The sequence below is a fragment of the Grammomys surdaster genome, unplaced genomic scaffold (genome assembly GCF_004785775.1).
Source record: "Grammomys surdaster isolate TR1022 unplaced genomic scaffold, NIH_TR_1.0 125698, whole genome shotgun sequence".
In the NCBI taxonomy this organism is placed as follows: domain Eukaryota; kingdom Metazoa; phylum Chordata; class Mammalia; order Rodentia; family Muridae; genus Grammomys; species Grammomys surdaster.
The window spans coordinates 674,084-745,518 of record NW_021620534.1 but is presented as its reverse complement, the minus strand read 5'-3'; the positions used below and the strand labels follow the sequence as shown (position 1 = coordinate 745,518).

The 71,435-nt window shown below is 45.5% G+C and overlaps 2 protein-coding genes across 3 annotated transcripts; both read right to left on the bottom strand.

Moving 5' to 3' along the window:
* Positions 1–12,680: 12,680 nt before the first annotated feature.
* Positions 12,681–50,516, bottom strand: Dzip1l (DAZ interacting zinc finger protein 1 like). 2 transcript variants are annotated; one of them, XM_028788071.1, is made up of 18 exons: positions 50,408–50,430; positions 48,520–48,653; positions 47,294–47,409; positions 40,507–41,082; positions 38,727–38,811; positions 36,966–37,084; positions 36,127–36,288; positions 32,119–32,247; positions 29,365–29,427; positions 28,151–28,291; positions 24,362–24,392; positions 23,622–23,678; positions 22,038–22,180; positions 20,937–21,129; positions 18,526–18,742; positions 17,952–18,142; positions 15,471–15,610; positions 12,681–13,649 (listed from the first exon to the last, which is right to left on the bottom strand). In XM_028788071.1, the coding sequence occupies exons 4-18, from the start codon at positions 41,005–41,007 to the stop codon at positions 13,485–13,487; spliced, it is 2,337 nt and encodes a 778-aa protein (XP_028643904.1). In that variant the 5' UTR covers positions 41,008–41,082; positions 47,294–47,409; positions 48,520–48,653; positions 50,408–50,430; the 3' UTR covers positions 12,681–13,484. The 2 variants fall into 2 exon arrangements, with proteins under 2 accessions (XP_028643904.1, XP_028643905.1); XM_028788072.1 differs by lacking the exon at positions 48,520–48,653 and having other exon boundaries at positions 50,408–50,516.
* A 9,389-nt stretch (positions 50,517–59,905) lies between these two features.
* Positions 59,906–65,916, bottom strand: A4gnt (alpha-1,4-N-acetylglucosaminyltransferase). Its single transcript, XM_028788046.1, has 2 exons — positions 65,506–65,916; positions 59,906–60,520 (listed from the first exon to the last, which is right to left on the bottom strand). Exons 1-2 carry the CDS (start codon positions 65,914–65,916, stop codon positions 59,906–59,908), a joined length of 1,026 nt encoding a protein of 341 aa, XP_028643879.1.
* Positions 65,917–71,435: the final 5,519 nt, after the last annotated feature.

The window sequence follows — 71,435 nt, the reverse complement described above, 5'->3', positions numbered from 1 at the left end:
GAGAGAGAGAGAGAGAGAGAGAGAGAGAGAGAGAGAGAGAGAGAGAGAACCAGCTGCAGAGAAGGGATTAAACTATGGTGTGGTAAAATGCAGACATTAGTTAGGTGTGGTGGCACTCACCATTAACCGTAGCACTCTTCCCAAGGAAGGAGGTGGATGTGTGAGTTTGAGGTTAGCCTGGTCTAGACAGAGAAATACTGTCTCAAAAGCAAAAACAAGCAAACAAATCAAAACAAAAATGCATACATATTTAAAAGTAGATGGAAGAGGAGAATGAGAAAACCTTTAAAAAAATTGAATGAAGAACACATACTGCTGTTGTGGAGGACTGAGTTCAGGACGTGAGCCCAGCACGCGTGCCTGCACCTCCAGCGCCAGGAGATCTGAGGCCTCTGCTCTCCCTGGGCTTCTACACTCACGTGCATGTAGTCACACACAAACACACACAAATAAACACAGTTTCTAAAAAATAAATCTAAGAAAAAACCCTGAGTAATAACACCATTGTGTGGCGTGGGCAACACAAAGTCTTGCCCACTTGCTGGTGGGAATATAAACCGTCCAGTCAATCTGGAAATCGATAGTGAACCTGGGCTGGAATTGCTTAACTCCTAGTACAGCTTATGAAGTTCTGATAAGACTCAGACTCCTGCACGTGTGAAACATAAACTCTGCACATGCTCCTAAGACAACTATCCAAACATCTGTTCTTGGGCAGTACATATGCAAATTTTTTTTGAAATTTTTGATAAGCAGACTTGAACACAGAGAATCAGCTGTGTACATTTGTACTTATGGGGCAGTCTGAGAACACTGAGCCTCTCAGAACTGCTATGATTGTCAAGGGCAACAATTGGGCCTTGGGGTGGGAACACATTAAAAAGGGACAGGATATCATATCAAGACAACATGAATGAGGCCTTCAAGTAAAAGAGAAGTTTCCCTTTAAAGCCCAGGGAGGACTTTAGAGTGAAGGAGAGAAAGATATCATTGACAGGATGATGGGGGCAGTGTGCAGAGGAGGGGCTTCAGAGAAATGCCCTGGAGATATATATATCTTCTTTCGGACCACACGGTTCAGTCTGTGTGACAAGGAGCATGGAGGAGCCAGACATGAGGTGACATCATAAATTCGAGGCTGTGAAGTCACAGGCTGTATGACTTCTCAAGACTCTGTCCCTGAGAAAAAAACTGTAAAGGGGCATAGCTTGATAGCTTTTGTTCAGGCTATGGAATCTGATCACCTTTACGTGACCAGCATCTTTGAAGGGCAGGCCCATAATGCCATGAGTGGATTTGGTAGCCTCCAGAGCATAAGGAATTAGCATCTTAGAAAGCTCATCTCAGAGAAGGAAGGAGGAGGAGGAGGAGGAGGAGGAGGAGGAGGAGGACGAGGAGGACGAGGAGGACGAGGAGGAGGAGGAGGAGGAGGAGGAGGACGAGGAGGACGAGGAGGAGGAGGAGGAGGAGGAGGAGGACGAGGAGGACGAGGAGGAGGAGGAGGAGGAGGAGGAGGAGGACAAGGACGAGGAGGACGAGGAGGAGGAGGAGGAGGACGAGGAGGACGAGGAGGAGGAGGACAAGGACGAGGAGGACGAGGAGGACGAGGAGGAGGAGGACGAGGACGAGGACGAGGAGGACGAGGAGGAGGAGGAGGAGGAGGAGGAGGAGGAGGAGGAGGCGGTTTGCATCAAGGATGGAGAGGGCCCATTCTAAATGTGATGGAATGGTTGTCATTATAATTATCCTCAGTGGTGCACAGGCAGATATCTGAGTTCTAGGACTGGTGAATTGAGGAAAGAACTAAAAATATCAATGGTTGCTTCACTAAAATTTTCATGGCATTCTCAAAGTGCTCAGGTTAAGCCCCAGCCTTGCCGAAACCCAGCTGAAGCTTTGTGGGGAAGCAAAAAGACTGAAATGCTGGACATTAAATAGGCATGAATAACCTCCTTTTTGGAGCCAGGAACAACAAGTAGTTGGACCAGATAGTCTCCAAGTGATAATGTGTGAAAAACTGTCCTGACTAGTTATCAATGTCTGTCAGGGACATGGCTGGAAACCAAAAGCATACAAACTCAACTCCCAAATCCATCTGCAGCTGGGCCTCCACCACCAGCCCTCCATCACGAGGATACTCTTCCCCTACCACCCGGTGCACATTGAAGACTCCTTTTTTTCTCTTTTCTCAAGCAAGGCTACACTTACAAAAGTGCACCCTCTCTGCTCTAACCAGTGCGGTCATTGTCAAACAATCTCCCAAGCCCAGGAGCTCGTTCATGTCACATTATTGTCCCTGTGTTTCAGGATCCTCGACAGTCCTCAAGGGCTGCTGCTCCTCAGAGAACAGCTCTCTGCCTAGTAGATTTGACTTCAGGATTTTAGTGCTGTTGTTATTTTTAGCATTCTTCTTGTCTCCGCTTCATCCTAAAGATTGTAACCTCGAGAAGCTTTGACGTGCTTCGAGGCTCTTTTGTTCTCCCCGGGAGCTTCTGGAGAGCGTCCAACCTCACGACATCCTTATGAAACAAGGCCACTGAGAATCGTTTGACTGTTCCCACAAATATTTCTTGAGTATCTCCTTCATGACAGGTGCTACAGCAGGTACAAAAATGAATATGGAAGAAAGGGGGAAGTATCGTTTATTGAAATTCTGATGCGCTACACAATGTACCTGTGCCATTCTGGAACTCGGAAGTGTTCAGCCCATTCCACTCCCACAATAGGCTCTCAAAGCATCATTATTACAATTACAGCAGAGAAAACTGAGGCGTGGGAGCTGACTTGCCTGGTTTCTCCTTTACTGATTAACGGAAGTATGATTTGAATCGTGTCTATCTAATTCAAGGTCCGTGATGTTTCCATTCACTGTGACATTAATTCAGCATGTTGTTGACTCACAAGAAGGGGCAGGGAAGGGAGGTTGGGAAATTGAGGGCCAGAGGCTTCCTAGAAGGCTGTAAGGATGTGATCCAGTTACTCTGAGCCGGAGGAACCCAGTTACCAGAGGCTCATAACAAACCCCTAAGATTGCTGCAGTCTTGTAACGCTCCTTCCCATGTGGTCCTCAGTTTTGCAGAATGGCCACTGTTATTCAGAGCAATACAATCATTTCTCAAAGAAATAGACACCATTCACTTACACATGGAATTCTTGAAACTTGTCATGAATATGGGTTAGAAGATCTGGAATCTAAACCAACAAGATTTTTGCCACACGGCTTTGAGAAAGTTGTCCTCAAGTTCTTGGGAGAGTCTTCCTTCCTTCCTTCCTTCCTTCCTTCCTTCCTTCCTTCCTTCCTTCCTTCCTCCCTCCCTCCCTCCCTCCCTCCCTCCCTCCCTCCCTTTCTTCCTTCCTTCCTTTCTTTCCTTCTTTCTTTCTTTTTAAGATTTATTCATTTGTTTTATGCATATGAGTACACTGTAGCTGTCTTCAGACACACCAGAAAAGAGCATCAGATCCCTTTACAGATGGTTGTGAGCCACCATGTGGTTGCTGGGAATTGAACTCAGGATCTCTGGAAGAGCAGTCAGTGCTTTTAACTGCTAAGCCATCTCTCCAGCCCCCCAGAAGAGTCTTTAATAAAAGAAAATCTCACAGTAGATGCAAGTTCAAAGGCTTGTTTTCCTCCTTGGAGATCATTTGGCAGTGCTGCTGGCCAGGGCTGAAGAGAGGACTCCCCGTTGTTCAAGCCTGCTTGTGAATTTGTATGAAAAGCAAGAAAGAGCATAGGCTGGATATGGCCCTGGACCGGCCCTGGTAGCCACACTAGGTGGAAGGTTGTGCTGCCTAGAATCCCACCCCAGATCCCAGCAGAAAGACACAAACTCACATCGGATCCAACTTTTGTTGGTCTCTGGTGGAATGCTGACTTTACTCGTTAAAGCCACAATAAATGTGTACCCGAATGAAGGAACTGACAGGGCACATGCCTCCACACAGAGACCTGATTAAAACTAAAGCCAGCCCCATCTACTCTCAGTCTCTAAGCTGTGGAGTCCTTAGTGGTTCTGAGGTTTCTACGGCTGAATGGCTCTATCCTGGCTTCTTCTAGTAATAATCCCCACAGCATAATGAAGTTTCAAATTCTCAAGAGCACCTTCCAAAGTGTGGGGTGGGGGTTTGGAACAGGATTTGATGGGCACTGAAGACACAGAGTCCCATGTCATGGTTACTATCATTCAGAGCTACATGAGGGGCCTTTTAAATGAAACTTTTTACCTGCCTCCTTCATAGTCAGTAAATCTTGTTCCTGGGCAGCGTGGCAGAGCCAGGCAGCACTTCCTGGAGTTTTTAATTTTAAAAAACAAAAAATTTTTTAAATAGGAGAGTAGTAAAAAGAATAATATAACATTGTGGAGGTAACTGAATTCTACCCTTTAAAGTGATGAGGTTATGTTGTAGAAATTATCGCTTCATGACAATAATAGCAAACACGTTTTAAATCACAGGGAACATCAACTGTGTCCTCAGGAGACCTTGCAGGCCTAGATTGAGTGAACAGCTCTAAATATGAATACCTGCAGGTTGCATTCTACCCTGCAAACATATCTTAAATGGGATTTTTTTAAGATTACAGACACTTGTAAATTAGAATGTTTACATTGTGTCCAGATAATCAAAATTGATACCCCAGGTTACCATAGTCAAGATTGGTGAAGCCTGTGAAGATGGGTCTTCTTTTTCTGATAGATAGGAAAAGCCCAGATGGCATCATAGCCCCACCCCCAGCCCACTCCTATCCCACTTCATGATAGGCTTAAGAAACATAAAGGGGCAGATTTACCAGACTGAGAGCACAGGATGTGGACACCTAAAATGCTATAAGATGCCCATTTGGGGTAAGTGACTCACTCTGCTTTTTTACATGGTAAACTCAGGGATCTGCCCACCATCATGTGTGAGCCCAAGCATCCATCCCATACACTGTTCACAGAATTCACCAGTTCTGCAACATCCAATGGCAGAGGGCACTGTTCACTCTGGGCATCCAAGAACAGACTCCCAATCCCTCACAGGCTCCATGAATGTACTCGGCAGGCTTCTGACTATGATCTCACCTCTGCCTTCTCTGAAAGCTTTTGAGACTCAGTGAAGGATGCAAAGCAATACCTCACAACCAATGCCATCTCTTTCCTCCAGACATGGTGATGCCACACCCTCGAAATTGTTATAAGGCCTGGTGGAGAGTGTCAGGACAGTCCCTGATCAATGGGCACACGTGGTACTTCTCATTTCAACGTTGTGCACAAGGTCGTGAGAGGAAGGCAAGGGTGTCTCTACAGGAGAAGAGGTCAGTTTGGGGAACACAACAGTCACAGCCCAAAAGGTTCAGACAGTCAGTCAAAGTCTAGATTTGTATTCCTTAGTTATAAGGTGTGAATGTAGTATTGACATAAAAACCACAGCTCTCATCATATAGGGAATAAGAGATAGTTTATTCTGGAGCCATTTGAGTGACCATGGCCCAGAAACACAGATCTAGGTTACCCAAATTGCTTGTTCTAATGAGGAAGCAGTTTCTCAAGGTTTTTATACAGAAAGTACTGGCTAGTTTTGTGTGTCAACTTGGTACAAGCTGGAGTTATCACAGAGAAAGGAGCTTCCCTTGAGGAAATGCCTCCATGAGATCCAGCTGTAAGGCATTTTCTTGATTAGTGATCAAGGCGGGGAGGGCCCATTGTGGGTGGTGCCATCCTTGGGCTGGTAGTCCTGGGTTCTATAAGAAAGCAAGCTGAGTAAGCCAGGGGAAGCAATCCAGTAAGCAGCATCCTTCCATGGCCTCTGCATCAGCTCCTGCCTCCAAGTCCCTGCCCTGTGTGAGTTCCTGTCCTGACTTCCTTTGGTGATGAACAGCAATGTGGAAGTATAAACTGCTTCCCACTTGGGAAGTTGGGGAGTGTTCCTCGCCAACTTGCTTCTTGGTCATGACTTGTGCAGGAATAAAAACCCTGGCTAAGACACAGAACAAAGAAAGTCATAACTCAAGGCAAGTTTAAAATACATTGGTGGCTACACCAGAGAGGCAGGTACAACGAGTTGGGGAGGGGGTGATATTCTGTAGGCCTGAGACACTATCTGATGACATTGCTAGCTCTTGGATTAGCAGAAGCTAGTGTTCTGCTAAGTTAAGAGGTTTTTATTTATTATTAAGAGATGTTAGCTGGGGGCTGGAGAGATGGCTCAGCGGTTAAGAGCTCTGACTGCTCTTCCAGAGGTCCTGAGTTCAAATCCCAGCACCTACATGGTGGCTCACAACCATCTGTAATGGGATTGGATGCCCTATTCTGGTGTGTCTGAAGACAGCGTACTCATAAATAAAATAAATAAATTAAAAAAAAAAGAGATGTTAGCTGTCATACAGAGTAGTGCAAGCAATGGCCGTTCCAAAAGGCCAGAACGAGCCCATGATAAAGTAATTAGCCTCTGAACCTTCAAAATTGCAACCTCTCCACAGTACTGAAGTTCAGTCAATCCATCAATCTCTGCAGACACACATTCCTTCCAAGGAGTTTTTCATTCACAGCCAGACACAGCTTTTTTTCAGGAACATTCATTCACAAGACCAGAAGATTGCCCTTCACATTTTCCTGCACACACTGGATAAAATTAGGATTTATGCTCATCAATAGTTTCAAGTAATTGGAAGCCAGTATTCCCAGAGTCTGGGGAGCATGACAAAGAATTCAACCCCCTAAGGATATAACCAGCAGGACCTGTGAGAGCCACACTAACCCAGATCCACCCTATTGGTCCTAAATTATAAGATCTATTGCCTGTATATGACCCTGTGCTATATGGCTTGCCACTCCCACTGGCTTTCCTGAACACATCTAAACTATCTCCTTTGGAGTTCTGACTGCCATTTTCTGGCTTCTTCCTTGAAATCATTAAACCAACAACTACACTGAAGCCACTCTGCGATACATCTTTACCTTGGTTCCTCTTCTCTGTCTCCCCAGGGCAGGGCTGCTGGGGACAGGGCTGCCTTCTCCTTCTGAGATCCAGTTCTGCTCAAGAGCCATAATGAACCTAATCCCATAATTCCTGAATGACTGTTTTCAAAAATGATTTTGTTTCTGCTATGCCATTAACCACTAGAGAACTAATTCGAAAGAAGAAAAAGAAAATTGTGAAAAACAGCTCAGACCCATGAAATAAATACTGATTATAAATACAGGCTTTAGGCTTCATGAACTGGTGCAGCACTAATTTTTCAAAAACCAAGGAAAAAACAAGAGAATTGTTTAATATCAAAAGGACTTTTGGGGGGGGGATGAGGTAAGGGGATAACATCTGAAATGTAAATAAAATATTTAATAAAAATAATAATAAAAAGGACTTTCGGGTTACAATTAGTAAATTGACTGACTTTTATAAAGGCAAGAAAAAAAAGAGAGAGAATTTATGAAGCCAGAGGCTTTCCTGGAATGGTGGAGTGCTGTCAGTCTAGGGGACAGCAGCCTCTTCACCTCAGAGACATGCCAAACAGAAGCTGCATAATTTCCCAAAGGTCATAAGTTTGAGGCCTGTCAGGATTCCAGTCTGGACCAGTCTCCCATCCTGTGGTCCTTCCCACTCATTTTACAGTGGGAGTTGATTTCATGAGTGGACAGTGGTCCCCAGAGACCTTGGGTTACGATGCAGCAGTGTGGTTTATGGAGGTGACGCTGATGGTGAAGTTTATTATTGAATTTGTTACCCCACCCCCAAAGGTCTATGTGTTAGATGCTTGGTCTTCAGTGTGGTGATGTTGAGGTGGAGGACCCTAAGAGGTGGGTTCTAGTCAGAGACTCTTAGGCCCATTGAAGGCCTGTTCTCAAGATAGCAATAAGAATTAGCATTTCCAACATTACAAACATTTATCACTTCTTTGTGTTACCTCACCAATGAATGAGTGGAGTGCAGTATATGCACAACATGGAACCTTTTCTTTAATCTTTTTATTTGATTTTATGTGTATGAGTGTTTTGCCTACATGTATGTGTGTATGCCACTTGCATGCTATTTGTATGCCTAGTACCTGAGGAGGCCAGAAGGGAGTGTGTCAGATCCCCTGAGAATTAAACGGGGATTCTCTGGAAGTGCTCTTGCTTGATTCTGAGCAAGTGCTCTCACCTGCTCAGACATCTCTCAAGCTCCCATAAAATGGAGTATTATTTAGCCGGCAATGGGGGAAATTCCTTTATGGGCCCCAATATGGACAGATATTGAAGACACTATGCTAAGTGGAAAATGCGGGTCACAAAGGCCAAATACCATATGATCTCATTTATATGATGCTCCCTAGAGTAATCTAATCCATGGAGACAGAAACTAAGTGGCTGCCAAGGGTTGAAAACAGTAGGGAATGGGGTGGTGCTTTACCACTCATAAGCACACACTTTCCGTTTAGGATGATGACAGCCTTCTTTGGTGTGAATGGTGGTGGTGGCGGTGGTGGTGATGACAGTGGCGGTGGTGGTGATGATAGTGGCGGTGGTGGTGATGACGATGGCTGCAGAACAGTCTGAATGTATTTAGTGTCCGAGGACCATTCTCTTCCATCTGTGATGTCCCCTACTGCTCATACTCTATTGATCCCAGTATTGAAGGCTGTGGAGGAGCCTTTAGAAGGTGTGGCCTGGCTGGCAGAAGTAGGTCACTAAGGGTCAGCTTTCCAAGGTTTTACCTATCCCTGCTTCCAGCGTGAGCTCTGTTTCCTGTTCAGTCACCATATGAAGAATCTCTACTACACATTCCAGCCTCAAACTCAACAACTCCACCACACCTTCCCATGTGGTGAACTGCAATGCCCCTGAAACTGGGAGCCAAAAGTCTTTCCTCTTAAAAATGGTTTCTGTCAGGCATTTTGGTCACCTCGGTACTGAAAAATAATGGATACAACTGGACATTTAAACATTGTTAAAATTGTCATTTTTATGTTGTACTGTATGTTTTTGTGACAATAAAAATTAGATTGGGGGTGGGGGAAACTTGAGTCATGCTAGTCCCAAGAAAGAGAAATTAAAAAGACATCTGTAGACTAAGACTTGTATTTTTGAAAGAAAGAGAAATTGTGGATACTAAATGTTCTACAATATTTAGAAAAATCTTACCAATTTTTGCTGGACTGTGGTGCTGGTAGATTGGTTTTTTTGGAAAGGCAGTGATTCTCAGAAAGAGAAATATTTGTAGATATGCTGGTAGGATTACTTGGAAAGACAGTGAGAGGTACAGTAGGCAAGTGTCTTCCTTCACATGCTGATAACGGTTAACGCTGAGTAATGGGGGTGTCAAGGTCATTATCCTGTCTGCTCTATTATTCTTATAAATGCTCGACGCTTTCCATAGTAACGAGGAAAACAGCAACAAGAAGTTAACTACACTAGCTTTTTTTCAAGAGGCTTCCAAATATCATTAGGCAGTAGATGAAACTTTACAACCTGCTTTCATTCTTTCAAAGGCAGTTTCCATGGATCACAACACTAAAACACTGTGATAAATGATGGCCATGTAGCAAGAGGAAACAGAGAATGCTCTTGAACGCTGAACCTCTAAATTTGGCCCTCTATAAGAAAAAGATGAGGATGGGGAGACTTGCAGGACCAGGCTGCCCAGGTCACAGTCCAGTTGCACCACCTAGTGGTGCCTAAACTCAAGCGGTGCCCTAGGCCCCAAAATGCATACACCAGCCTGAAAGTTTGCTTGCCGTGAGGGTCAGTCAGTCAATATGCACAAAGAACTTGGGCCAAGCTCTGGTGTTCGATGTTATGCTCACCCACCAGCAGCCCTTTCTGTGGCTCTGTCTTACTTTCTCTTTCCTCAATGTCAAATCTCCAGACTCTCTCACCTCAGGCCCCCGAGAAATGCACCTCGAAGGTCTGCAGGGCCTTGACCTTAGACTGGTAGCTGCACTGAGTTCCCCTGGTTCTCACACCTGAACTCTTGCATTGACCCACACCATTGTCTTCCAGAAGTGACCTTCCCTAATAAATCCCCTCTCTACATCTCTTTCTACACCAAATAGGCTTTGCTCCACCAGCATCAGCTTTCTTGCACTTATAGTTGGCCCTACAAGCAGACTATGCAGCCGTCCACAGGAGCAGACACAACAGAGGCAAAAGAGCAGCTCCCTGAGCACTTGTGTCAGAGAGGCTTGCAATAGAACGTGCTGCTCGAGTTCTGTGAGGTCAGAGTATGATGGAGAGACAGGGATGACATACCATAAGCACCATTTTTCTAAAGCTGAGTAAATGCCAGCAGAATCTAAGGGAGCTTCCACCACCCCACACACCCCGATCTTCCTTCCTCATCACACAGCTACTGGGATAGCCATCAGACCTGTCAACTCTTAATGGTATGAGATAGTCAAGGGGAATTACCTGTAAGAGGCTCAGCTTAAAGGAAACATTGAAGGAACCAGGCTTGTCAAAGGAAGAAAATGAATAATGCCTGGTCACCTGGAATGCTGGAGCAGACGTAGTCAAACACTATGTAGTCAAGCACTAGTGATTGCTATCTTATTAGGAGCCAGCCTCCACCTGAATTTCCCACCAAATCCTGGGAATTGCCTGAGCTTTGCCTCTCAGTGTATAGAAATCATCCATATGAAGGAAGAACCATGTTCTCTGCAATCCTCCATCAATAAAACCCAATAAAACCCAACCTTGTACTTATTGCAAAACTAGGCCTCAGCCCTGAGCTCTGTTTATCAGCCAATAGAACTCATCCTTACTGTAAAGGTCCCAGGTGCTTTGCTCCTTTGCCAGGGAGTTCCTATGTAGCTATTCCTAAAGTTTTGTTGTGATAACTGTCACGTGAAAACCTTTTCCCAAAGTTTTACCGCGCTTAAATATGTAAGAATAAACCATGAGGTCAGACTCTAGATGTTTTGAAAAATCATCTGGTGCTGAGTTTCCTTCTTTACCTCCTGTGGATTGTCCCCCTGGAGGCCTTGGAGCTTGTGGGGTCCCCGACAATTACCTCCCAACCCTGTCCAGTGTCCGTGAAGAGTCCCCTGCTCTAACTCACCAAACTATTTCCTTTACATCAATTTGGCCCTAGCCCTCCCCCTACCCAGCCACCACATCCCTTCATTCCCTCCGGTGCAGTGGGTGCAGTGCATGTCTCCCATCACTCCTTACGTGCTCCTCCTATAAGAACATCAGCGCCTAGCCCAAGTTTCAGGACCACTGAGAGGTCCGGAGAAGCCTGAATGGAGTGATGGCTGGCAATAGGTGAAGCAATGCTGGCAACTGAGTTGCTAATGGAGCCCAGCGATGAGGACATGGACTCATCATACGGTTCCCTTCCCTTGTACGGGTCTGAAATTTTCCATAGGAGTTAGCAATAATATCTTGTTGTGACAAACATGTGTTTACCATTACTGTTTTTCTCGTAGGATATTAAAATTGCTACTCAGATGCAAGGAATATAATTGGCTGACAGAGTTCAACCACACTCAGCTGAGGCCTCATGTGACCCCAGGATCCCCCAGCCAATGACAAAGCACAGTACAGTTACAAAGGTTTAGCAAGCTCAGCCACGTGGGGACTCCACAGTCCTGGCTTTGAAGCTCTCCTGTGAGAGCCCCTGCATTGCTGCCTGGGTTCTCCATTTCTACCTTGTGATAGTTTGAATAAGCATGGCCCCCACAGGCTCATGGATCTGAATGCTTGGTCACCAGGGAGTGGTACTATTTGAAAGGATTGGGGGTGTGGCCTTGTTGGTGGAGGTGTGGTCTTGTTAGAGGAAGTTTATCACTGGGGGTAGGCTTTGAAGTTTCAGAAGCCCAAGCCAAGCCCAGAGTCAGTCAGTCTCTCTCTCTCTGTTGTCTGCACCATGTCTGCCTGCATGCCCATGCTCCCTGCCATGATGACAATGGACTAAACCTCTGAACCTGTAAGCCAGCCTCCTAAATTTGTTCCTTTATAAGAGCTGCCTTGATCATGGTGTCCCTTCACAGACATAGGACATGCTTTTTCCACTCTGCAATCTTCTTCTGCCAGATCCCATTTCAGCCACCTTCGCCTTGCCCAGGTCAAGTGTGCAAAACTGGCTGTCTTCCTACACCTTGATCATTGCATCCCAAAGGCCCTAGGCTGGCACAACTGAGGTGGACGCTGTTTCACTCCCTCTTCACCACCCTCGGTTTCCACAAAGCTTGGAAAAATAACAAAGAACGGCATAATAAAGAGGTGTATACATCATTATATTTAAATGTTCACTATAATAAATAAATGCTTTCACACTAAAAAAAAATAGAATCTAAGCCACATGCTACCATGCACACCTTTAATATCAGCACTCATGAGGCAGAGGCAGGCAGACCTCTGAGTTCAAGGTCAGCCTGTTCTGCAGAGAGAATTCCAGGACAGCCAGGGCTACACAGAGAAACCCTGTCTCAAAAATACCCAACCCCTCTCTACCCAAAAATACAGTCAATATATTAAAAACTCATTCAGAAATGATCTCAAAAATTAAATTTGTGGTTCTATGGGGACAAGAGGCTTCATCCAAATTGCTCTTTTTTGTTACCCATGACCAAGCTCTACCAGGTAACACAACTCTGAGACTTTCTCCAAGGTCATCCTGGGCTGGGTGGAATGGTGTCCTGGTTAGTTTTAAAAAGCCATTTGTCACAGCTGAGAGCCTCCATAGAGGAAGTGCTTTGAGGGCAATGTCTGTGAGGGATTATCTAGATTGTTCATGAATATAGGAGAACTCAGCCTACTGTGGGCAGTACCATCCCTACGCAGATAGTCCTGAACTTTATTTAAAAAAAAAAAAGCTAGCTGAGTACGTACAGCTGCAGTTAACAAGCAGTATCCTCCTAGTATGTTTCTTTGACTGTGAAGTAAATTCCTTGGTCAGAGGTAGTGCTGTGTGGAACAGCAAGTAGGCCTACCTACACATTCCAGCCTTCACCTACTGCAAAAACAAAGCCTTTCTTCCTCTAAGGTGCTTTTGGTTGGAGTGCTTATCACAGCAACAGAAATGACAGTAGGGTAGCTAGCCTCTCCCATGCCACCACAACACTCTAATGCCTAGGACTCAATTACTATGACTGGCCCTGGCAGCAGGCACTTTTTTCACCTCCTGCCTCTGTCTGCACCCCAACTCAGTAGTGAAAAGCTAGAGAGTCCACAGAGACTACCTAACTGGTAACTGACCCAGGACCCAACTCTGCAGTGACCTGCAGATGACAAAAACATAGAAACAATAACTACTTTCAGTCTGGGCTGGATATGGGGATCATGGAAGAAACACTTGGAAGTCCTGTTACAATCCTTCTCACATTTACATAAGACACAGCACCAGGACCCAGCCTTTTGGAGTAGCGGTCAGGGAATGGATAGAGGTCCCATCTGTCTCCTGTTCTGCTTCTCTTCAAGGGAAAGACTTCTTGGCTGCCAGCGAGAGCAGGAGGCCTGACAGTCTCTTCCACTTGGGTGAGACCAGCCAAGAAACAAGGCTAAGCTCTCTGGCAAACATAGGCAGAATCACCAGCCAGGAATCCTGGGTCGTGACCCAGAGCTCCAAGGGCTAGCATCAAACTTTTCTGGAAGCTTCGAGTGGGACAAAGGCTTTGGCTTCCCTCTTTGGCCCAAGTCGTGGGAGAGATCTTCCAAAGACGAGATCTCCAAATCACTCTCATCTTCTGAAAGCTGCAGAGATAGAAGAGGAGAAGGAAGCAGACTTTAATAGATGCAGGAGAGTGGCAGAGAGTTCAGACACGGGGGGAAGTGATGATAGACATGAGAGCAACTGGGAGAGGAGACTCCTCGCCCTGCCTTTCAAGCTCCCTGCCTCTGAAAACCTGCTCCAGAGACTCAGGTCCACAGTGACTGGATCCGCTAACATCCTACTAACGAGGCCAAGGCAAGCACCTTGGAGAGGTTCATATGTTGATCTGACTGTTCATGTTTGCATTTAAACCTGGGCGGCACGCATGCTCACAGTATCATCTATCTGTGTTAGACTATTCACGTTCACTCACAATAGAGGAAGAACGTAGAGATCTTTACACGGACTCCAAGATGAAAGCAACACAATATGTAATAAAAAGGTAGATGGGAATAATATTATAGGCAGATTTTTTTTAACTCTTCACATTAACAGAACTGGAAGCCCAGAGCCTTGAACTTCTGAAGCTCTTAAGACCTTATTTGACGCACCTTATTTGAAAGGACCCTTCCTCACAGGCTGGTGCTCACAGCTGCCTGATAAACTCTAAATGTGAGAGGAGACGGGGAGCAATATAACAGCCTGAAATGGGTCTGGGCTGCAGCCAATGGGAAGACCAAAGTCTGCTGGGGGCCAGGCTCCATCCAGACTACAGTAACAGCCGGGCCAGGAGTTCCCGGCCACGGTTCGCTGTACCTCCGCTGGCTGCCTGGGCCTGGGTTTTGACATACAACATTCCCTGTATTTCATCCTGGCATGTAAGAAGAACCCATCCAGGGCCTAGACAGCACCTTCCTCCATCTGTTTTCCCTATTGGTGGTCTTTCTGAATGGAGAGCAGGAGAACGTGGGGCTCTTTACATAAACTCCAAGATGTGATTGTGTGATTAAAAAAAAAAGTAGGAAGACAGTGCTATTAAACAACAAATAGTGAGAGAGCAAGGGGATTGCTCAATGACAGCCTGCCTAGCAGGTGATAGTGCCATCAGTGACACTCAAAAGACAGCTGCTCACTACTACTGTTGTGGTTGCTGTTGCTGCTGTTGCTACTGTTGTTGCTGTTACTGTTGTTGCTGTTGTTGTTGTTGCTGTTGTTGTTGTTGCTAGCAACATCCTAATCATCTCAAAAAAAAAAAAACCCACCTTTTTTGGTTGAAAGAAGTGAAGTAAAAAGAATTCTATGTTTTTCTACCCTAGAAAATAACAGAAAGTGGCAGCTGTTCCCTGGGAGGGAGAAGGTGGAGAAAAGAATCTGGTAATCACATGTGTGATAAGTCTGCAAATTCCATGGCAGCTACAGCCTGAGAAAGGCCAGGCCATCAGGAGGTGTAGTGGCAAGAGGCACCTACCACCTAGAGTACTTGGGACAAAGGTGTACCTTTCTCCATCTGATGGAGTGTGACACCACTCCGATGCCTGCCCTTGGTGGATGTTGCTTTACATCCAGCCCTATGTTAGGGTCTTCTATGAAGTGAGCGCTGAGGAGACTTGGACTATGGAAGAGACAGCACAGGAAGACAGCAGCCACAACAGGAGGCTCTCGAGGATAGGAGATTAGGAACTAAACCTCCACGGAAAGTACTTATATAATGAGCCAAAAGGCTTTTTAAACATGGCCTCAGGAAAAAAAAATCCAAGTGGTCATCTTTCTACGTATATAGCAGCAAAGGAGACAATGTCACATGCAATGGCCTTCTCAGGATCAAACTGATACTTGCTTAGTCTTTCCCCAACCCTTCACTCTAAAACTCTCAAATGTGGAGCTGGCTCTCTATGGGATAAAGTCATCTTCAAGCATCCCACCTGAGACTTTCTTGCTGGTGTGGAAGACCTCTGAAGGGCAGCGTTGGGCCTTAGGAACATACTGACTCCTCCAGAAGGTTTCTTTGCTGGAGTTTCAAGCTGTTTCTCGAGGTTTTTGACCATCGACTGCACCAGTGTTCCTGGAAGGGGAACAAGTAGCCATGTCACTGGAACAAGCCTGGAGAATGAATGCTTCGTCCCTTTGGACCATGTCTAGGCTCCAGTGTAGACAGATGGATAGAAAGAAAGTCAAGAGGAAAAAGACAGGATTAGCATCTCCCCTCCCCCAAAGAGGGAAAAGAAGACAGGAGGTCCAGGATAATATTAGCCTGGTTCCAAGAGGATTAGAATGACTAGATAATTTTTTTTTAAAGCAGCCTGAATAATATAAAGATAGATAGATAGATAGATAGATAGATAGATAGAGCAAAAACAAACAACAAACAAACAAACAACAATAGCGCCTTGATAATATAACTGTGCTGAGTTTGGTGTGGCTGCTGGTGGAGGTTTAGGAAGACCGTCCCTCTAATGAATCCAAGGCAGAAGCAGCCTTCCCTTTAATTCATGTAACCCTGTAATTCATGAACCAAAGATGCTGTCAGGCAATGTGTGAAGGTTCATCTTGTCAAGCTGACTGGATTGGGAATGGCCTAGGGAATTAGTAGAGCACACCTCGGGCAGTGCCTGTGAGACATTATCAAAAGCTGTTAGGTCCTGAGGGCTCTGATCTGACCAGTGGATTAGTGGATCAATCCCCTGATTGATTCATCCTAGGGTGACATTTTAGAAGTGTGGTAAAAAGTAGAAGGTGGGACCCAGTTGAAAGAAGTAGCTTACCGTGGGCATGTCCTAGCCTTTCCCTATAACCCTTTCTCTGGATCCTTGTCTGCTGGGATATGATCTGCTCCAGAGACCTCCCTACAGTGACTGATGGGCTGGCATCTGGGAACCAAGCACCAAAATAAACAATTCCTCTCTTTATCTTGTTCTTGGGTACTTTAGTCACAGTAATATAAAAGTAACTCCTGTGTCTTCCTTCAACACCTCCACCCACAGACAAACACAGAGGTAATGTTAGTATCACAAGAACAACTTCCTGTGAATTCCATGCAGGAAACAGGTGTTAACCAGTAACTCAGATTATCAGTGGGCTCCAGACTCGTGGTAAACCAAGATGATCGAGAAGCATAGCACAAACTTCACCCAGCTCTCTGGATTCAAATGCTAAGACTCTCTGCAGACTTTTGGAGCTGTAACTGCCCTTGGATGACTGATCATTGTGGTTATTGGGGCTGAATGGCTCAGTGCTTAAGAGTGTCTACCTCATTTGGCCTGAGCTTGGTTACCATCAGTCAGCTCACAACCACCTAAAACTCCAGCCTCAAGGATTCCAACATCTTCCTTTGGCCTCCACGGGCATCTGTATCACTTGCACATACCCAGGCACAGACTTGCACACAATTACAAATGAGTCTTTAAAAGACAGAAAGAAATGTTTATTAAATTCCTACTCTGTGCCAAGCAGTGAGTTGCTTGACCCCCTTATTAGTTGTCTTGTTAACATATGTCATTTTTTACAACAAAGAAACTAGAATCTTTGCACAAGGACACTCGAAGAGTAACACAGCCAAAACTGTATCAGTAGACTCTTGACCTCCCAGCTCCATCACCTTGCCAGCCTATCAGCCCGCTTGCTAAGGTAGCAAGCCTCCATCTAGAAAGCTAACCCTGGTGGCTTCTAATGGGCTGACAGGCTTGGACTATGCTGCAGGCATGATGAAGCATTGCAGAGTCCATTAAGATAAGCACTTACAGACTGCAAACCTCAGGGCTCCCCTTGCTTCTCCTTTGCAAAGTCAAAACTGTAAGCTCCACATTCTCCAGCTCAACCTGGGCTGAGAGACACAACCTGAACCAGAGGCATCGAGCCCTTCGGTGGGTTTTATAAGGGAACCCTGAAAGGCTGGGATGCCATTATTTAGAAGAGAAATGGTTAACTCCTCATCATAATGCAATACAAGATAGAGCGTGGTAAGTTTAAAGAACAATTCACTCCAACTGCCGGGAAACTTAGCTTCAGTCTCTGTAAAGCCCTTTCCATCAACAACTGGTATCCTGTTTGTCTCTGAAGCAAATGTCAAAGAATATTTCTTTCCTACACAGATAAAATGGCACTGTGGCCCAAGGCTATTGGTGGAGACTTACTCGAGGCTTCTGGCTACTTTCTGCTGGCTGTTTCTCCCATACAGCCCAAGAAGGGAGCTAGGTCTCAGATGGCCTGCTTTGCTGATAAGACCATGAAACACAAAGGAGGTGAGGGGGCTCCCCAAACCTCCAACATTTAGACACCCAGTGACACAAATATGGGGTAAAATAAGCCTTACCCAAGTCTCCTGGCATTTCTGTGACAAAGAAGAAATGCCAGGTCAGAAACACCATTCCAGGGCACAGAGAAACCGGAGCTGGAGAAGAACTCACCTGAGGAAGCCAGCCCGCCTGAGTCCTTCCCAGGGGGTTGGGCACTCTCCTCTGAGGTCTCAGAATCAGACCAGCCCCAGTTGTCCTCGGGCTGGGGTGCTGACCTAGAGGGAACTTTAGGAGGCTGAAGAGACACGCGTTGCACGACGTCTTCCTCTGGCTCTTCTTCAGAACTAAAAGGTGGGGTGCTGCTGCAAGATCAAATGAAGGGAACACAGACAAAAAAAATACTTTAAAGCCAGACTTTGCCTTTCTGGTTTGCCCAGAGCCAGCCCCACTCCTCTTTCAGGCAAAGCAGAGAGCTCACAGTGCCTAAGGCTGTTACCCTTCCACTTCAGCTGTGGGTTGGAGGGAGACATGGGAAGGGGAGGGAAGGCCTGCCTGAACTGGGAGTAAAGGATTCTCAGTCTCTTCTCAGAAGCACATGAGGAATACGGCCTGAGGCACCTCCTATATGCCTGTTTGTCCCCTTCCCTCCCCTGTAATGCAGAGCTCTGTAAGGGTCTAGGATAGACCTCCTGAGGCCAAGCACCACCACCACCGACCCTACAACAGGCCAAAGTCTAGAGCTCACCTCAGCCCGGGCCCAGGGGAAACAGGGATACTGGAGGGTCCATGCACTCTGGGGCGTGGAATGGGGGTGGACACCTGGGTGAGGCCGGGGCCACGGCTGCTGTGGCCTTGAAGAGTTGTCGTAGAAGGCTCTGGCGGCTTAGACGGCAGTGCCACAGTCAGCGTCCTGGTCTTTGGCCGGACCTCCCTTGGGGCCAGTGTGATCCGCTGGTTTTTGACTAGAAATACAGAAAGGACACAGAATGTGCCAATGCGGGGCCTGTAGTCCTGAAATAATATAGAAGAAAGTCTACACCACAGATAATTAAGCCATAATACACTGACCATTGCCCTACATCATGAGTCCCTCTGCTGAGACAAAGATCCAGTTTTGTCAGACTTTCGGAGAGTATTCAGTGTCTCAAGGTCACACCATCATTACAGAAGACAAGAGAAGTCAGTCAGTCTGAGGACCCAGGCCGACTTTGCTCTCAGCATTGACTACTCACAACCTTAAATGCGAGAGGTCCTGCAGGAAAATGCTGTTGCCACCAGAGGTCGCTGCAGGACTACATGTCTACCAAGCGCTACCAGGACCTTTCAATTCGTAGTCAAGGTTGCTGTAACCAATGCCCAAGGCAGGCAGTTAGAGACCACTCCTCTGTTTTCCACATTGCATTGGGACCCACTGGGAGACAGGGCACCCAGAGATGTTTTATTCATGGAAAGCAAACTGGAGAGGAAGTGTCTCACAGGGAGCTAAAGTGCTTTCCACAGAACTATGTATGCACTGAGTTCATCGAGAAGTGTTTCTTACTGCTGTAGCTCAAGGTCAAAAGTGTCTGTGATACACTGCTCTCAGAGAATCTGTTTATTCATAAGTGAGAAGAGGTAAGCTGAAGAAAGGTGAAAGGCAAACAAGTCTGCAGAGAGGAAATAACAGCTTGCAGCTACCGTGTACCAGTCACTAAGCGGAGCTTTTTGCATAGATCTGTATGACACCCGGCACATCTTCAGGCGGTGATTCTCCTGCTTTACAGGGACTTTGAGCTATGAAGGAACTTGCTCTCGGCTCCACGGAACAAAGGGGCAGGCGCAAACCCGTCCAACTGCCGCTGCATCCCGAAGCAAGCTCCCAAGCAAGACACGTGATCTAAGCCAGTGGTTCTCAACCTTCCTAACGCCTCGGACCCTTTAACACAGTTCCTCATGTGGTGCTGAGTCCCAACCGTACCATTATCTCACTACTACTTCATAACTGTAATTTTGCTACTGTTATGAATTGTAATGTAAATATCTGATATGCAGGATATCTGATATACGACCCCTGGGGAAAGTGTCGTTCGACCCTCGAAGGGCTCACGACCCACATGTTGAGAACCCCTTAGACTCTAAGCAGGTGTAGGTGAGCACTGTCACAGGTCTCATGGGGAATGTGAGGGGAAGTAGACTCAGAGCTGGAAGGAAATGTCATGAAAAAAGTGTCGTGAAAATCTATCTCTTCTCACAGTTAAGGACTTGAACCCCAAAGCTAGGGAAGGGGTGATGAGGGAAGGAGAGGCTTTCTCCTGGCTTTAGAACAAGAGCAATGGGGGAGGGGAGCTGACACCTAGAAGCAGCAGACACCCTTCCTTTCCCCTGAGAGCCAGGACTCCGAGGACACTGCCATGCTTCCTGCCCTGCCTCTCCTGAGTGTCCAGCACTCCTGGGTCTGGCCGACTCCCATCAGTCCCTGTTGCGTTCTCCTGTGACAGGGCAGGTCCTGGCGTGATGCGAGGCAAGCATATACTGTACTAAGTGTAGGGACATTTGGGCGAATGAGCGAAGGAATACAAGTTCAGATCCAAGCAGGGGAGCTACCTGTCTGTCAGAGACATCTGCAAGGCCTAGAACTGTCCTTCCTTTAGAAACGTTCAGGTGAGGGTGACTTGGGATGGAGTTTCTCAGATAATCACATAATTTTTACCATATTCTTATACTACCTGCCCTGTTATCTCTTTAACATGTTGCATTAAGTAATAGCATGTAAAATACTGGCTTTATATGTATACAAGAAATAATTCTATTACCCAACTACGCCAGAATTTTTTTTTCCCAATTCATGTATCAAATAAGAATAAGTTGTAAAATAATTGGTCCACGTACCAACTAAAATCCTCTTCAATGTCCCCAGAGATATGCAGGCTGCACTCGGCAAACTTTAATTGCACAAATGGCATCCTTCTGGCTGTGCACACCCACAATGGAGGAAATGATGGAAAGGAGCCTGGGCATTCTTTAATCTTCCACCCAAAGCACAAGGGTCTCAACCCAACTCCACCCTTGAGGATCCCACAAGGTCAGTTCCTCAGAGAAGTGTCCTGACGGAAGGAGGAGCAGTACCCTCCACCTCAGGCAGAGCAGAATCCTCTCCTCAGGCCGTGGTCGGCTCACCTGGAGGCTGGCCATCTGGCAGGGACGCCACAGCAGTACTCTCCCATCTCTTCTTCACCCTGCTGTTCACTTCCTTGCTCAGTTTTTCCCTCAGACTCAGAAACTCTCGGAAGCTTCGGGCCGTCTGCTCCCGTTGGGTTCTCAGCACAGGCTCCAGGCGTCGGAGAGTCTGAGCTGAAATTCCCTTTGTGTCCTAGAGGAGACAGAAGTTTACCCTGGTATGCACAAGCTCCCTCCCCCTTTGCCTATAGCTGCTGACATAGAGTCACTGTGACTGGTGTCTGTCATGTCATGTCAGAGGAGGTTACATGGGAACAGAGGGTGAGCTTCACCCATCGCAGAAACCTTGAAGACTCGGGGTTTGGGAGCTCTATTCCCACACACTACACAGGCTTTGGCAAAGGGCTGCATCACGGTTCACACAGTGAGAGACCTGATAGGGCTTTCCTGGCGTACAACCCAATCCAGCGTGAGAGCATGGCCTGCTTCACCTCACACCTCTCCTGGCACTACTGTGTCTTTCCCTGCTTAACGATGTTTCGAAAACTGGACTGCAAACAGCAGTGTGCACTTCTAGAAGTTTCCTGGGCCTCAGAGATGTCCCTGATGCCCATGCCCAAACACATCCAGGAACAGCCACATGCTCCACACATAGACAGTGGGCTCGGATAGACATTCATGCAAATGGGACTGGTCCACAGACCAGACTCAGCCAGTTGACTGTCCTTTGCCATCTGATTAGAGATGCGAGTACCCAATGAGTGGAGAACATGGAGAGGGACCAGGACTTAGAAGAGAAAAGAGCAGGGAGACCTCTAGGCTGCTGAGAGCTGACAGAAGCTTCCCAGACAGAAATGAGCACAGGAAGAAACAACTGACCCTGCAATGTAAAGAACAGTAAATCACCTGTCTAGGTGACAACACTTTTGCTCTTTGTTCTAAGTCTCAGTCTTTAAAACAGTCCCTAGTGGTAGTGTCACACTACATTAATTCCAGCTCCCTGGAGGCTGGTGTGAGTTCAAGGCCAGCCTGAGCTATACAGCAAGCCTGTCTTTAAACACATAATCAAATGACTAACTCAACGGTGGCCCAGGGACTGACCCTCTTTATCCCCATGCCTTCCAGCTTCTCTTCCAGGGTGTCCTCCAGGATGGGCCGGAACTGCTTCAGCCAAGTAGGGTTTTTCCTGAGAGCTGCTAACACCTTCCACTGCTCCTGCTGCTCCTCACGGGAGGCCTCCAGCTCTGCAAGAGGAGACAGTAAGCAAGGTCAGAACTCCCGCCTGAGACCAGCATCCCCAGAGCCCTGCTGTACCTGCCAGTAACTCCTGTCTCTGGTAACTCCTGACTCCAGTCACTTCCTGTCTCCGGAGTGAGTCGAGCAGACCACTCCCACATGCCCACCCATGGGCCAGAAGATGAGACATTTTTCCTTCTGGGTGTCACTGCCTCGGACTTGCCACCCACCTTCTATACCCCCATCTCCTGCCACTCTGGATCTCAAAGGTCTGAGCTCAGTCAGTCTTGAGACAGGTCAACTTATAGCGTTTGGGTTAGAATTAAGCCTTGAAAACAACTTCTTCCCTGGACTCCACTCTGGTCTCAGATGCCAGACCAGCTCCAGCCTCAGCCCAGCCTCCACCTGATACCATCTCCTGCCACTGATTTCTCTGCTACCACTAAATCTGATTCTGTTCTGAATCGGATTAAACCCGCACAATATCTTCCCCCCAAGTTCCCTCTCTAGGTCACAGTCTTTCCTCCAACAGTGTAGTATATATTGGAATTACTTGACCTAAAAATGCACATACATGGTCCCTCCCAAGCCAACCCCACCCGTATTGTTGGGACCTACGTAAAACATTAAGGACCAGATAAAATGTTAAGGCCTAGGTTACAGTTATCTGGCTAGCCTACCATTATAAGGAAATTTCCTCAAATAGTTCTGCTGTTACTAGGAAATGTTCTAATGCCAAGACTGATTGATTATATATTCTGCTATGGTCTATGCCTTTGGAAACCAATCATGATAGAAGTCAATAGAACTGTTTTGTATAGTTACCCACAATAAACTTGAACCCGAGCCAACCACCCAGCAGTGATTCCTGTATCTATGTGTAAGTTTTTATGGTGTTTGCCTTTATAAGCTGCCTCTGAGATGGGCTCCAAAAGAGAGACACCTGTACCAATATAAAAAATTATTTGGAATAAGACTTCTATTTTGAGTAGTGGTCAAATGAAGTTTAAGTTCCTAGGACCTCCCTGGGAACTGACATCCTACTTGGCAGAAAGAGACATAGACATATACAGAGACATCCTGGTTGGCAAGTTATGATATGAATGTTAGACAAGTCCTATCTTCGTAGACAAGTTAAGACATGTATTGTAATGTAAATATCTGTTATGCATCTGATATGGCACCTAGGGGGTCAAGACCCACAGGTTGAGAACCATTACTTAGGGGCTCCTATGGCCTGAGCACTTTGACTCATTTACCACAAATAGTTGCTATACTGATTTTCCTAGGAAAATCACCAACCACCTCAGCCAAGAATAATGCAGCCTATCTGCTTTCTTCACTGACAGAGGGAGAGAGGGAGAGAGGGAGAGAGGGAGAGAGGGAGAGAGGGAGAGAGGGAGGGAGAGAGAGAGAGAGAGAGAGAGAGAGAGAGAGAGAGAGACCCACCTTCTTCAGAAGAGTCCTCCTCCTCTGTGGCCACAGTCTTTGGCACCTCTTGGACTTCTGAGAAGACAGGAACAATTAGTGGCACCAGAACCCTGCAGCCCACCCTCGACACAAAGAAAGGTTTAGTAAGTACTCCCAAGTGAGTGCTGGCCTGTAAAGGCCAGCCCTCCACAGATTCATCTTTACCAGAGGGGCAGAATGGGAAAAGGTCACAAACACAGACACTGGAGGCAGAAAGATCGGGTTCACACCTCAGCTCTGCCCACAACGGCTGTGCAGGAGCTGACAAGTCCCTGAACCTCACTCAGTGTCCGTTCTCTTATGTGGAAGATAGAGTAATAACACTCACCCCATGTTAATCACAGCGTAATATGAAGATGGGCCTGAAGAATTTGGCCCGGCACTGTCGTTATTAACGGGATGCTACAGACATGGTGAATCAAAAAGGCTACTTAAGGGCCCGGCTTCACGAACACCATGCCCAAGACCCTCACCTTCTTCTCCCTCCCACTGGAGAAAATCAAACCAGACATGAATCTGTGAAAGCTGCTGGGAGGCCTTCACAAAAACACCCTCTTTCCCATAAGCCCTGCACCTTGCCCAGTTCCAGCCTGACACCACACTGCATGTCCCCTGGACTGCTATCACCACTCCTCTACCCATAAGTCACCTGGGCAGTGGAAGAGAAAGAGCCCAGGATGGCCCCAAAGACTGATACTAAGCTCCCACGGTAGACTTACCATCCACCTTCCTGAGGGACAAAGTCTGGATCTGCAAAAGGCAAGATAGAGCAGGTTACAGCAGCAGAGGACATTGGAGGGACTCCGTTCCACTCTGAGCAGTAGATCTGCCCAGAATAGGAAAGAAAGGGCAGCCATTGTTGCCATGCCACCCACTAAGGGCTTACTAACTAGCCCCATGCACACGCCATCTCCCACTGTGCGGATGTGGAAAGACACCACCCCAAGAAGAGTGGTATTCTGAAGTCCTGGATGGCAGCCTGCTCAGCTCTCTGAGAGATGTGAGACCAGAAGGACTGTCTTCAGAGAACTATTCCTTCAGGGCAGGAGCCCATGGAAGCAGAGTGAGACAGGGGTAGAGTTGGTATGGAAGTTAAACTGATGTAAGACAGGTCAGGAGAAGGTAGAAATTCTAGCCGGGGATGCAGACACCTGAGCTGAGGCACATGGGAGCACAGAGGCCAGACAGCATCCCTGTCTGGAGGCCTGACCCAGTCACTCCCTAATCTGCTCAACACACCTTTCCCAACAAAGGCATTCTCGTTCCTCTCTCACAGGTTGTAGACTGGGCAGTTGAATGTGCAACCTGACCTTAGACCATGGTTATACTGTCCGTCCAGTTTATAGCTGTCCATCCATGTTTGGACGGAGAGCTCTGAACTAGCAAAAGGTCAAATGTTGTTAGCAGCCAACTGTTTCTGGTTTTTTTGGTTTGTCTGTTTGTTTTGCCATGTGGAACCAATAAGAAACAAGCTGGCTTCTGAATAAAAGAAACACTTTCAGAAGAGAGATGCAAAACAGGAAACTTTGTCCATCCTCAAGTCCTGGTTCCCTTTCATTCCCTAACTCTGCTGTTCCCCAGCCTTGGGCTATGAAGCACCATTCACCTATACGGTGTATCCGCTCTTCTGCACTGGCTTGGGTTTTTGTCACCATGTACTGGTGTTGAAGTTCTCATCTAATGTCAATCCCCAACTGTTTCTCCTTACCTATCTCTACTTCAGCGACTGTAAAAACTGACTATGTGGGGTTGGAGAGATAAAGCAGCAGCCAAGAGCACTCGCTGTTCTTGCAGAGGACCCAGATTCAGTTCCCAGCAGCCTCTAGTCACCACCTTCTGTAATTCCAGTTCCAGGGGACCCCACAGCCTCTTCCAACCTCCAAGGACACCAGGCACACAGATAGGACAATATTTTCAGGGAGAATACCCATTCACACAAAATAATTTTTTTAAATGAAGAACCCTTTTTAAAAAGTATGCTCTTCCCCAGTGTCTTAGCAGCTAGTTTTTCTAGGGCTGTGATAAAACACCATAGCCAAAAAGCAAGTTGTAGAGGAAAGAGTTTATTTGGCTTATATCAAAGTCCATCATTAGAGGAAGTTAGGATAGGAACTCAAGCAGGGCTGGAACCTGGAGGCAGGAGCTGATGCAGAGGCCATGGAGGGATGCTGATTACTGACTTGCTCCCCAGGGCTTGCTCAGCCTGCTTTCTTACAGAACCCAGGACTACCAGCCCAGTGATGGCACCAATGGGCTGGGTTCTCCCCCATTGATCACTTACTGAGAAAATGCCTTACAGCTGGATCTCATGCTGGCATTTCCTCAACTGAGGCTCCTTCCTCTCTAACGACTCCAGCTTGTGTCAAGTTGACACACAAAGCCAGCCAGTATACCTGGTTTATTTAAAGTTATATTTGCTCACCAACACAGCTTTGACCAATCATCTATCTCTTGAGCTGGTGAGAGAACTCAGTGGATAGAGGCGCTTGCTGCCCCAGCCTGGTGACCTGCATGAGATCCCTGAATCCACATAAAGGTAGAAGGAAAAATTAACTCCCCAGACTTGCCCTATGAGCTCTCTCTGTGTGCTGGAGTGTGCACGTGCTCACACACACCTGGAATAAGTAATTACTTTTGAAATGTTTGGGAAGAGGCCTTTTCATCAACTTCTTCCATCAAATATGATTGTAACTGTTGGGGCTGCGATGCTATCCTGTAACTACAACAGCTGAATGTGAAGATGAAATCAGAATCTGGGTTCTCAGTGGCTCCAATGTGGTGCTAACCACAGCCAGCAAGTGTTGCTTCTTTGGGTCTATGAGCAATATAAACCGCTACTATGTATTTATTCTGTTATTGTGAGCCACCAACTCCCGCTTCCAAGCAATAGTTCTGAAGGCACACCTCCAGAGTGAACTAGAGGTGGCTTACAGCAGCAAAGAGGCCAGTGCTTTCAGGCAGCAGGGGACAAGGGTAGTGTAGTATTAACAGTTTCCTCCCAGACTGAAACATTCCATCTTGCAGTAAACTCCTTAAGCAGGAAGGTAACCTACTCAAAAGAGCTTCAGGAAGTCCCTGAAACTGACCAGATACACTAAGCCCCTCCCTGCCACTATAAGGAATAAAAGCTGAGAGTCCCGCTCTCAGGAAGCTAAGCTACAAAGAAGACTCTCAGACAAGCTGTGTTTCAAGACGGTTCTGAGACCAACTGAGCTGCCTACAAGAAGCAGAATCCAGGTGAGCTGCCTGGAAGAAGCCTAGACCAACTGAGTCTCTTGTAAAGGACACTCTCCAGCTTGTTGAGCTGTCTTCAGGCTGTGCAGTGGGCTCCAGGTTTCCAGCTTTTGTGAGCGGTCATCCATGCTGGGGAAGGCTTTGGTGATGCAGCTATCACATGTATACTCTCATAAGTAACCCCAGTAAAACTCACTGATTCACCAAGTTGGACTTTGATGGTATCTGTCATAGTTCCCTAACTGGGGTGAGTAGATCTGCATGTTGCATCTCCCAGGAAAAGTTTGTCACATGACAGGTGGATACAGTGACTGAAAGAATGTGGCTAGACAACAGAAAAGCATAACTAACAAGGGGCACAAGGACAGGAGGAAGGAGCCGGACAGTGGCAGTAACTCCAAGGTTATGTGGAGAACAGGAACCTGAGGCCGCAGGAGGAGCTCAGAGGGCATAGGGATAGCTTTCCCACAACCCTGGTCTTCCAAAGGGGAGCTGAGTACGGCTGATTGGGAAAATTACCAAGAACGGGTGAAGAGCCATGGTACCCAGCTTTAGGAGGTGTTCAGACAGACAGCAACTTCTATCTCCCTGGCTTATTAGAAAATCTCTCTGAAAGCCATTCCTTTATGGAGAGGAGGCTGGTTAATAAGTTACATCTGTGAATGCACTGTAACAGCTCTGTGTTCCACCAGCCTCGCAAGAGTCAGGGTCACCATCGCTTACAGAAAACCCTGTGCAAACTTAATCAAGCCTGTTTTATCAGCCATTAAATCAATGGCTCTCCACCTGCGGGTCACGACCCCCATGGGGAGGTCACATATTCCATATCCTGCATATCAGATATTTATATTACAATTCATAACAGTAGCAAAATGGCAGTTACGAAATAGCAACAAGGTAAATTTTATGGCTGGGGAAGTCACCACAATATGAGGAACTGCATTAAACGGTCACAGCATTAGGAAAGATGGGAACCACTGCACTAAACAAAGGTGAAGAGACAGCAGTGCCTATCTTGAAGGGCAGCCTGAGGTTTAAATGAGGTCACATGAAAACTGCCAGTCTGGGGCCAGCCGTGTGTGGTCTCTGGTGGCAGGATGAGCTATTTGCTATGGCCCACATGACTCCCGCCTAGAGGGAGGTGGCTACAGCCTTTAATTACATGCTTCTCCTAACTCCTCTTCAGGAGTCTAATGACACCAACTGCATGAGCCATCCTTACAGAGAAAAGGACTGGCAGTTGCCAGCCCTGACTAGGGAAAGGATGGACCTACCGTCTCCTCCTGGGACTCGATAAGCCTGGCTTGTTCTTGAAGCTGGGCACGGAGGGCATTGATATGGCGTTGAGACTGGGCAGCAGCTTTCTTCTGATCCTGAGACAGGGTGACATGGAGCCTCTCATTCTCTTCCTGCAGCTGGTGGGCACAAGAAGGTTGGTCAGTAAGATGTCTTGGGGCCCCAAGGGAGAAAGGCGGTCTCTACAGCCAAATGCTCCTGGTTGGCCTCTCCTGAGGCAAGACTGGATCTTTAAACTGAAAAGGTGGCTTTTTTCTTTTAATTTATTTATTATGTATACAGTATTCTGCCTGCATGCCAGAAGAGGGCATCAGATCTCAGTATAGATGGTTATGAGCCACCATGTAGTTGCTGGGAATTGAACTCAGGACCTCTGGAGGAATAGCCAGTACCCTTAACCTCTGAGCTATCTCTCCAGCCCCAAAGGTGACTTTCTAACAATTCTAGCTGCCTTCTACTTTGGGTACATTTTTTGAGCTGTGCTAGAGAAGAAATGGCAAGAGAAAATGGAATGCAGGCTCCCAGGATCATGGACAAAGGTTCTGTCAGATGTAGTCATCCACTGAGGACATTCAGGTAAAGACAACCACTCAAAAATCATCAAATTCATCTTCAGATAAAAACAAGTGAAGAAAATGTGTTGCCACCCCTGATGTAAGAGCAGACATTTACTAATACTTGCATAAAGATACTCCAGAGAATATAAATGAAATAAAGCCATCATATAGGGAGTGGGTGGCCCTACAATCCAACAGGAACAAGTGTCCCATGGGTCAAGCTCTGTCTGCCATGGGCCAGCAGAGCCTCAGAAAATTAACTAACAACTTCCCTAACTTGCCTCCTTCCCGTGGGCATCTCCACAGAAGCATGATCTTTGTCCTGAGGCCCGTGCTCAGGCATCAGTATGTGAGCCCTTCACTAGACTCCCTCTGAAATATCACTGAGGTTTGATCTACCGGGTTCTCCCTGGCTGATAAAGAATCCACACATAACAGGGCTGATAACTCATCTGAAGCTTATAGCACACAAGGGCCTGAAGCAGGTACCACTTAGTGCCGGATGCATGGAATTCAGAACGTAGTGCTCTAGGTAGAGAATGGGATGGGACTGGGAATGGGGGTGGGGGTGAAGGGTAACACTGAATAGGGAGAGGTCATGGGAAACCAAACTCTTGCTGCCAAACAAGAGCTACCTGTCTCCTCTCAGCTGCCCGTTCTTCATGCATGGCCTTCATTTTCCTCTTCCACTCTGTTTTCTGAGGAAGAATAGAAGCTTGTCAAATGGAGCCCTCTAGGTAGTAATAAATATAAACTAATAAAACTATGAAAAAGTGAAAAGTATGACTGGCTCCTGGTCAGCTAGGAAGACTAATAGAACAGAATAGAGGACCTGAACCATGTGGGGGGAAAATGGAAACAGCATGAGAGAGAATGTGGGCATGGATTATTGATTACTGGTGTTTAAACAAATGGCTAACTGACCAGAAAGGGAAACAAACAAACAAACAAAAAAGAAAAAAACACAAAGGTCTGTCTTAAATGAAAACCAACTATAGACAGGTCAGATAATTACACGTAAAAATCAAGACAGTAAAAATAATAATAATTAAGGCCACAGAATTACTCAAAGAATACACAGGAATATTTTCTTTTTAAACTTCAGAGCAGGTACAGCAATCGAGAAGAGACAGAGATGTCCGACAGTTAAGAGAGCTTGCTGCTCGTGCCAAGGCCCTGAGTTCAGTTCTGGGCACCCATATCAGGTGGCTTGCAACTTGCCTGTAACTCCGGCTCCAGAAGAAGACCCAATGCCCTCTTCCAGCTTCTGCAGACACCCTCACACATGCATGCATATACACAGAGACACATACATATGCATAAATAAAAATGAAGATGACTCTTTTAAAAAGGCCGACTGCCTAATAACTTTTACCACAGAAGCTACTTTTTTACAGCCAAATGACAATAAAGCAAAGTTGAAAAGCCAATAGAAGAGTGGAGAAAAATCAGCCACAAACAACTTTAATAACAAAAGGCTTAATTTCCACATGTTGGGCTGGAGAGATGGCTCAGTGGTTAAGAGCACTGACTGCTCTTTCAGAGGTCCTGAGTTCAATTCCCAGCAACCACATGTTGGCTCACGACCATCTGTAATGGGATTTGATGCTCTCTTCTGGTCTTCTGGTGTGTCTGGTGTGTCTGAAGATAGCTATAGTGTACCCATATACATAAAATAAATAAATAAAATATTTTTAAAAAGTCTAAAAAAAAGTTCCACATGTTACACAAAACTCAAAACTGGGTAAGGAAAACAGCAATAATAGACAAAGAAGCAAAAAAGCTCAATGCAGTGGCTCATGGCTGTAACTTTCAAATAGCATTTGAAAGCCTGAAGCAGGAAGGTCTGGAGTTCAAGGTTAGGGTCCTTCTCAGACACACAGCAAATAGGGGCCAGCCTAGGTTACATAAGAACCATCTCAAAAAGTTAAAAGAAAAAAAAAAGGAGCAGAGCAAAAAAATAAAGGGAAAAGAAAGAATATGAACAGAGTTCAAGTTTATAGGAAAAGAGAGGTGTTGCGTGTGCGTTTGCACACACTCGAAAGTGCACACACATGCACACATGTGTAAGTGTATTTGTACATGATTGCATGTGTGTGGGCCAGGTGTCACTCTCCATCTTATTGTTGAATCACTCGCTAACCAATTAGCTAGACTGACTGAGCTGTGAGCCATGAGCCTGGGGACCCGTCTCTATCCACCCCCACCAGCTCTAAGGTTCTAGACTTATGCGTTCCTGGTTTTATGTGGGCTTTGGGGATCTAAACTAAGGTCCTCGTGCTTGTATTATAAGCACTTTATTGGCCAAGTCCTCTCCCCAGGACAATGACTTTTTTATGACGTAAAATCCATCATGGATTAGTTTTGCAGGTTGTTTGTCTGTCTGTCTGTATACTTAACACAAGCCAGAGTCATCTGAGAAGAGGGACCCTAAATAAGAAAATGCCCCCATGAGACTGGCCTGTAGGCAAGCCTGTGGGACATTTTCTTAATTGATAATTGATGTGGAAGGACCCAACCCACTGTGGGCAGTGTCATCCCTGCGGTGGTCCTAGAGCAAGCCTTGAGGGGAAGCCGTTTAGTAGTTTTCCTCCACAGCCTCTACTTCTGTCCCTGCCTCCAGGTTCCAGCCTGTGCTTCTGTAGATGATGTACTGTAACACGGAAGTGTAAGCCAAATAACCCCTTTCCTCCCCAAGATGCTCTTGGTCTTGGTGTTTTAACATGGCAATAAAAAGCCAGTGGGACACCATGAAGCCAGCCTCACCGCCTTTCTGCAGACAGGCTTCCAGCTCTTTCTCATCCACCCTTGAAGAGCAGACGTGGATGCTCGCTCACCCTTCGGTTGCAGTGCTGACTGTCCCTGTTGTGGCCTTATAAGTGACATCCATGTTCTCTGCCTGGACTTAAGCAAGCGTCTGTCCGTGGTGGCCAGAGTAAACAAGGTACAAATCTCCCCAGCTCAGATCAGTGACTTCACAGTGAAAGGAACCCACACAGCACAGTAACCCTGAGCTCCAAGCTGACAGCTAAGCATGGGCTACCACACCACAGGTCTGTCATAAATATCTCAGGACACTGTCGCTCTTTCTGAATTCTTTTTCAACTGTGTTAGGATGAAAGTTAGAGATAAAAATGTCAATAACAACAAAAAAAACCACCTATGTTTACATATGTTTGTACATATTGGGCAAATATCGGATTAAACGCATCCCCAGCCTTGCCTGAGAACCTTCCTCTCTGCTTTTATACTGAACAAGGCCTGAAAACACAGAGCTTTGATGTCTTTCAACTTCACCAAAACCACAAGGCAAAACAGAAGCCTCGGTGGGGACAGGGAGATTTCTGGCTTGCTCTGGATGGAAGGGTACGGAGCGAGCATCAGCTCACCTGAACTTCCATCTTTTCTCGAAGGGCCTGGAGCTCCTGGGCATGCTTGAGCCTCTCCTCTGACTCTTCATCCTGCAGAGACCCAAGGTGGGACTCAGTCAGACTGTAGGACTGCAGTACCTTCAGCTTCTGAAAAAGCCAAGAGCTGTTTTATTAAATGAAGTCCTAGATGTGACATTAGCTTTATACCTTACCCCAATTCAGAACCAGAAGAGTAAAACTCACAGCAATCAAGAGCCTCCCCAGTTTGCCCTCACTACCACTATGTGCATACAAACATCCACACAAGTCAGCAGTCCCCTCCTGAGAGGTCTCCCGAGGCTTAGCTCCTGTACAGTAAAAGTAAACACCCGTGGAAAACACAAACTCAAATGTTAGTTCAATTTCAGTGAAATTCTGATGTCACCAAACCCTGAACTTACCCAAGTGCTGGCCAGTTTCTTCCCAGAAATAAGCTGAAAAGATCTACACTTAGGGCCCATGTGAGAACCTCTGACTCCCCAAGCCATGCCCTGAGGATTTCCTGCCTCTTATACACACATACAGACACACACACACACACCCCAGAAACAGCTATTTTTGTGCTGTGTTCAGAGCCATGTCACTTATAGCTACTGGTCCTTGAGCAAGCACTGTGACCAGAGGAGAAGGCTGAATCAAAGACAGAATCCCTTCCTACCTACCCATGTCATACTAATGAAGCCCATGTCTATTCCGACACGTAACTGATAAAACTTTGTGCAGCTTTAAGGACCTTTGAGCCAGAGTCTAACTTGGCATTTCTTCTTGATAACTTTTCGCAGCCACTCCTTAAGCAATACCAGGACCGGATGTTAATCGTGTCCCAGCAAGAGCATTTTTGCTGGCAAATGCTTTAGTGAGGCCTTGATAACTGGGGTTTCTGATGTGTCTCCTCTCTCAATGCTATAGCACATCACACCTCTGGCTCTTTGCACTACAGACCCCCATAGCCCGTGTTTCCTGTAAGCAAATCCTGCAGCTGCATCTACTCCATGTATCCTGACATTCTCTCTGCAGCCAGTCATAGCCATGCAGTAAGTGCTCAGACCTCTGCACCAGGCAAGCTGTAAGGAGAAATACTCTCAAAATGTACTGAGGGCTCAGTGGCCCTCCTCACGTCATGGTGTTGCCTCTGGTTTTGAAGACTATCTCACCATACTTTCCAGTCATTTTAAATAGAATCTTACCTTTCCCTCTGAGAATTCAAAAAAGAATGAGTGGACAAAATAATTACTGAATGATACAGAGAATCTTGTATCCAATCTGCTCCCTATACTTTAATAAGGTAAAATAATAAAATGTTGAAGGGAGTCAGGAGACATAGAAACACAACATGAGTAATCTTACAGGCAGACAAACAATAAATAAATACAGTCCTAGGCTATTCCAGTATGAGAAGAATGGGATCTGAGTCAGAAAGGGAGCTGGTAAAGGATCATGCCCTCATTTTCCGAAACTCAAGATTTTCTAACCCAAAGTAATCCAGTGGCCCTTAATGAGGTGGTTTCTGAGCAATGGCGTCTGCTTCCAATCAACAGTACTTACAGATGCCTACTTAACAAGCAACATGTTTCGAAGTGTAGAGCCAGGGACATTTAAAATCAGGAACAATGTCTATAAAGCTGCTGGTGAGCGCAGAAAGCCACACCATAGAGTGTCAGCTTGCCTTCCACAGAGCGTCCCTAACCCAGCAGGGAGCACTGTGATGGAAAGACTTGAATAATTACAGAAAAAAACCAGAGAGACAGAGATATACAGAGAGAGAGACAAAAATATACAGAGAGAGACAGAGACATGCAGAGAGACGCAGACACAGAGAGAAAGACATAAAGAAAGAGACAGAGAGGCAGGGACACAGACAGACAGATACAGAGAGAGAACAAGTTCTCATTTCCATCCTACCACGCTCCCTCTGCATTTCCATCCCAGGTCCCAGGCTAGCCCTATGACAATCCCCTAGGAACACTTGCCTGTGTGTATCTATCTTTAGGAAAAACATGGGATGGTGGCAAGAAAAACTGGGTGACAATTCGCTTTCAAAATGAGATTCTCTTGATGTGAAGAGGACCAATTGGAGATAAATATAGTTTAAAATGGTTTTCCATCTGTGCATATAGGAAATGATACGAGTCAGCAGTAACCTTAACAAGGTCTCCCTGTATTAGCGCTGAATAGTGCAGCCAACAGACAATAGGACCTTGGAATTTTAAAAGCTATGTTCAAACGTCACCTCCATCCCTTACTAGCTGTGTGAACTTGTACAAATTACATGGTCTTGATTTCACCTGTAAAAAAGAATGTAATATACATTCTTAAAACGAAGTGTCATGTGTGTACACATGCACACACACGCACATACACAACTAAATGGAACCTAGCCAGGCAAAGTGGGCTGCTTAGAAAGTTTGATGTAATAAGTTTTTGTGGCTGGACATAATGGTGCATACTGTAATTCCAAGCATTCACAAAGCAAAGGCAAGAAGATTGCTGTGAGCTTGAGGCCAGCCTGGTTTACATGACAAGTCCCAGGACAGCCAGGTAACAGAGATCCTGTCTGGAAAAAAAAAAATATTCTGCACAGAGGCAGGGAACAGTAAGTACGTCCAGTGAATGTAACCTATTCTACGAAACTCCCGTCGACATCACCAGAATATCTGACGTATAGCCAGAATTCACCAGATATCAGTTGAGAGAAAAACGTATTCATGTATGTTCTGCCACATTTCTTGCCAATGATGAGAACATTTTGTAAAATAAGGTTAGTCTTCTAAAGAGTTCTAATTAAATGGCAGATAGTTTTATGTACTACATATGTGCTAATTTAAAGTTGTTGCTAATCTATCACATACAAAAGAAACTAAGGCACAGGGATGTAAACTAACTAAACAACTAGACCACACAGCAAGTGTGTGCCGGAGCAGTGTGGATTTCCCTGGGCACCGGCCTCTGTTGTCCAACCATATACTGTGTCAGCCAACAACAACACAAGTAAGACCAGTGAGGACTAAGTAATGAATTCTGAGGGGGGGGGAGGAGGCCTCTGTGGGCAAAGCGCTTGTTGTACAAATGAAGACTCTGAGTCAGCCAGGCATGGTGATACATATTATAATCTATCACCTGGCAGGCAGATGCAAGCCGCTTTATAGTGAGTTCCAAAACAGTGAGCGCTACATAGTGAAACACTGTCACAAAAAAACAAAAACAAAACAAAACAAAAATCCTGGGTTCAAATCATTAACACCTATTTAAAACCTAGGAACGGAAGTGCACATTTGTAAAGCCAAGAATTGGAGCTGAAGACAAGCTGATCCCAAGGGCTGAGTGGCCAGCCACTCGAGTCAAAATGGGGTACTCACTACTCAGTAAGAAGTCCATGTCTCAAAAACTAAGGTAAGGCATTCGAGTGCGGTGGTGCATGCGTTTAATCCCAGCACTTGGGAGGTAGAGGCAGGTGGTATCTTGATGGCCAACCTGGTCTACATACTTAGTCCTGGGACAGCCAGGGCTATATAGAGAGATCCTATCTCTAAAAACAATAAATAAATGTATGAATAAATAAATAAATAAATAATAACCAATCTAAGGTGGGAGGTCTGGAAAGACGGCTCAGCTGGTAGGAGCACTTACTGCTGTTATAGAGGACCCAAGTTCAGTTCCCAGCACCCACACGAGACAGCCCATAATAGTGGTAACTCCAGAGAATCTGATGGCCTCTTCCATAGGCACCCACACATATGTGTGAATCTTCTCTCTCTCTCTCTCTCTCTCTCTCTCTCTCTCTCTCTCTCAAATAAAAATAAGTCTAATATAGAACTGAGGTACAGAAAGATGGTAAGAAGACATGTCCATCTCTGGTCTCTTCATACATGTACATAGGCAAGCCCATCTACACACAAACACACACACATGCACACACACATGCATGTGCATACACAAAATTAACTTTAAATGACAAATAGGCTTGCAACAAAAGAATTGTGGGGGTACCTCTTCTAACGTAGAGTTCTGGTTGGCAACGGTTTTGAACTCATCCCAGAACAACTGTTTCAGCTTGTCTATCTCTCCATAAAGCTTGCTGCGCTCCTTTTCTTTCCATTCATCGAACTTTTTTTTAGCTTCCATTTCCCTCTGACGAGTCATCTCCAATTCCTACCAAAAAACAAAACGCAGTATAATCATCACTTCCATGTTATAGCAAACATTGACTGAGCACCAGCTAAGGCCTCCTACATATGCATAACACCATGGCAATCCAAAGAACATGCCACCCTCAGCCCCTGCCATCTAGACCCAGAGTGGTCCACTGCTGGACACGACTTATCTAAACTGTAGGCTCCCTGAAGATAAGACTCATTTTCTCTTTTCAATCCCCAATAAATGCCTGCGAAGGCAATAAATAAAAGCCACTACAAGGAGAGATGAAAAAGGCTAGCGTTTTTATTCTGTAAATTTATTTATATTTTATATTTATAACACACGCCTCTCTAGCCTAGGATTCTGGAGCTTTCAAAACCAGACTCAGTCTTTGTCCTCAGAGAACCAAGTAATAGTGCAGCCCAAAACATTAGGTTCACGTTCAGATGCCTTCAGCATCGCTACGCAGAAGCCCATGACTCTCTGCTGCACTTTCAGCCACACAGGTCTGGCATAATAGTTTGACTGTCCTTTCCAGACAAAGTATAATCATGTTTCACATCGGAGAAGTTGGCCTTCTCTCTCTGACTTCCGGCTCAGGGAAATCGGTAGGAATTTGGGCCCTGTGGAAGTCTAGCACATGGCTGGGCACGGCATCCTGAGCCTCTCCAGCCACTTCCCTGCATACTTACCTGGACCTGGCGCTGCCGCTCAGCCTCCCTCTGGGCTTCCAGCTCCGCTTGGGTCCACTTGAGCTTGGCCCGAAGCTCCTCCAGTACCTCCCCCAGTGGCTGCTCCTGCTTCTGCTTTCCTGGGGTCCACACAAGGATGGGTGAAATGTGAAGTCATTAGCACTAATGCAGCAAAAATTGCCTTAAGAACACATTTCCACGGTGCTGGGGAGATGGCTCAGCGATTAAGACCACTTGCTGCTCTTCCAGAAAGACTAAGTTTGGTTCCCAACATCCACGTTATGTGGCTCAATCCAGTCATAGGGGATCTGACACCCTCTTGTGTCCTTTGTAGGTGTGCGTGCACGCTCACACACACACGGCATATATATACAGAAACTTACACATAAATAAAAACAAATCGTAAAATAGAAAAAGAACACATTTTCCTCTCCTATTAAAACACTAAAAGACGCACACAAAGATTTACATAAGAGGATGTTAATCCATCCTGTGCTACATAGTAATGAAATTTTTGAGTTACCCAGATATTCTGTACCACAGTGTGAAAGAAACTGATGGTTACATCATGAAATTCTGTTCAGTCATTAAAAATCATGTTTTCAAAGATGGTCTAGTGTTGGCAGTGCCTGGTATGCATGAAGCCCTGCTTTTGAACCCCATTACTGCATAAGCCAGGCATAGTAGCAGTACCAAAGAACTGGAGGCAGGGAGCCAAGAGTTCAAGGCTAGCCTCAGCTATACCAAGCAAGTTCAAGACTAACTCAAAACAAAACAAAATAAAAAGAACAGAAACTATGGTATACTCAAAAGTGTTTTTATATGCTTATAAATATATGCAGAAAAACATCAAAATAGTAACTGCTGTGATAATGTCCATTGTTTTTAATTTTCCTTTTCCTATATATCACTACATAGTTAAGTTTCCATATCAAACACATATTTTTACAAGAAAATAAGAAACCAATATTTAAGACATAGACTGTTTTCCTTAATAATCCCTAATACAGAACTATGAAGAGATATATAATAAGTACACAGTTAAATGATACTGCTTTAAGCTGTGTGTGTCTGTCTGTCTGTCTGTCTATCTATCTGTCTGTCTGTCTAAGGACTGAACCTAGAACTACATTGCATTCAAGCAAGTCCTATATTACCAAGCTACATGTTCAACTGTAAAAAAATAAAATAAAATAAAATAAAATAAAATTAAGAGGATTACAATGATGGGAAATAACAGTATTTCCCTTAATGTAAATTTTATATTTATAGTATGTGGTTACTTCATTGTACAGATACTTCTGTTGAACTCAAAAACTACATATAACTATAAGGGCAACACAAAGCCTTGTTACTCTTTCTGGAATCTGAAATGGTCAAATTAAATACAGTGGTTAAGTCATGATAAGCTCCAGTACACAGGACAGCCCAAGAACTGGTCTGACTGCTCATTTGCCCCATTTATACAGCCAGCCTCAGACGGCTGCAGACAGGCAGGGAGGCTGAAGGCCCTTCTGAGTCATTGCCTGCTCCACACACAGTGAAGGAACACCAAGCCAGAGGCAAAGTCCTGACCACTGTCATGGAAAGGAACAAAGCTACAACTAAGCCTATCTGTCTGATGCTTCTTGTCCCCTACACAGACAAAACTGCACAGAGCTCCAGGTGGGAGCTCTAAGAGGCTCTAAGAGCAGGTTCATGTGCATGGTCCTCACTCACCAAATCCTAGCCCAGCAGTTCCCAGATGAGCCCTGGACTCACCAACTTCTGCTGTTCCTGCATGCCTGCGCTGGATGTGGCCCCGGAGAAAGGTGGCATTCATGAACGTCTTGTCACACAAATGACACTACACAGGAGAGAAGCAATTGGAAGTGCCGGATTAGATCCCCTAGACAGCACAGAAGTTTCCTGTAGGGAAACTCTGCCTCCACAGGGTCCATGGGCTGCCTCAGAAATAAAAGAATTTGAAGGGTTGGGAGTGTGTGAGACCCTAGGTTCAATTCCTGGCACCACATAAAGAAAGAAAGAACGGTGGGAGTAGGAAGGGAAAGAAAACAGGAATCCTGATTTTTAGTAGAATATGAGGCCAATGAAAATAACCACCATGTGCCCCAGCTCCTATTACAACTGAATATAACCATGTCACTAAGTTCTAGTCATTATATATAAGCATTTCTAGAAGGTGACATTTTTTTTAAGTCCTAGTGGAGCACATATCTTTAACTGGAGTACTTAGGAGGCAGAGACAGGCAGATCTCTGTGAGTTTGAGGCAGGTTGATACACATAACAAGTTCCAGGCTAGCCAGGGCTATATCACCAGATCCAGTCTAAAAAAAAAAAAAAAAAAAAAAAGAGCTGGCAAGGGATGTAACTCAGTGTTAGTGGGCTTGAAGGGCGGAATCAGGCCATGAGACATTTGATAAGACTGGCAAAGCAAGAGATAAAGAACTGAGTCGCTGGTAGCTGGCATCCCATACCAGCCCTGGGTTGCTTACCGCCAGCTTCTCTGTGAACTTTGCCATGGGTTGCAGTACGGGCGCAATAGATGACGCCTACACTGACAGACTCTGCCCACTGGAGACTTAACGTGACAGAAATAAACCTCTAGTTAGGAGAGGAATATAAGTTGGGTGGAGCAGGGGACACTGTGCAAGTCATTTTACTGCCCTGCCTCACACTAACTGCCCTGCCTCACACTAACAGCCTTGCCCCCAAACTAGGAATCCTCTGAAAACCTAAGTTTGCATGGACTGTAACCACCTTCTAGAGCCTGGCCAGGGTCGATGCCTCGGCCTCCTCTTCTGGTGCAGTGGAGTCATGAACTATGTCTGAACGATGAAGTAAGTTTCCTAAAGTGAGCCTGCCTCCATATGCCTCGCCACACACTTAATGACCGTCCACATGCCTCCACACACACATGCCTTTACACAGCGCACTCTGCACGCCTACCAACTCTCCATCCTTATACATGTGACGCACATACCTTCCAGACATACTCACATCGTTAGGCAGGTATACTACATATCCTTTACCCATATACATCATTACATACTGTCTTTATATGTACAGACAAACGTGCACATCCCTCACGCCCTCAAAGACACACCCCATAAATATATCTACTACGCTCCTTAGCTGGGTCTATTGCAGTAAGTCAGTACAAGCACACATTATACAAGATGTATCCTACAGACCCAGATATCGTAGACCCTTCAAGCATTTGTATATACACATTTAACACACCCACATGCACAGATACAAAGGTCATATAAGTCACACCTTCACATACTACACACGCATCCTCTCCATGCACAGGAGTACTTGTACACACACCCTACACACTCCTCTCACACACCCATTCTACACTTACGTTGCATAGAACCCAATAAGAATCCTCAGACTCTCAGAATATCATCTTTAAAATCTGCTCCTAACTGATGAGAACGGCCTCCAGTCGTTTCCTGGTCCAAGGCAGTACCACTCAGCTGGCCTGGTGCCTGAGGCGTACAGCCCAGGCTCCCCTCAGCCAAGAGTCCTCACCGTGTGGTAGCTGTGGACACCTGTCTGCAGAAGCAGCTGCTGCAGGGTACTGATCATCTTTCGCCTACGCCGGCTCTCCTCCCGAACACCCTTGAGCTCATCAGCCTGGCGCCCCAGCTCCTGTTGGCCACGCTGCTGCTGGCCCAGGCTGGCCTGCAGCCGTGCTTCCAGCTGCGCCACGCTGGCACTCAGGCAGTCCTGGCAATGCAGCAGGTACTCGATGATGAGCTGCGCCAGGCGCAGCACCTTGAGCAGCACTGGGTCCACAGGCTGCCTACAGTGGTTGCACACCTCTTGGTCCAAGTTACAGAAGGTGACGCCGGCAATGTTCTCCTGCAGAGTGGCCACGTCCAGCTCCCGGGCCACACGGTCCACGTCCACAGCACTGATGCGTCTCCAGTCTATGCTCTCACGGCGAGGCTGGAACTTGAAGGTGGGAAGTGTGTAGGCCCCAGAGAGCGGGCCACTAAGGCCGTCAGCAGTGGCTGCTGGGTACTGCATGGGCAGAAGAGGCTCTGGGCTGACCACAGGGGTGGAATGCCACCAAGGCCACTGGCCAAGAAGCTGAAAGAGGACCTGGCAAATGGAAGAGTTATATAAAGTTATATAAAGTTCAAATGGTTGTACCTTCCATATACCTGCTCAGCAAAACCTTAAAGGAGGGCACAGTGAGGTGCCTGTAGAGCAGCGTTTCAGTATGATGTGCTGACTATGTCAACATGACTACAGTGTGGGAAGGAAAGGTAAGCCTTCCCTTGCACAGAAACATCTAAATCCTCTGCCTTGGACAAATCTCTTCCTCTTAGAACTCCTCAGTCTGTGGGGGAGCAGGAAGGAGTCCACTTGAAAGAACTGTGGTAAGGAAGGGGGCCCATGACACACGCACTCTAGCACCTACATGTGATAGGTCCTCGGGAACCCCCTACAGAGCAACTGTGGTAGCACCTGACAAAGAATTCTGTCAAATGTATGAGAGGATTTTTCTGAAACCCTATAGTGACTTGGGATAAAATCCAACAACCCTCCAGGAATGGCAGAGCCACTAATGACCACAGCACTGCCATCTGGTATATCCCATTCTAGTAGAATATGTGTGGACTACATTTCCCAGCATCCCCCTGCAGCAAAGTGTGATTATGTGACTAAGTTAGGTTTGGTGGATTGTAACTGAAACAATGTCCAGCCCAGCCAAGAAAGGCTTAAGAAAGCTGCTATGTCTCTACATAAATTGTGCTCAGTCTATGATGGACCTGTTTGTTTGTTATTGGGTTTTTTTTTCCTTGCATTGTGGATTACACATGGAGCCTTATTCATGATCGGCAAATTCTCTAATTGAGAGCTTCATTCCAAGCCCATTAATAGGTTAGAACAGTGCTTCTCAACCTCTTAGTCGTGATCCCTTTAAGGATCACATATTAGATATCCTGAATATCAGATATTTACATTATAATTCATAACTGTAGCAAAATTATAGTTATGAAGTAGCAATGAAATAATTTTGTTTGGGGGTCACCACGACATGAGGAACTATATTAAGGGACTAGAGAAAAGAGCTTTTGTTTTGTTGTTGTTGTTGTTGTTGTTGTTTTTGCCAAAAGACCCATATTCTATTACCTGTACTCTTGGTAGATGTGTTTGATAGCTTTTGGTCAAATTGCCACAAGCTAGAATCATCTGAGAGTAGGGAAACACAATTAAGAAAATGTCTCAACAAGATCGTCTGGAGGCAAGTCTGGAGGCATTTTCTTAGTTAGCGATTGATGTAGAAGTCGCCTACTACGGGCGGTGCAACTTCTGGACACGTGGTCCTGGAGTGTATAAGAAAACAAACTGGGCAAGCCATAGGAGCAAGCCAGTAAGCAGCGTTCCTCCAGGAATAGCTTTGCCCTGCAGACTGAATCTAAGATGAGAAAAGGTGCACACCTCCCCATTTATCAAGTTCGACCCAGCCTGTGTGATCTCGTCACTTAAATTCAATCCAAAGGCAGAGAAGAAAAGTGTCTTAGTTTATTTTCCTTGTCAATTTGACTGGGATTGGCGTCACCTTGGAGACACACCTCTCAGCTCATCTATGAGGGTGTTTCCAGAGAGAATTATCCCAGGAGGGAAGCCCTGCCTGGATGTGGGACCATCCCATTCCCTGGAGTCCCAGACTGAGTAGGGCAGAATTCTCTTGCATCCTGACTCTGGAAATAATGGTTAGCTACTTCACACACCAACCACCATGTCCCTCACCAGTATATTTCTTCCAGTCATCAGCCAAAAGAGACCCTGGCTTCCTTAAATTGCTGTTGTCAGCTATTTGTTACAACAACGAGAAAATTAACACACAAAGGTCACAAAACTCACGGGAGAAAAAAAAAGCCTTGAAGAAGCAGTGGGTCTAGGTGGGCCGGGGAGGAGGAAAAGAAAGGAAAGACAGTGGCAATGGTCCAGCCAGCTCTACCTGCTTCCCAGGGACTATGAGAAGGAGTTGGGGTGGGGGAGGGGCTCAGAGGTAACACTGGCATGCTGCATGCAATCTCGAAGTATGGATTTACAAATAGAGAGGGTACCGTTATCACAATTCCACAAACCAAACTGGAATCTGGATGGGGAGGATGGTCTTCTCCCACCAGGGAGACCAAAGCTGAACTGCAGCTAAGCATTCACCGGCCTTCAAAGTTTGTAGACCTGAACTACTCAGCTGTAATAAGGTTCTCTTCTTGGAAGATTTGCTTTGACCAAAGGCCCATCCCTTTTCCCTTAAACCTCTAATTCATCCACTCATAAAAATCTCCCTTTTTACTGTATACCTGTTTGGACTTAGCCCAGCTGTTAGAATTGTAGGTACTGTGTGATGTATTAACCACATCCCTAGTCCCCGCTTTGAGGTTCAGTGTGGCTCCTTCTGCCACAGTACTGTCTGCAGACCTCTTTGGATGCTCCTCAGAATGGCCACCGGCTGCCCTGAGCCTAGCTTTTCAGTTTCCATCCCTCTCCTTCCTTTCTCAGACACTCCTCCCAGAACAACACCATCTAGCATAAGCATGCTGCGTCGTCACCAGAAGACAAGTACATTTATTTCTACCCTGTTCAATGTGTCAGGTAGCCAGCCAACGAAACAGGAGTTGGCTGACAAGGCACTCACCATGCTTAGCTCCAGGTTGCAGCCTCACCACCAGAGCCTCAGAGACAGTTGCTCCCAACAAGCCATGCCTGACAACAGCAGGTAACCAGGCATGCTGTGTACAAGGGTAACAGGACACCCACTTCCTGCCCTCACGTGCCTGAGAACCTCACTCTTTAACTATTTAAGCTTTGACCTCCAGTGTGTGCCAATAGTTCTCTCTCTAATGATAAGGCCACAGATCTCCTTCACTAGCTCTCTCTACTCTCTCCCACCTCTGGTCGCTCTTGCCAGCCTTCCCATTCTGCAATGACTATTCTTCCTCCTTACCTTTAAGACAGGGGTTCGAGTCCTCCCTGACATTCATCCACTGTTCACCAATGGACCATTTCTTACTGTAATCTCCTGAGGATGAGATCACATACCCAGTGCTTCAGCTACTCTGGGCCTACTCTTGACTGAGCCTTGGCTATCCCCAAATTTCTTTGCTCAGGTCCTTTCTGCCTCTTGAGACTTTTGGACCCAACTCTGAGCCCAAACTGCTTATATTTCAAACTCAACTTCCAACAGTGCCTAGAAAGTAGCAATAAATACATGAAATGCCAGGTAAGACAGAAGCTTCAGCACATGCCTGATGACAGATGCCTGATGACAGACTGATTCTCTGCCCTTCTGTCTAGACCTCAGTAAAGCCGCAATTCTCAGAGTCCTCTGCTTCCTTGGCCAGCAGCAATAGCATCACCAAGAACGAGTTAGAACCCAGGGCTGGAAGGCAGTTCTGTTGGTAAAGTGCCTGCCCCCAGATGCATGAAGGCCTGCATTTGCATTCCCTAGAACCCACATAAAAGCCAAGAACAATGGCGCCTAAATGTAACCCTAGCACTAGGTAGGGGATGAACACAGGATGATCCCTGGAATGCAATGGCCAGCCAATCTAGCCAATTTGTGAGCTCTGGGTTCAGCAAATAACCAAGGTGGAGAGCCCACAAGACCATTCATCAGGGAAAGTCTATACCACATAATTCCAATGACCTGAGCTAGATCCCTGGGACCCCATAAAGGTGGGAGGAGAGAACTGACTCTATGAAGTTCTCCTCTGACCTCCACATGCATGCCATACCCCCTCCTCTATATCTCACTCAGAGAGAGAGAGAGAGAGAGAGAGAGAGAGAGAGAGAGAGAGAGACCAACAAACACCAAGGCAGAGAGCAGTAGAAGAAAACACCCTCTGCAGTAGAGTGCTAAGGATTATAGCAACAGGGAGAGTGTTTCTCAAAACAATTCCTAGCCGGGCAGTGGTGGCGCATGCCTTTAATCCCAGCACATGAGAGGCAGAGGCAGGTGGATTTCTGAGTTCGAGGCCAGCCCAGTCTGTCCAGGTCTGTTTTGCTGCTCTGGTCCTCCGGTCAGGGTCTAGCAAGAGAGAGAGTGAGGATGGAAGGCCAAGAGACACGAAGAATGAAGACAAGACAGAGTCTGATCAAGTCTCCTTTATTGAAAGGAAATCCTGGGTATTTATACCCTTTACCACATGCCTTGCCCTCGTGGACAAGCACAGCTAAAGGCACTATGTCATGTGCCTTGTAGCGCAGATATCACAAGTGCCTAGCAGCGTGGAGACCACATGCACCTTGCAGCTGGGGGCACTAAGCAGCAAAACAAGATATGTGAGAAAAACAAGATGTTTATCAGAGTGTGCTCAGCTGTTGTAGGCTGTTGAAAACAAGTTTCTTGTCAGGGTATATGGCTCGAAATGTCTGCAAAGATGATAGCCGCTTTCTGCTATGACTTGGCTCCCAACACTGGTCTACAAAATGAATTCTGGACAGCCAGGGCTATACAGAGAAACCTTGTCTGGAAAAACCAAAAAAATAAACAAAACAAAACAAAAACAATTCCTAGGGGCTAGAAGGATGGCTCATCAGTTAAGAGAACTGGCTGCTCTTACAGAGGACCCAGGTTCGAGTCCTGCATTCACATGACAGCTTACAGCTATCTATAACTCCAGCTTCCGGGACTCTGAAGGCCTCTTCTATCCTCTGCAGAATGTAGTACTTATACAGACATGCAGGCAAACACTCATACACATACAATAAACGTGTATTTAAAAGGAACAGTTCCTAAAGAGCTGCCATCACATTCTGAGTCACAGAGAAAAAAAAAAAATGTTTGCCCAAGGTCCAGAAGCTTAATTCAAACCCAAGCAACACAACTTCTGGGTCTTGGGGTGTCAGCCACTGTTTCTGCTGCCCCTCAGTACAGACAATCCCCTGGTGTTTCCTTCTGCTTGTGCTCAAGATGGACACAGGCCTCAAAGCTCTGTTCATCTTGACTGTCACCATAGTCCAAATTTCCTAGCTCTTCTCTGGGATCCCAGAACATGGAGCACTCTGGTCCATGTCAGCAAATGATTCCCAAGCCTTAGCCAGGCACCATGGATAGTGTTAGGTACAGATGGGAATGCCACAGAATGGCGCCTGTCATTATGAAGGAACAGCAAGCAGGGAGGGAAGGAGGAAGAAAAAATAAAAGGAAAAAAGCCAACATGGCTGATCTCCATCTACTGTCCTAAGGTTTTACACAAGGCACCCCGTTCCAACATGGCTGATCTCCATCTACTGTTCTAAGGTTTTACACACGGCGTCCCGTTCACTCCCTGCAGCATCCCATTGCACCCAGGAAGAAGCCAGGAAAGTGAATCAGGAAAGGAACAGTTCTCTCACAATCACTGAATCACAGTGTCTGGCTCTAGAGTTCATTCTCTGAGAAGACGGAGGAATATGCAGAACTTACGCTGGAGAATGGTAAGCGCCAGGGTAGGATCCAGGGAGGGGGATCTACCCCAAGACATAGCCATGCCCTTCCTCCCCTCTGCTCCCCATGTGTGAGGTTGTCGGGGCTGCACAATGCCTTACTCTTGTCTATCAAGTCTCAGTCTCCAACCTATTTCCTGATGACTATTAAACTCAACAAAACTGCTAACATCTTACACCATCTGCCTCAAAATTCCGTGTTCTTGGAGTTCTGGGGAAATGAGGCTAAGACAACCGAGAGCTAGAATCAACAGGAGTTAGTTAACTTTCATTTGGACTCGCTACAGGGAAATGTAGTCCCAGAGACATGTCTGACATAACACACTCACAGATTAACCCCACTGGCTCTCGTGAGTGGACTCAGGTACATCAGAGAGGCCTCCCAGTGCCCAGCGTGGCTGTCAAGATCGGGCCTCACAGCTTGCTCTCCTGGTGTCCACAAACCTTCCTTTTTCACACCCTCAGCAAACCCCATAAACACTGTGAGGGGAAACCTCACTCCACTTACATAAGACTCTGAAGTAGAGTTCTCAGTTCACGAGGCTTTACTGCACCCCCACGTGTAGCACTCCTATCTTCTCTGGTTCTTTAGAGGTCTGGTTCCTAGATGTCTGGGGCTAGGAACACTAGCAAAGGGTACACTAGGAGGCAAAGGGTACCCTGGGGCAAAGGGTACACTAGGAGGGTGGGAATTCCTATAGATGGCAATCTGATGAGAGCAGCTATCACTTATCAAGCACCTACATGTCAGGCACAGCACCAGACTTCAGAGGTGCTGTCTGACTCCACAAATCCGTGTCCTCCCAACAATGGCAGAGGTATCATAGGGATGATACAAGATTGTTTCATTGTGGAAATACAGTACCTGAGATTTCTCGAGGAGAACAGAAGGACTGCCAGGGTTCACAGCAAATCATGACAGGGTGAGTGCTGGAGACCATAAATCCTCAACGTTGTTGTCTCTGCTACAAAGCTGGCTTCCTAGGCAGAAGACAAAGCCACATGAGCATGTTGCTGGTTACCAAGAAACCACGCACCCCAGGGGCAGGAACGCAAGCTTCTCCAGACTGAGTTATCAGCAGACTGTTTTCCCACATCTGGGACTAGAAACACAAGGCAGAGATGATTCACCAGAGTTAGGAAAGCTGGGACTGTGTTACCTGCCTCTACAGGTTTTGATGGGGTCCAGGGAAACTCCCTAATCCTTCTTCACTCAAAGGAGTTGGTGATTCAAATGGAGCTTTGTGCTAGTGTTTCAAGCTTGCTCCCTTGTTGAGAACATTCATTTCCCCCCTGCAGCAATTCCACACTCGCTATTTAAAAAAAAAAAAAAAAAAGCGGCAGTGTTTACTACCTCCCAAGTCACCAGCTCCATGGGGAAACAGATCCTGGAAGCTGCATGGCTCTTCTGCTCACCTGAATTCTGCCAAAGATAATACTGTCCAAACATCTGGGGCTTTGGTTTGCTTTTTCTCTCTTTCTCTCATCTAAATTGCATCTCCACATCTTACCGTCTCTTTTTCTTCCTCAAAAATGAAACTAAGAGGAAAGTTTGGAAGGCGCCAGGCTTCTGAGGGGCTATGGGCAATCATTTACAAACTTGCCCTGGCTTCCAAGCTACCTTCACAGTGCCTGCCCTGGGGAACTCCCGGGCTTGTCATTAGAGCTAATTGTCAAGGCTGCCAAGGAAACCTTCCCACAGTTTGCAAACACGTTCTACACACAGTAGAGGCAAGGGAGCACTGGAGCCCCTAATGGAAATGAGAGGGAGCTGGGATTCTCCAGAAGACTTCTTTTACAGACCCTGGTCTCGCTCTTAGGGTTTCTTGTTTTATTAAAAAATGTTTTTAAAAATTAAAAAGGAAGATCCATTTCCACTCTTAACTGTCTAGCCTAAGGGCTGCATCCGCTCTCAGAACTTCCAAGCAGCAAGAGAGAGATTCACACTCTGAGGCCCACTCTGCCTAACGACATCAAAACAGTTTCCTCTTAACTGCTTGTTGGTGTGGATGTGCTGGTGGGGACCTAATGCAGGGCCTCACTAAGTATGAACTCTACCACTGAGCTACATCTCCAGCTCCAAGGACTTACGTGCTCCCTGGTAGGCCAACCATATTCCAGGGCAGGCCTTACACACAGAGTGGTAGAACAGCCGAGCGGTGGTGGCGATTGCCTTTAATCCCAGCACTCAAGGCAGAAGCAGGTGGATCTCTGTGAGTTCCAAGCTATCAAAAAAAAAAAAAAAAAATGAAAAAACAAACAAAAGAAAACTGGACTGGAAGGAGGAGTCTCAAAGTTGGGGGGTGGAGGAGTGAGGGCAGGAGGGGTAATGATCAGAATACATACAGGAAATTCTCAAAGAATTTTTTAAAATGTATAAAAGCTTATTGTAAATTAGCATCACAATTTTTTTCTTTAAAATAAAAATGGAGGTGGGCTTTGACTGGTGGCTCCTGGGAGTATCTTGGAGAATAGGCCTTGCGTGACCTATTATCCCCAGGCACAGAAGTGTCAAAAAAAAAAAAAAAAAACCTGCTTCACATCAGAAAGATGTGAAGACTATACGGGTGTTTCTTGTCTATTAAAGAAAGTGCTGTTGCTTCCTAACAGAGCTTCTCCATCTTTATTCTGGGTCAGACCTCTCACTACAATCACCAGGCAAGTGATTAGCCTGTGGGAGAAGGTAAGTTGTTGGCTAGCCCTGCTGGCCACAACTGTCTCTTTCTGCAAAGTGACCACAGGACATTCAGAACTGCCTACCAAGTGCTCCCCTTCTCTTAGTGTTCTGAGTGGCACAAATGTTCTTCTGAGAAAAGTTCAGCTCCTAACCGCACAAAGTTTCTGCCCCCAACTTAAGGCGCGCGCCTGAAACAGTGGTTCTCAACCTGTGGGTCGTGACCTCTTCAGGGTCGCATATCGAGTATATTTTATATTCCATACTTACACTAAAAATTCATAGCAGTAACAAAATTACAGTTATTAAGTAGCAACGAAAAAATTTTATGGTTTGGGGGTCACACAACATGAGCTGTATTAAAGACCTGCAAGCATTAGGAAGGTTCTGTTCTAAAACCATTTCCACAGGAGGGAGCAGATCCTTGGTGCTGGCAGGCAGACAGACAGACAGACAGACCGACCTTCTCTGAGCAGGGTTTTCACCTGCCAGACCACACCTTGGGGAAGGAAGGAGAAGGAAGTAACCATCTTGCTGAACACTTACAGACAGATGGAAGAGTAGGGTTAGAACATCTCACACTCCAGAGGCCTCTCCTAATCCTGGTAAAAATCAATTCCTGGAGACATGGCCAGGACAGCATCAGCCCTGGGCCTTTCAGGACCCTTGTGAACACAGTCCTACCAGGCCCTGTCCTCTGCTCCTGCCTCGTACACTTTTGTCCCGTGGACTTCTAATCACATCCACCCCTAGTGCTGTACTCCTGCTAAACTTCAGCCCGGGACCGGAAGCGGAGGAACCTAAGAACGCCAATCTTTATTTAAAAATCATCTTGTTAGTAACCGAATCCCACTTCCCTACAGAACTCAGATCTTAGTCGTTTAGGTCGCTTTCTTGTTTTCAAAAACTGCATTCCCAAGACCCCCCTCCTGAAAAGCCAAGAGTTGGTTGTCAGACACCCCCCCCCCCCATTCCGCGCCTCCGTGCCTCCAACCATGCGAGTTCTTCCCCGCCAGGGTACCTCAGTCCTGAACAATCCGAGGCCGCTGGGATGGAGGCGCAGGGTGCGGACGTCGTGAGGCACCCTCGGCCACGCAGCCGGGTTCCTAGCTTGGCGACCGCAGCCACTAATGTTTAACCTGCGCGCGCAGCGGCCAAGTAGCTCGGCCTGGAGCCTCGCTCCCTCCCGCGGCTCCCGGCTAGATTCCAGGCATAGTTTTCCGGGGAGGCCTGGGTCAGTCTGGGGGTCAGCCGGAGCAGAGGCTGATAACTGGAGGTCTTGGGGATTGCCACGTCCCGACTCACCCCATCCGCAGGTCCAGACTCACTCCATCTGCAGTGCAGCCGGAGGATGCTGGCAAACACGCGGACCCAACGCCTCTCTCCGCGCCAGTAGCTCAGGCCTGGGGTCTGCGGTGCTTCCCATCCCCACCCCTACCCCATCCCATCCACCCACAGCAGAGGCGGAGCCTCTCCCCAGCGCCAGGGAACAGCTATTTTTAGAGCTGCAAGGGATGGGGGGGGAAAGAAGGGCGTGCTTCTTTGAATCCGTTAAGGAAATAAAGCACCCAAGTTCCCAGGCGTTGATGAATGGCAGGACAGACTCTGTCGCCATCCCTTCACTCTACATCTTGCCCATGGCAGCATGGAGCTACTGTCTGCAAGCCCGCAAAACTAAAGGAATTTGACTTGAGCCCACATTAGGAGACCCATAGGTGTAACTCCAATTTGATCAGATGGCAGTCACCTTCCAGATCCCTTATCCAAAGCTCAGGCAGGAGTTGAGGGTATTATTTTCTCTCTCCTGATTATAAGTCCCTGATTCCTTCTCGTTGGGTGTCTCATCTCATGACTAAGTTCAGGGAGGTTTTGGTGTATCTTAGGACCTTTCTGTCACCACAGCCTCAATATGCCAAGCGCTGCATCTTGGGACAGAAAGAACAAAAGTGCTGAGAATAAGCGTTGTTGCCAAAGGTGGGAAGAAACTCAAATTTCTGTGAGTTATTGATGGGAATTCAAAACTGTATTACCACTATGGGAAAAAAAATGGCTTGCCGTATTCAGCACTATTTGAAAATATTACAAGGATTAGGAGGTGTGGCCTTGTTGAAGAAAGTGTGTCACTGGAGGTGGGCTTTGAGGTTTCAAAAACCCATGTCAGACCCAATCTCCCAGCCCATCCTATGGATCAGGATGCAGCTCTCTCAGCGACTTCTCCAGCACTGAGGCCTGCCTGCTGCCATACTCCTTGCAATTATGATAAGTGAACTAAGCTTCTAAAACTGTAAGCAAGCCCCCAGTTAACTACTTTCTTTTGTATGAGTTGCTTGGTCGTAGTGTCTCTTCACAGCAACTGAAAATAAATAAGACATGTCTAGCCCTATATCCAACGAAGCTTAAAGCAAGACCCCAAACAGACATTTGGACACTTATATTTAATGAGCTGTCAAGATGGCTCAGCAGGTAAAGGACTTTGTCACCAAGTCTGATGTCCTGAGTTGAATTCCTGTAACCCACATGGTGAAAGGAAAGAAACAACTCCTGAAAGTTGTCCTCTGACATTTGGGCATATAGAGGCACACACACACACACACAAAATAATAATATTTTTAACAACAGCCAAAATGTGGAAATAATCCAAGTGTCCGTTGGCAGCTGATTGGCCAAGAACGTGTGGTTTACACAGGCAATGGAATATCATTCACCCTTAACGAGGAAGGAAATACTGACGTGTGTTATTACATGAACTAGGTTTACCTTTAGTCCATTTAGAATACTGTACTACAATACTACAGACTAAACAGAAACCCCTTCCGCCTGCTTCTGGAAGCTAGGAAATCTAAGATCAAGGCATCAGCAGATTCTGTCTTTGCTGAGCACCTATTTTCTGATCAACATGGTAGAAGGATCTAGTAGTCCTCAAAAGACTTTTCTGTAAGGGCACTAAATCCAGCTGTGAGGTCTCTACTCCCATGACTGCCAGCACTTCCATTACAGATAATTATGAGCCCCCATGTGGTTGCTGGGGATTGAACTCAGGACCTCTGGAAGAGCAGTCAGTGCTCTTAGCCGCTGAGCCATCTCTCCAGCCCAGGAGTCCCATTCTTTTGTTTTGTTTTTGTTTTTGTTTTTGTTTTTGTTTTTCGAGACAGAGTTTCTCTGTGTAGCCCTGACTGTCCTGGAACTCACTCTGTAAACCAGGCTGGCCTCGAACTCAGAAATCCGCCTGTCTCTGCTTCCCAAGTGCTGGGATTAAAGGCGTGCGCACCACCACCGCCCGGCAGGAGTCCCCATTCTTAATAACATCACTGCTACTGTTTCATCACTGCTACTGAGTCCCCAAAGGTCCATGTGGTAAAGTCTTGGTCCCCAGCATGGTGCTATGAGAGTTTGGTGGACCTTAAGAGATGAGGCCTAGTAGGGAGACTTCAGGTTATAAGGTATAGACCTTGAGGGTGATAGTGAGATCCCAGCACCTGCTTCAGGAAAAAAGACAGGAGATTCTTTCATAGAAAGCTAACCGATTACCGATCCTACATCCAATAGAGGGCGAATATCCAATATATATACAAAGAGCTCAAAAAATTAGGCTCCAGAGAATCAAATAACCCTATTAAAAATGGGATACAGAGCTAAACGAAGAATTTTCAACTGAGGAATATCGAATGGCTGAGAAGCACCTAAAGAAATGTTCAACATCCTTAGTCATCAGGGAAATGCAAATCAAAACAACCCTGAGATTCCACCTCACACTAGTCAGAATGGCTAAGATCAAAAACTCAGGTAATAGCAGATGCTGGCGGGGGTGTGGAGAAAGAGGAACACTCCTCCATTGTTGGTGGGATTGTAAGCTGGTACAATCACTCTGGAAATCAGCCTGGCAGTTCCTCAGAAAATTGGACATAATATTACCTGAGGACCCAGATATACTACCCTGGGCATATACCCAAAAGATTCTGAAACATAACAAGGACACATGCTCCACTATGTTCATAGAAGCCTTATTCATAATAGCCAGAAGCTGGAAAGAACCCAGATGTCCTTCAACAGAGGAATGGATACAGAAAACGTAGTACATTTACACATGAAATACTACTCAGTTATTAAAAATAATTACTTCATGAAATTCTTAAGCAAATGGATGGAACTAGAAAATATCATCCTGAGTGAGGTAACCCAATCATAAAAGAACATACATGGTATGCACTCACTGATAAGTGGATATTAGCCCAAAAGCTCAGACAACCCAAGATTCAATTCACAGACCACATGACGCTCATGAAGAAGAAAGACCAAAGTGTGGGTGCTTCGGCCCTTCTTAGAAAGGGGAACAAAGTACTCATGGGAGCAAATACAGAGACAAAGTGTGGAGCCGAGACTGAAGGAAAGGCCATCAAAGTCACCAAACGCAGACACTATTGTGGATGCCAAGAACCGCATGCTGACAGGAGCCTGTTATAGCTGTCTCCTGAGAGGCTCTGCCAGAATCTGACAAATACAGAGGTGAATGCTTGCAGCCAACCATTGAACTGAGCAAGTGGTCCCCAATGGGTTCCCCAATGGAGGAGTTAGAGACAGGACTGAAGGAGCTGAAGGGGTTTGCAAACCCGTAGGAAGAACAACAATATCAACCAACAAGAACCCCCAGAACTCTCAGGGACTAAACCACCAACCAAGGAGTACACATGGAGGGACCCATGGCTCCAGCTGCATATGTAGCAGAGGATGGCCTTGTCAAGCATCAATGAGAGGGGAGGCCCTTGGTCCTGTGAAGGCTCGATGCCCCAGTGTAGGGGAATTTGAGGGCTGGGAGGCAGGAGTGGGTGGGTGGGTGAGGGAACACCCTCATAGAAACAGGGGAAGGGGGAAGGGGATAGGGGGTTTCCAGGGTGGAAACTGGAAAAGGGGATAATATTTGAAATGTAAATAAAGAAAATATCCAATAAAAAATGTATTAATCTACAAGAAAGAAAGAGAGAAAGAAAGAAAGAAAGAAAGAAAGAAAGAAAGAAAGAAAGAAAGAAAGCTAACCAATATACAAAGTAAAAGAAGCTAGCCATAAAAGGGAAAGGGCGTGTGATTCTATTACAGGGCTACCAAAGAGAGTCAAGTTCATAGAGACAAATGTTGGAGAGTGGTTACTGGAAGCCATAGAGATGGAGGCCTAAGAAGGTTCTTGATGAGTGAGAAGTTTCAGTAGGGAAAAAATGGTGAGAAGCTTTCAGAGATGCCTGCAGAGATGGCTACATGACAATGTAAATGTTTAATGTCCTGTTTTATACTTGAATGGTTAAAACAGTGAATCTTATGTTGCGTCTATTTTACCACAAGGTTTTAAATGTAAGAGGGGAAATGGGATCAGACAGAAGGAACAAGTAAGGCTGTCTAGAAGTCAGGTCCTCTGATGGGACATCTTGCTTTTCCTCTCTTCTGACCAGGATACCCTTTTCACTAGCTGAGAGCAAAGTGTCCAGGCTTTGAAATCAAAGACAAGTCCATACTCCTCATCTCCAAACTGTGTAACCCCGGGAATGTCACTTTAACCTCTGTGACCTTCAGTTTTCCTTAACTACAGTTACCTTAGCTATAAAGTAAGAAAAATAACTTGAATTAGCAGAGTTGTTAATGAACACTAAATTAGCTAAAATATCCCTAGGCTCAGCTCAGGCCTGGGCAATCCATGGTGTGTCCTTCTGGGCTCACAGTGAGCATTCTTGCCTATTGGCTTCCTGGCTGTCTTCTCACTACAATCCTCAGAGTTTACAGAGGGTAGCTGATGGTACCTGTGTGTACACTTGTGTATGTGTGTGATTTCCACCAGCCTCGGTTTCCCCATGTATAAACCAGTTAGTTTCCTTTGCTAAGGCAAACTTGATATGCACCCAAGTTAACCTTGGCGGAAAGCCGAAGCCTCATCCTTAGCTGACCAAGACGCCCGTACATGAGATGCTCAGGTATTTATTTCCCTTTCCCTGGGCCTCAGTTCAACATTTGATACAGGAAAGTCTTGACTGCATAGCACGTGCAAGGTCTGTGGTTTTTATTTTGCTTGCTTGCTTGCTTGCTTGCTTGCTTGCTTGCTTGGTTTTGTTTAGTTTTGTTTTTTTGTTTGTTTGGTTGGTTGGTTGGGGTTTTTTTGGGTTTTTTTGTGAGAAATCACAAACACTAAATAACTGTCACCTTCTGCTGCTGCAGCATCCAATATGGCGGCCTCAGTGAGGACCTTGGTTACTCCGTGTCTAGGTCCAGGGAAAGGAGATTGGCTGGAGATCACTGCTGCCCTGAACTGCTGAGGTCATGACTGTTGGCTGAAGAGAAGAGGGGTGGGTTTTAATATCTATGGTCTCCACCTTGTTCTGCAGCCCTTTATCTCCTAAGCCTAGAACCAAATTTCCACTCTTGGCCCAGCTTAGATCTTACCACAGATATACCCTGCCCTACACCTCACACAGGGATCACAGAAAATAGTAAGAAATGCCTGAGCAGCCCCCCAAATTGCTGCCATTATAAGAAAGAAGCCAGCACCTATCCAAACCCCTGGCATGACCAGGAAAGATCTATGAGGTTGCTTTAGGTCAAAGGTGCTTTGTGAGTTTACATAGCATTGACGCAGGGATGCAAAGGCCCATGGTCAGAGGGAGAGGTTACCAAAAATGTAGTCTGATCATTTCTCTTGAAAATTTTGAGAATCTGGCCAGGCAGTAGTGGTGCATACCTTTAATCTTAGCACTCCAAAAGCAAAGGCAGGCTGATCTCTGAGTTTGAGGCAAGTCTGGTCTACAGAGTGAGTTCCAAGACAGCCAGGTCTATTACACAGAGAAACTCTGTCTCAAAAAACAAAAATCCAAGAATCTGGCAACAATAGGCCTGCATGCTCACCTGTATGGAGTGGCTGGACCTGAGGGGACCTCTTCCTTATCTAGAACTTATACTTTAGCTCTTTGCCTGAAAACATCAACTTTGAAGGAAATCTTTCCCTTCCAGAAGAGACCTCTTTTCTCAGGGAAAAGGGTGTCTTCTGAAAGAACAATTGAAATGCAGGGTTCAAAAAAGCCAGCCGGGCAGTGGTGGCGCACGCCTTTAATCCCAGCACTTGGGAGGCAGAGGCAGGCAGATTTCTGAGTTCGAGGCCAGCCTGGTCTACAGAGTGAGTTCCAGGACAGCCAGGGCTACACAGAGAAACCCTGTCTTGAAAAACCAAAAAAATAAAAAAAAATAAAAAAATTTAAAAAAAGCCTAAAAGACCAGGAAGAGTGCTGATTGATCTGTTACTCACTTGACTGACAGTGATGGAGACATGATCAGGACAGACCCATCTCGGTGACTTTATGCCTAGAACTTCAGTTTCATCTTTTCAAGCTTGAGAGTGGCTTTGAATTGCAAATATAGCATTTAATTCATTAAATGTATCTGATCTAGAATTCTAAGAGTGTAAATAATATTTCAATATAGCTATGACTTTAACACAACCTGAAACTGGCCAGGATGTTTTATGACAGAACATAGGCTGGCCCAATGCTATCAATACTGTTCTGCCTTATGGTCTATATTCAAAATTGTAAAACATTATAAACACTAAAAGTTAATAAAAATGAAGACAACTTAAGCTCCCAAATCAAGAATCTCTGTGCCAGCATGATCAAAGAGACCATACCAAACCTGCTACTAATTCAGAAATTACACTTAAGACCCTGTCTATGAGCCAATCTTTGAGCATAGCCTGGCCAGGGCTCTCTGGAAGAGCTTAACAGTGCTCTTGGTTACCCACCAGAACTTGATGGTAAAACCTAATTGCTGAAACACCACAATCTGATCCTAGGGCATAGGTGAAATCAAGTAGTACTGGTCTGAAGTCTCCTGCCTGCTGGCTATCTTCATAGTGCCAAAAGTTGCTTTCTAGACTGCTGGGAAAGAAAAGCCATCAATAGTCTTACCCAGACATGCCTATTATAACCCTATGAGTTACTATAATGATCTGTCTGGCAAGATACACCCATTGGTGCAATAATGGCATGAATATATCATGTTGGAAGTAGCCGACAACTTTTTAGTTGAATTTAGGCTGCTTTAGGTACACTCCAGAGGAGGGCACTCATGCCTGGCACTGCAAACTTGAAGAAGTAACACCCGACTACAATTGCTTTGCTAAAGGGTCATAGTATCAGACTGTCTTTTAAGTAAATACTTAATCCTTTTTCATTTCTTTAATGTTTAAGACATGGTCGTATTATGTAGCCTGGATGACCTGAAGCTCATTGTGTAGGCCAGGCAGGCTGCTCTCCAATTTCACAGAGATACACCCACCTCTGCCTTGTGAACACTAAAATATTTTAAGAGCCAAAGATCAGGGAAGATCATTGTAAAATAATGTCTTCTGGATATGATAGGGCCAAAGCATTCATGAGTTTACAGGAACTGCAGTTGTTGGTCCAAGATCAACCCAGGCAGCACTCCAGCAGGAGAAAGAAGGGATTCATGAGGACCTATTGTCAGTTGGTGGATTCTGGGATAGGGAGAGTTCATTTTCTTCAGCCATATGGTCTGTTACAGGTTGCTCATGTTTCAGTGGATGCTGCCCAAAACCATGCACATACAGGCAGCACTAATTGGATTCAGTAGATAGAAAAACAAGAAGAAGAAGGAGAGGGAGAAGAAGGAGAAGGAGAAGGAGAAGAAGAGGAGGAAGAGGAGGAGGAGGAAGGAGGAGGGAGAAGAGAAGGAGGAGGGAGAAGGAGAATTACAGGGGAACAACAGAGGGTAGATAAAATCTAAATGCATTGTATTCATGAATGAAATTACTAAAGAATAATTTTTAATTTTTAATAAATAGTAAAATCAAAAACTAACAGACTAAAAAATGCAACATAATATTAAAGTATTATTGTTTTTAACATATGGAGTGGCTACAAATTAATAAAAGTAGAAAAATACCCCAACATAAAAAAATAGCATGTTATTGCATGCTATTACATAATAAGAATAAGAAAATATGTATCTGGTTAAACACAGGTAACAATCAACCTTTCCAAAACAAACAAGGAAACTTGCATTGCTCAGTTTTCCTCAGAACAACCACTACAGCATTTTAACTCACTCCTTACTACTATACAAATAGTACTTCTTACATAAGTTATTAATTTATTCTATGCTTATTAATCAAAAACTCATTTTACGGCAAAACAAAGGACTTTCTATAAACATCAAATTATCATTATTGCCTCAAAACTGCACACAAACACAACCCAGCATAAAGAAATATGCATGACATTGCTGTTGACCTATTTGATCTCCCTGGAAGCAGTATAGATTTTTGAGAAGTTTAAAGTGTTTTCCCTCGAGTCTCTCAAACTTTTGTGTTCAAGGATGTTCGCTGGACGACACTCCTCAGATTCAACAACGAGAGCTAACATGTATGACCCTGCTTCTTTCCAACAGGGATAACCAAGAAACTCTTATCTGTGAAGAGCTGAACACTACAGTTCGGTGTCTCAGGGATATCATCGTGGGGGAGAGGGACGTGCAGCCTGACTGAGGAGTCAGATATCAGTCCAGCATGTAATGGAATAAATAAACCTGAGTCAGGACACAGGACTTGCGAATGTTTGGGGTTGTTTGGTTTCTTTTACATTTCTTCAGTGTGTGGAGTGTGTGGAGTGCGTGTGCGTGTGTGTGTGCGTGCGTGTGTTTATGTGTGTATGCGCATGCGTGCACTCAAGTACTTATATACCACAGCACACAAGTGGAGGTCAGAGGTCAGCTTGCAGGTGTTGGCTCTCTCCTTCCACTATCTGGGTCATACTCAGTCCTCAGGTTTGGCAGCAAGCACCTTTGCCCAGTGAGCCATTTCACCAGGGTTGTTTTGTTTCGGGGGGAGGAGTTGTTTGTTTTTTGAGACAGGGTTTTTCTGTGTACCCTTGATCACCAGTTGTTTTAATCAGACTATCAGAGCCATGATTCTTGAAAAAGGAACTTTAAGAATGAAAGGCAACAGATGGATACAGTTTCATAAGACATCATCTCAATTTTGTGTTTGGAAAAAAAAATGTAAATTTTTCTTAATAAATTTCTCAGTTTTAGTATTTTGTTATAGTGACAGAAAATGGATTAATACAAATGTCTAAATCAAAGGCCAGGTATGATGCCACATGCCTTTAATCCCAGCATGAGGGAGGCAGAGGCAGGAGGATCTCTGTGAATTGGATGCTATCCTGATCTGCATAGTGAGACCTTGTCTCAATAGTCAAAACAACAACAGCAACCAGGTCCCTTCATTCTACAGATGTTAAAATTAATCGTAACAATATTTAATAAAATAGAACAGTAAACAGACCTTATTTGCTACATACCAGCCTCTCTTGCAGCTACAATCTAGCCAGGGAGATATAAGAATACATGGTATTTGCACTTATTCAGTACTTGCATAAAGTCGTATGAAATGCATTTTCTTTCCTTCTTCTGCTATCCTACTGTCTGGAATAGCCAGGATGATAGGCTGCAGGTCCAGCAGCCACATGAGCATGGACTACAGACAGCAGGAAAACAAACAGAAAGATTCTAGCCTGGGTGTCCAACGGCCACCATTAATAAACCTATCCTAAATTATCTGCCCTCAGACTTGCTGTTTCATGATAGATAAATCAACTTCTACGTTTACAGCAGCTTTTCTTTGGAAGCTTGCTATTGTGACCAGACCAAGTTAAACCTGGAAATGTGGATTAGCACATATCCCCTAGTGACAATATAGACCAAGAGAGAGTCGGACAGCCCAGGAAGCATCTAGTTTCCCATGGCAGCAACGTTGCTCTATCTGGTACCTTTACCTGGATCCTTAGTCACTGTCCCTCCTGCACCTTGGATCAGAACCCTGTAAGTCTTAGGACAGTACTTTTGATAGAGATTTTCCACCAGAGTGTTGCTTCCTCTAACTACAGTCTTGCCCTCTTTATTCATATAGTTCCACAAATGCAGTGCATAGGAGTTATTAAAGGTAGGCTTTGTGTCCCACACTTGGTAGTAGCGCCTCCATGAAGGATAAGGGATGGGGTAAAATCTCTGGGGATGAAGAAAGGAAATATTCAAACACTTCAGGTCACCCAACCCTTGGAAGTCTTTAAGTCTACACCACACCCTTAACATCCTTGTCATCAATTGGGGACCTTGGTTGCCCCAAATGCCTGAGTTATAGTGCTCAACGAAGTTCTCCATACAGGCCCATAGAAAGGGGTGGTGGGGAAGGAACCCAAATACCCCATTACTGGACTGTCGAGAGCCCTGGGCTGCCAAGAAGTTCTCCTCCGGGATGGGTCTGATGGAGATGACATCAGTGTCCATGTAGATACCACCGTACTTCCAGATGATGGCCAGGCGGGATGCATCAGAGCTGACATGGAGCCAGTGTTTCTCTGTTCTGCTGTTGATCTATGGGAACAGGTACAAATGAACCCCCAAACACGAAGGTTGGCTAGGAAAGAATGCAACAAGCTGATTCCCCAAAACCTATTTGACTGCAAGCCAAACTGTAAAATTTTCAATCTACCTTTACCGCCACCCCAAAAATTTTCCCTGAAGAGTTTGTAGCAATTAGCAGCAATGCAAAGATTTTTTTTAGCAGCCATTAAAGATGTCAAAAAGAAAAATTATTTTCTTTCATCAAAGGAGTGGAAAAATAGATGTGAAATTCATCTGGAATTTCACATTGAGCAGTGAGTGTGTCATTCTTCCACGTGGGTTACACTAATCACAAATACAAAACTGTGAAGGATGTTTTTTTTTTAAGTCCTCAAAATGTGGAAGATTGATACTTAGAAAAAAAGTCAACACTAGTTAAGATATGGGGGGGGGGATCTGAGGATACATGTATGTATGTGCCTTTGTTTGCTTGGAAGGTCCTTCAATGAAGTTCACTGAGCATCTACTTACTGTGCACTGAGCACTGCTAAAAAACACAGCAGCAAACCAACAGGCAAGCGTCCCCACTGGGAGGAGATATGACACATACTGCATACATGTGGATAGGGACTATGAAAGGAACAGAAAGACCAGGTGAGGGGATGACTGAGGGGGCGAGAGGGTGCACAATGTGACATTAGGTTTTAGCAGAAACTTGCATGCAGATGTGTGCCCCTCAGACACATCTGGGAGAAAGTTCTAAGTGGAGCAGTCAACAAGTGCAAGGGCCCTAAGTCAGAAGCATATTGGCTCCAGGCCGAAGCAGAGTGGCCAATCCTGACACTATTAATGATACCCTGCTATGCTTGCAGATAGAGCCTGGCACAACTGTCATCTGAGAAGCTTCATCCAGCAGCAGACAGAAAGAGAGGCAGAGACCCACAGCCAAATATTAGGAGAAGCTCTGGGAGTCTTGTTGAAGAGTTCTGCCGGGGGTGGGGGTGGGGTGTTGAGGGAGCCAGAAGGGTCAAGGAAACCACAAGGAGGCCTACAGAGTCAACTAACCTGGGCTCATGGGGCTCACAGAGACTAAACCACCAACCAAGGAGCATGCAAGGGCTAAACCTAGACCCCCTACACGTATGTAACAGGTGTGCAACTTGGTCTTCATGTGGGTCCCCTACCAATTGGAGTGAAGGCTGTTTCTGACACTGTTGCCTGCCTTTGGATCCCTTTTCCTTAGCTGGGCTGCCTTGTCTGGCCTCAGTGGGAGAGGATGTACCTAGTCCTGCTGCAACTTGATGTGGCAGGGCAGGCTGGCACCCATGGGGGGCTCTCCACTTCTCTGAGGAGAAGGGAAGGGGGAAATAGAGGGAGAGGGTTGTGAGGGTTGGACTAGGAGGAGAGGAGGGAGGGGAACTATAATAATCAAGATGTAAAGTGAACTGATTAATTAGTTAATTAATGAATGAAAGAAAAGATTCTACTATGAAGAACAGAAGCAAACTAACAAAAGTCTTTGTAGAAAACCTCACAGTTACAGAAAACCATTTACAATTCCTGAAACCTCAGAAACAGCAATAGCCAGCATGTATCAGTGATCATTCTGAGAGTACTTTGTAATCTATGCAAATCCTCACAGATGGGATGAATGCTCATTCTAAGTTTCGAATGAGAAAACGAGGGACCCAATGCTTTTGTCATTTGTCCCCAGGCATGGGGATGGGGTGGGGGTGGGGTAAACATCTTATCTCCAGATATTCACTCATTCACAAGAGACTACATTTTAGTAAATATCAGTATAACGGGATCGTAAGGATTGTGGCTGAACAAAGAGACATAGAACACCAGAAGCCTCAGAGAGGCTGAAGAGAAACCCTGCCTCAGAGAGGCTGAAGAGAAGCCCTGCCTCAGAGAGGCTAAAGAGAAGTCCTGCCTTGGATGTGAGCTTCCGACTGCTGTCCACCTGAGACAGTGTGAGTGGAGGAAGGGCTGAGAACAATGAACATGCTGGTTCTGGGCTTCTTCAAGAGTTCCAACTGCCTGCAGGGTTCTCGCAGCAAACCCAGCAGCCCTTAGGAAATGATGGCACAACGGATCTTCTCTAACATGTGCCCCCATCTCTCTCCGGGCCCATCTGGGACAGAACATGCCATGGCCCAGTTCCCTCAAGAGTATCATGGTATGAAAGCTATGGTTACACACTCCAGCACAGAGTCCTACAGACTCAGATGGAGCGGGTGCCTAAGGGATCTGCACCTCAGGGTTCGCTTTGCTCCTAAAATCTAACATGACATAAAATCTAGATCCATCTTAGCACAACCCAAGGTTTGCTCCAAAGGATTTTAGTTCCAAGATATTATTTCTGTATCACACTGAAAGAGGGTTCTAAATAGAGCTAAGGTTTCCTTGGATCAGAACTATATGAGGTTTGTTTGTTTGTTTGTTTGTTTGTTTTCAATTTATTTATTTTATGTGTATGAGTGCACTGTAACTGTCTTCAGATATACCAGAAGAGGGTATCGGATCCCATTACAGATGATTGTAAGCCACCATGTGGTTGCCAGAAATTGAACTCAGGACCTCTGGAAGAGCAGTCAGTGTTCTTAACTGCTGGGCCATCTCTCCAGCCCTCATAATGAGGTTTTACTATTTTTTAAAAATAGGGTCTCACTATGTAGCCCTGGCTGTCCTGAAACTCTAGCTGTAAACCAGACTTGCCTCAAAGTCCTCCTGACTCTGCCTCCCAAGTGCCACGACCAAATGCATGTGCCTCCACCAGCTAGCTGGATCTTCTTCTTAAGTAATTCATCTGTGAGAAGATGTAGCGTGCACCATCTCCCAAAATAATAAGCTTTGAGATTACTTTTCCCAAGGAGCAAAATACAGTTTAGATGAGAACAGTCTAGCTCAGTTAAGGGGTAAGTTGTGCAGTTCTGAGGCATCCTCCAGCAGCTAAGAGCCACAGGGACCAAGCTATCTGTCTCCTCTATTCCTGGCACCTGCCTTCCTGGCCTGTTACATGCCCTGATGTTCCTGGGACAGTCACACCCACTTTCCAGAAACCCTGGCTGCCAATACTAGCAGCAGATGAGCACTTAATACACCTGAGTTACTCCACTTCCTCCTGGCCAGTCCCAGTTTGACATTTTCAGTCTCTTATAACAGATGGGACCTTAGCCTCTAAAAGTTACTGGAACCCTAAAGAGAAACTGCTCCTCAGAAGCTGCCCTCTACCCCAACCCCTGCCAGCCTAATCTACTAGAAGGGTCTCAGCAGTCTTAGAGCTTAGTCTGACTAAAAAGACAGCAACTAGCTTCAAGCCTGCCAGTCGCATACCAACCCACCAGAGCCCAGTTATTGGGGCAAGACAGGGCAGGGGAGGAGAGGGTTTTTTTTTTTTCTCCTATATGACTACGCTGTAGTAGGCTGAATAATGACCACCCAAAGACATCAGGCCCTGATTCCTGGAACCTGTAAATATGGGGTAAGGATCTTTGCAGATGTAATTAAGTTAAGGACATTGAGATGAGGTGATGATCCTGGATTACCTTGATGGGTCCTTGAAAATATCACAGATGTCATTTAAAGAGTGAGGTGGGTGGAGACGCTACACACACAAAGGCAAAGGGAGTTTGAAGAAGGAGGCAGCTAGCGGACGGATGGGCTCCAGGCCAAGGAACAGCTTGGCTACCAGAGGCTTATATATAAAAAAAAGGGACAGTCCTGCCACACAGCCCCTGTGGCTTCCAGAGCTGAGAGGGTAAATACAAGCCAAAGATCAAGTGTTAGAGGAGCCCTTGTAAGTTAACACAACGACAGATACAATAACCTCTCTTTTGCTACTTGGCTCACAAAGCTTAAATATTTGCAGACGTTTGGTCCAGGGTGAGTTAGAATTTAGATAGAACTTCACTACGGCAAGTGGATGTTATGACACCAACTTTTAAATTATTTCTGTTTTTAAGAATAACTTTCTTTATAAGAGCAACATTTTTGAAAGTCGCTTCTCTTTCAGTCATATTCAAGTGTCTGTTGTAAACATACAGTCTCTTTAGGTTTTTTGTTGTTTGTTGGTTGCAGTGGGGAGGTGGGGGCTTGATTTGTCTTTGATTTCTATAATTTTTTTTGTTGATTTTTGATTTTTTGTTAAATCTCAAGTAGCCCAGGCTAGCCTACAACTTGCTATGAAGCGAAAGATGACTTTAAATCCATGATCTCCGTATTTCTGACTCTCAAGTAGTGGGTTTACTGGTGTGTCTGCCATGAAGGCTTCCTTGGTTCTTTTTAATGCTGCAGTCGGTTGAGTGGAGAGGACTCTTTCATTCCAGGTTGTCTTATTCTTTCCATGTGACTTCAGTGAAAAGCTCAGTTAAGCCCTGTCCAGTGGAGAACTGCTCTCTAATTCCCTTAAGCACCACCCAACTCCGCATCCTCTGTGAGACCAACATCATACCGAAATATTATTTCCTTGTTAACTGCATACTGCTAAGAGGAGGGCCATCAGATTCCTAGGGGTTCTGGGAGCTTCTCCACCATCTCAATCCAACCCAATCCCATGGAGCACCACGACACCAATTCTTCCTGAAATTTAGACCTCTATCACTTTCATTTTAAATATCGCTTCATTTCTGCCTCTGGTGTTGAAAAGGTTTAACATAGGTGTGTTTTAAGTTATAATGAAAAATAAGGCCTCCATATGCCTAGAAAAGATTAAGAATCCCTTCAGTTAAGAAAAGCCTCCCATATACCAAAGAGCCTCAAAGAAACAAGCCTCGATGCAAAGGGACCAGTCCAATCGCCAGCGAGACTGAGATGTCGCTCATTTACCCGAACCAGAATGCCACAGGCTGAACTGGGCGCAAGTGGAAACCCAGTAGTCTGAGTGCTAGAGTCAACTCTTTCTGAGTCCTTGCACTCAGTTTGCCTGTCTACAGTGAGTGTACTGGACCCATTTTCTACAGGTTCTGTTTCTCCCTCCCTACACAGACTTTCTCAGTGCTTTGAATACTTACTTTGGTGTACCACGAAAACAAGGGTGTGTCTTCGAACAGTTTTTTCATGTCCAAAGGCACAAAGAAAACATTGTTAATGGCCGAGAGGAGGGAGAAGGCTGGGTAGCTGGTATTTGAAGTCAGCTGTGTGGCCTTGCTGAGTCCTTTCATGAAGAAGATGATGGGCTGCTCAGGGTAGATTTTAGCAGCAGACTCCACAGCACAGGAGACCAGTGGAGGTGGCTCTACTCTCTCGGAGGTCTCTATAAACACGATGCTTCGTCCATTCCTCAGGAGGCCTTCCAGCCCCTGTGGAGCTGTGAAAGGGGGCAGGCAAGCAAAGAAGCACTGAGACCTGAGGGTGAGCTGGTAAAGCAGACCACAGGCAAACACCAGGACCAGGGACAGGGAGAAATGAAACTCCTTCAGCATGGCCTCCAGCCCTTCCAGCCTCTCCTTCAAGCAACAGAGTTCATTAGAATTTGCCCTGGTGATCCTGACGCAGACACCCTGCAAGAAAATGAGTAGGAATATCACTTACCGGTTTAGATGAAAAAGAAAAAAAAATCCCAAGAGAAATATGATCAAGTCAAACATGACGACATTAAAAACAAATTCATCTTAGATTTAGATTTATAAAAGAAGACAGTTAATGGTTAATGTACACGCTAGCAATGCACGGTTGTCTTAACAGAAGAAAAGGAAAGCAGTCGCCAGAATATTCAGACGTAGTGGATGTCAGAATGTGGGAAATTTTGAAATGCATCCATCATTTTTAAAAAAAATTTCAAGAGGCTTTCTTAATCTGACAAATGTTACCTGCCAGAACAACACATAGATGATAATATGTAGGTAGTATATAGATGGAAATAGCCGATAATATAAAGAAATCCTAGGCAACAGTATAGAGTGACCAGCTCCTATACAGCTTGGCTGTGATAAAAGCCAGTTGTCACTTTTGCTAGTCAATACTAGTCTAACAATTCTAACCAAGTCAATGAAAGAAAAGAAAAAAAATCACAGCTATAAATATTAGAGGAGGCCAAAGTACCACCAGGTTCCCAACCATGACCACAGATGGAGAAAGTTGAATATAGTATATGTTCCAAAATCAACAGAATTCAGAAGAAAATTAACCAAGGATCTAAACTGAAGGTTAGAGGGTTACATTGTGAACACAGTTTGCAAGCAGGGAAGCTGTAGTTCCAACCTGAACCATTTGCCACCAAGTTCCAGTCTCCAGATAGGACTGTAGAGGTTTCTTCCCTGCAGAAGGTAGCTTGAACACAAGCCAACTCTGAGACAGCAGGAATCTCAGTTCTTAAAAGGCTCATTTTTTTTTTTTTTGACTTCCACATAACTCAGAAAACTCAAATCCAAGAGCCCAGAACTTACTTTTCAGCCAGGGACTTGCAGCTCGCCAGTATTTGAGGTCTTAGAAGTAAGGACACGTTTTTCCTGTATACATTCTGATAACTCACTGCCCAATCTTCCAATTCAACCACACAGAGGAAAGCAACTTATTGGCAGAAGATTAAGACTAAACATAAGAACTCCCTAGGAAGCCCCTCCCTTCCCTAAGCTCCTCCCCCCATACACCCTAAAGTTGCTATACGGAGGCAATAGGAGTTCACAAGATTTTTTAGATAAACCACACACTTGACAAGCCTGTTTGGGGCTCTATCATGGGGGCTCCAAGATAATCCTCTCAAGTGAAGGAAACTGTTTGAGAGTGTGATGCTGGCGCCAGTACATCCTGTACCTGCTCAGTTCAACTTAAATCAAACTCATAGGCAGAGATGTGAAAGGTTCTTCCTGGGACAATCTGTAATTTGACCAAGATTTCTCCTTTGCAATCATGATGAAAAGATTTGATTAAAAGAAAAGAAAGACCATTTGTTCATCAAAGCAATGGACAAACTCCAGTAGCCTAAAGGCCTAAAGATATACAATGAGAACAGACTCTCCAGTGTCAGCTACAGTGGCTGCAGGAGAGGTCTTTCTTTTTCCCTTGATAGACCCTTGTGGAGTAGAATCCTTCTCTTACTCTCACAAAGTCACCTGATAACCCACAACTAGTGTGGGCTCCCTCAAGGTATCTTCAACCTCCATGGTCTAGCCCCATGGTCCCTCTTCTAAACTATTCTCTGCTCACCTACCCTCAGTCCAGAGCTTTCTCTCAGGCAAAAACAGGCTCACCTGGATGCTATGATCAGTGAGGTGCCCTACTGAACAGATTGTGGATCCAGTCCTACATTAAGAGAATTGAAGCTGTCACATTTATTGGTATCTCTGGGTTTCTTGGTCTGAGCATTCCCAGGACTAGCTCTTGGATCTCCACATGCTCCCACTTCGGGGACTGGATTTCTTCTGTGTATCTGATCAGCTCTGGGATCAGGGTACTCTGGCATCTGTCAAGAGTTCCTGGAGTTGTGTAAAAGTGGGTGTTCTTTCCTACAAATAAGAGGGAAGGTTAGTGTTCCTGCTACTTGTTTGGGGCAAACTAGAGAGCTGGGTTTGTGGAAGAGTTATATTCCTTGTGTCTATGTAGATCTAGAAGTTGGTACGAAGGCCTAAACAAAAGAGCTAATGTTCAAGGCATAAAGTAGTGTAGTCAGTGGTCTGTTCAGTGGGGATGGAGATGAGTTTGAATGATGCAGTAAAGTCCCAAGCCTCACAAGTAGGACCTGCTGACCAAGAACCAGGGAGAGTGGTAGACACCTCTATCTATCACAGGCTGACTCTAGGACAAGCAATAGGACCTGTGGGAAGTACAGAAAATAACCTACTTCAGGCTTGCCATGGGGATGAAACGGTTAAAGAAGCAACTCTAGCTTCCCACCAGGAAGAAGAGGAAAGACAATGTTAATGAAGATGGAGTCCAACAGACTGGGACAGACAGACTGGAACAGATTGGTGTACACTGATGATCCCAGCGCTGGAAGGTCATGGCAGGAGGATCAGGAGTTGAGTGTTAGCTTCAATCATACGGCAAGTTCGGGGCCAGCCTGAGGGACATGAGACTTTGCCTCAAAAAAACAAAACAAAAATTAAGGTAGATGGTATTTGGACTCCTTGATAAAAACATAAAGCGGTCTCCTCACTGGGTAAAAATAATTTTTTAATTTATGAATGAAGTTTGCATCACAGTGAGCCTTTCAGGGATAAATCCTTGCCCTCTGTGAATCAGTGCCATGTGTCCAAAAAGCCAATCACAGGTACCTGGGAAATGTTTGTATCACTACTTGATGCCCTTCCCCATCTTCCTGAGAAGGCCTCCTGTGATTCGCAGTCCATGGAACTTCCAAGGATGAGTAGCCAACACATCTAGCCAACACAGCCAGTGTGTCTATTCAGGCCCAGGCCACAGCAGAGGCTCTTAACTCAGACTTCATAGATGCCCTAGCATCTGCAAGGATGGGTTTCAGGAGGTCATCCAGGGGACTATAATTGGCATTAAACTTGGATGTCACTTACCAAGACTCTCTTACTTATCACTTTCAAAAAAAAAATGCTCTAGAGATCAACCTCCCTGTCCCCAGATACTGTTTTCAAAATGTCTTCTTTTTTTTTTTTTTTCACTACAGAATCTCAGGCTTTCCCAAACTCTGCAAGCAATCCCTAGAACCCCCAGTGTGAACATCTGAAAGAAATGTCCAGAGGGCACCTGGACTTTGAGCAGCAGATGTGTTGGGATAGCCTAGTGAGAGTCACCTACGTTACCTGCCTTCCTAGAAACTTCTGCCTTGTGCAAAAGAATTCTTTCCCCACTAGCCAGCATGTAAGCCAGACCCAGTCAACCCAACAGACTATGGAGCCTGAGTAACAGTCTTGGTTAGTAAGGTCTTGGGGAACGTAGACCAGTATGGCCCTAAATATATTAACCAGATAGGAAAAAAAGTCTGAATCCAGTGTTATTTCTATTCCTACTTATGAGGCTGTTTCTTGGATCTTGAAGTTATTTTTTCTTTTCTTTTTGTCTTCTTCCTCTCTTTCTTTCTTCCTTTCTTTCTTCCTTCCTTTCTTTCTTTCTTTCTTTCCTTCTTTCTTTCTTTCTTTCTTTCTTTCTTTCTTTCTTCTTTTAAAAACAAAGTATGACATTTTTCACAGACTTATAGTTAATAATTCTGGTCCCTTTACATTGTTCTTATTCATTGTTTTAGAATCATGTTTTCAGTCCTGTTTTATACTCAATTTCTGAGTTTCCACAGGAATTTGAATATCAATTAAAACATTAAACAATCAAAAAAAATAAAAAAAATAAAACCAAAAAAAAAAAAATAAAAACAAAGTAAAGAGGAAAACCATGGAATTAAAAGGGAGCTTTTTCAATTCATTGTCCCTATGCATGCCCTTTGATAATCTCAATTAGAAATAGTTCAGGATTTGGAGGTAAGCACCCTCTTGAATAAAGAACCTACTGTATTGGGCCAGGAGGGTTAAAAGGATCTTTAACAGTAAATGTTTATTGACTTGAATTGACCCTAAAAAGTACACTTTGCCTTCTGTAGCTTCATTGAACTCAGGTTTACTGTGAGAAGGAAATGTTTAAGCCAGCAGCACTCATCCTATTTGATTTGGCCTGTAGTGTTAACGTTCCGGTTTTTAACATATTTGTTAAGCAAGTGGGACTGATAAACTTGTTAAAACATTTAGCTACCAGCAGTGCAGAACAAATTATCCAATGAGATAGTGTGTCCACATGGTCAATTACTTTCCTCACCCAAACAAAGCTCACAGAAGGCTTTATTTGGCTGGATTGAGTAGAGGAGATGGAGATGGCTGGACACAGACCTCATCTCACCATGGAGTGAGAAACAACCAGATAGCACAGTACTTGGAAACCATTGAAGAAATAAAAAGAGAAGTGATGTAGGCTTAAGAGTTATGATGTCATGAAACCCCAAATGAGGTCAGTGACTTAATGCCATCATCCTTTTTGATGTATTTTAAACTGTCTCAGACTCCCAGTAAAATGGTCCTAGCCTTGTACTTCTGGTTTCTCTCTTCTTTATATGGGCATACCTCAGTCAAACCTGCCCCTGGGCACAAAATCTTTCAGTCAAGACTGTTTCTTGGTTTGTTTTAGAGACTATTGTATGCACGTAATTATCCCCCACACCTTTAACATTTATTTCAGATAAAACAGCTGCTGGAAGATAAGAGAAAACAAATTCCCAGCGAGCCGCTCTCTCCTGCTGACACCACTTTTTAAGGCTTTGTGGCCCAAGTCCTCTGATTCAGAGTTGAATTCTATCTTCCACAAGGGGAGTGGGAACATCTTAGACCTACCCACACCGCCCACACGGCACAGGACTGCCTGAGGGGCTGAGCACATCTCAGTCCTGTTGACAGAAACTGTTACAGGCTACTATTATGTCACAAGCACCCGCACTCCAAATTTACCTTATCTCAATGTGATGTGTTTGGAGGTCAAACTTAGAGGCGGTGTTTAGATTCAGATTAAATCTCCCTATTTTTTTCTTTTTGCAAAAGTAGCAAAATAACTTATTTGTTTCAAAGACTGTTTTTTAGCACTAGAGGATGTTAAAACTGCTTCTAAGAAATAGGCTGGGAACCAGTGAGATAGCTCAGTGGGTAAGGCATAGGCTCCAACCCTGATGATCTGTGTTCAGTCTCTGGAATCCACATGATGGAAGCAGAAAATGGACTCCTGAAGGAATTAGAACCAGGCCTCAGTGGAGAAGGATCAATCTGCGTCCATAACAGATCATGACAGCATGAGGTCTTCTATCCCTCTTTCTCCACACTTTCAGGTCTTTGGTCATGGTTGGTTGGTTGGTTGGTTGGTTGGTTGGGTTGGTTTGGTTTTTGTTTGGTGGGTGTTGTTGTTTTAATGCAGCTGGAGAGCTGTCTCCTTTCTCCTGTGGTCATTGTACACACAAGACCCCAAGTCGGAAGCCACAAAGTCACTCTCAACTCTCCTTCTA

Coding starts and splice junctions, on each gene's coding strand:
- Dzip1l (XM_028788072.1), bottom strand. CDS start 41,007: ATGCAGTACCCAGCAGCCACTGCTGACGGCCTTAGTGGCCCGCTCTCT. Junction 32,248..36,126: donor AGAACTCTACGTTAGAAGAG/GTACCCCCACAA, acceptor TGGCTTTTTCAG/AAGCTGAAGGTACTGCAGTC. Junction 18,143..18,525: donor TCCCCTGGGCCCGGGCTGAG/GTGAGCTCTAGA, acceptor TTGATCTTGCAG/CAGCACCCCACCTTTTAGTT.
- A4gnt (XM_028788046.1), bottom strand. CDS start 65,916: ATGCTGAAGGAGTTTCATTTCTCCCTGTCCCTGGTCCTGGTGTTTGCC. Junction 60,521..65,505: donor TGTTTTCGTGGTACACCAAA/GTAAGTATTCAA, acceptor CTGTTCCCATAG/ATCAACAGCAGAACAGAGAA.